We start from the raw sequence: 72,089 nt of genomic DNA, 5'->3' as shown, positions 1-72,089 counted from the left end.
GATATACAAGGCATGCCTAACACTGCAACAAGTGCCTGTCCAAAACTGTTGACGTTACTTTTCAGGTAGATAAAAGGAGTCCAGACAGCCAAAAATAGCTCAGTGTTGATTAGACAAACAGATGCCCCCAGACTCCACCACCGCCACAACATTGTATCTTGAATAGCATATAATCACTGTTTATTTTGATAATCAAGGTCTGCTCGTGGGTTTTGTTCTGCAGCACACAGACCTTTTTAAACCTACAGGGCTGGCTTGAGGTGCTTTGGGACCCTAAACAAGCTGTGATAACAAACACAGCAGCAATGACAATTCAGTCAGAGAAAAAAAAAAGACCTAGTGCAACTGACTCTGTTCTACAGCGTCATTGTAAAATGATTTTGTGCCTTGTTATTTTAGCACAAAATCCCCATATTTTGTAATAACACTGCCAACCAACCTTCCAGCCACTTCCTATGTAAATTTGTTTTCGTGAAATAATACCTCTGGATGCATTATACGCCTTGGGCTGGCTGTTGCAAACCTCTGTTTTCCATCCAAAGCTGCTTTTTCTTTCTTTTCCTTGAAATGCCTAGATGACACGTTTGTCTTATTGTGAAAAAAAAATGAGGCTGTTTCCTTCCCCTGCAGTCATGGAAGTAAACGGTAACATTAATCAAAGGAGTAATAGAAGGTTGAACCTGTGGACTGAGTGACCCAGCTCATTGGCTGCTATTTGTTGCGAGGACTGCCCTTTCCTGCACATCTGCGTGAGAACAGAGATCTCTGTACTGGATCTACTGGAACTAAATGTTTTCAGATCAAGATAATATTCCCCTATGCATTGCTGGCATGCTTTATACTCTCGCTGACTCTGGCAGACATCCAGCCGTGACAGCATTTCCTTTTTTCTCTCTTTGGTTTCAGCGTGTCTGAACTCTACCACAGGCAAATGCTTTCAAGTAGACACCTTGTGTATAGGTTATTTTAGTTCAACTTAAACTATTCGAAGCTTCAAGCTTGACTGCCCCTACTTTATACGTATGTTGTTTTTCTTTACTTTAACTTGTTTCCATGAATGGCCAGAATGGATTGCATGTAGAAAAACTCCAGGCCCGTCTGTGGAGTTCACTTAATTACACCACGATGAAAGGACGTCAAATCCTTTAAATGCTACCTCATTCCCTGAGTGACAGGGATGTTTGCCTGGAGTGAATCTTGCATTAAAGCATGCCCTGCATTTCACCAATCCTATAATGGCCTATTTTCTGAAACAGGAAGCTAAAGTTCAATGCTGAAAAGTGGCCTCTCTTGGTGTCAGATTACACATTGGCTTGAATAAGAGTTTGAAGGTATTGGAAGAAGCTTTTAGGGGCGGCTGGAAAATACTTGGCGAGTGTGTCTGTACTCTTGAATACGTTACATGGGATGTTTTTGCCAACATTAAAGGGCCATGAATTGTAAATTACCCAGTTGTACATTCTTTGTCTTTCTCTTTGTTTTGTAGTAATCAGATCCCCAAGCAAAACTTAGTGCTTCCAACTATTCATGGATGCTGCAGGATTAAATCCATGTTAACCACCACAGAGACCTGAGCTTTTATTTCTTGATAAAAGTACCTCTGGCTAAGTCATGCATTTAAAGAAACACAAGCAGAAAAGCAGCAGTGGTGACTCCTACTGGTTTGGTCAGGGAACCTTCAGTTCTACTTGGACGAAGAGTATGAATCTCATTTGCTTACTTACAGCCCATATGGTGGCAGATAAAAACAAGCAGACTAAAGGTTATCAATCCATGATCAAATTAATTATTAACACAGACTTTGCAAGGTAAACTAACTCTACTGAATCAGCGGTTTTGTCACTGAATGAATCAGTAACTTCTGGCAATGGTGCTCCTCTTACTGGTGACGGAGAACATTATTGTCATCTTATCTGTGAAACACTGTACACTACTTCCCAATGAAGAGCTTATTAAAACACCACTGATGCCAAAGAAACAATCCTGATGTTATTACTGTTGTTGTTTGTGCCTAACTGAAAAGGTTGAAATGCCAAGAAACAGAACATACTGTAGTACTGAAGGGAAGACAGTCTCACACAGCACAGGTGATGCATTCTTTTTCTGATCTACTTCCTGGAGTACAGTTGAATGTTAATACAGTTGCTCAGCTCAGAGAAAAAGTGAATGAGTGAATTCTACTGACCTAAATTGAGGGAAACAAGGGCAATGTCCACCTCTAGAGCAGGCAGATGCTTCTTTCTCAAGCTACCCACATGTGCTGTTCAGAGGTAATCATTTTTAAATGATAAATGATGTAAAATGATGAATGGATTTTTTAGAATTGTTGGCTTTATTTTCTTTTTCAGAAATCCTTTTTGATTTGTTTAGGAAGAGAGTTTAATCGGAACAGATTTGATAAAACGGAACTTTGCAACAACCTGAAATCTTATCTCTGTTTGTTCATTGTAAAATCCCCAAAGTTTATTTAAAGGTATTAAAGCCCAGACAATATATCGTTTGGTCAATACTATCAGCGGAAATCGTATCGGTTTTCAAGAACAGTACAGAAAACAATGCTTGGGGTGACTTGGGTGGTACATTTCCAGCAGAGGTTACGTATTACATTTTAGGCAATAAAGCTTATTGTAAAACTGCACGAAATGTGTGTATATCGGCTTATTTATCAATACGGAAAATGATCACTCCTTCATATCGGTACTAGCATGGGCCCAAAAAACTGCAAATCGATCAGGCTCTGTCCTGTTTATTATTTTCTTATTAAATCAGCTCAGTTAGGAGAACTTAAGATACTCGGTTACATTTGTGGCGTCAGTGTTTCTTTTCCCATGGGGCGCCATTTTAAAAAAAAAAAATGTAAAGATTTTTTTAGGCATAGATGCCTTTATTTAGACAGTGGATAGATATTTTTGAAAATGGGGGGGGGGGGGGTTGACATGCAGCAAAGATCCGCTGGTCGGGATTCAAACCAGGGTCCGCTGCGTATGTGGCATGCGCCCTAACCACTCGACTACCTGCGCGCCATGGGCCGCCATTTTTAAACACGGCTTTCTTGACTTAGCTTCCTTGGTCGGCCAACATTGTTTTATGCATATGAAGCTGAACAAAGCTAAGTTACGGACATGTGGTGCAGAGATGAAGACGCTTTTAAACCTGGCAGAGGGATGTATGTCAGTGGTTATGGGAGATAGTTTCCTCTGCAGGGTGAGGCAGTTGGAGATTCATGTCAGAGCAACAGAGGAAACAGCGGCGGCTACAGTGGTGGGCTAATACACAACTGCTGCCGTACGACAACACTGAGGGGACACGCTGCCTCAGGCACATGAAAAACATTGTCCATCACAGTGTTTTACTATAGACATCGTCATATGCCAATTCGGCAGGCAACGCCCAACCCTAAATTGCATAGCTGTCAGCTGTCAAAAAATTGTTTTAAATAGAGGCATGAAATGACAGTAAGAAAATAAATAATCAAAACAAATTGTGGATTTGCAGTGGCGTTACATCTCAGTTAATATAAAAAAATGTGTCGCGCTGTTGTTGTTTTGGTCACATGTGAGCACCCCTCTCCTACCCTCTATGTAAGTTTGATGTTGGTGGGAATCTGTGTTCTCCTTCCTTCACTGCCTCCCACACACTCACAGGAATGTCTTTCCAACCTCTGGTCAAGCTCTGGCCAAGTATCATCAAACATATTTCTCCACATTGACAACTGTAAGTGCACATGAACAACTCTTCTGCGGCGTAAGCTGTTACGCTGGAAGCAGCCGAGAAGGATGGGGAGGGAGAGCAAGATTCCACCACTGGGGAAGAGAGCTAGCATGAAAACAAACAGACGGCCACAAAGAGGCCCTGTTACTCACGCAAACACTGAAGAGAGAAAAACAATTCAACTTTAGGGATGTGGTGGATGATCCGGCTTTGGAATTGAAGCAGCATGGTCTTCGTTTAACTGTCTGTGTTTTGCTGGAGTAGTAAAAATTGATGGTGTGTGTGAATATATGCATTTATTGCTAATATGATTTTAATTTCCATCTGATGGTTTGTCTTTGATGACTGCTGCTGATTTATTTCCTGCACTGGCTGCATATGTAACTTGTGTTCAGGCTACCAGTGGCTCTTTGCATGGATTGCATTGTTTGTCAGGCCTGCAGCTTTGTGTGGTGTAGCCGTGCAGGTTTGAGAGTTTGTGTAAAAACTCAATTCTGGCTGAGGGGCGGGGAGATTCTATGTGTCTGGGTTTAAAGGGGGAGTGTTCAGGGGCCCCCTCCCTCCTTAAAGAAGTTGCGTGACAGGACTGGACGGACGGGTTGGGAGAGGCCATATCCTGGGATTTTCCTGTAGTGGCCTTCCAGATAAGGGAAGCGCTCTTGTCAGCTATTGCTTACAAAAAGCCCCCAGGGGCAGATGCACGAGGGCTGAGTGTGTTTCTGTGTGTTATTTCTGTGTGTGTGTTCTGTGTGTGCAGCTATGCAGGCTGCCAGATTCAGTTCTGCAGCAATGAGAAAACCTGTCTTCTGGCGAGGGACCAACAAATGAAGCTCGAGTCATGCCAAATAGCTAACTGTGCTTTTTTTCCCTGCACAACTCCATACAATCTCATTTGCAGGTTCTACCCCTTGTTTTTGACTGCCACCTTGCCCCCCAGAACAGAGTTACAAGGGGTATTGGTTGAAATATCTCTTCATGAAATGGAAGAGACCTTAAAAACCCTCATATGTCATCAGTAGTCGGTGATGGCGTTTATGTAAACAAACGTGACTAGACATTTCCAACATAGCACCTTCAGCTGTGGTGATTTCTCTTGTCTCACCATGGCAACCCTGCTATTATCACAGTGCCATTTGGAATTTTTCTGATGGAGATAAAAAAAAGTTAAGACCCTCACAATTCATTCACAACTTCTGCTTCAACAGTGCTTCATTACCTGGCCACTTGTGGTGCTTTATAGGCTAACATTACTACCCTGCCAGTCTGCACTGATATGAGGGGAGCAGTACCAACTGCTACATCTTCACTGGACTGGATTTAAGATACGTTTCAGGTGTCTTGTGTCTTCAAAGGAGGGGGGCAACATTGAAACTATGTATGCACAAATCAACAAGTACAATATAACATTGGCTGGCTGGCTGGCTGGCTAGCTTGTTAGCTACCCAGACATTAGCAACCTAGTAATGATTGTTTTTAGACGGCCATAATAGATTGATGAAAAACAGTCCTCATAACCCCTTTGGTTTGAGGTGTGCCTTAGAAAAACTTCCATACTTTGCTGTACCCCTGTATCCTGACAAGAATCAGATCACCCTACCTCGAGACGTAAATATGCAAAACGGGAATGCGTGGCTTAGTGGTAGGGGTAAAGGGGTGTTCATAAAATAGTCATGTCTTGTATACCAGTTTTATAATGGATCTATTAATGTGAACTTGAACCTTGTAATTATTGAATTGCTGCTACAGTGATGTACAAATGCTTTTTCCGGCTTGGTGTTTGTTTGCCACAGCTGACCTTCACTTTATTTGCAAACCATTGCATCATTTTCTGGCTTAAACCTTGCAGCACAAGCATGCTCATCATCAACATGCATGATTATTCCTATGTTAACACTCAATAGCAACTACCCTGAATTTGAGAAGCAGTCTGCACATGTCATGTTGTTCAGCGCAGAGAATGCTGATGAACAGTGAGCTGGACCTGAGTGACTAGTAGTGGGGTGTTTCATACAAAGCACTTGCATAAGATACAAAAGCTAAAGCCAAAGCAAACAGTGTAAGTGAATAGCTGAATGTGAGGTAGGCTGTTATTCAGTTGGGAAATGCCAGGCACTTGTGCAACTGTGATGCCAGCTGATGCAACTTCTACCTACACCGGCAGTTTAGTTGTCTGCTTGCTAGAAAGGACCTCACACATCTCCCTGATACAACAGAGTCGTTGCCAGGTTTTTTGAAATCCCTTACCTGAAAACGGTTGTCTTAACTGGTTGTGTCGTCTCAGCAGCCCCGATAAATGCTGGCAGTGTCCAATGGCTTGAGGTTCTTTAAGTCACAGGACCTTTTTAAATGGTACAGATGAAGCCCTCACTTGACAAGTCTGAGTACAGTCACACATGTGGTTGGTGGACATTAGTGGCCTAATCACATTAACAGAATCCACAGAGTTTATATCACCCGGACTTTGGAGAGTTATCTGTTGTGTTTATTTCAGTCTTCAACATGTCGAGGCATATGAGACAAGTCCTCAGCCATCAAATAGTTTTTACTGCGTAATGAATTATCCAACAAGCCACATACTGTATTGTACATCCTAGATGTGTGAAAGAGAGGCACGATGCAGCATTCGATGCTCCTGTCATGTGACAAGTAAACTATATAAAAGACCCATTATCTGTTACCCTCATGCTCTGTGTACATTTACACTTCTGAGCCCAGCGACCGCTCATTCGCTACAACCGACAACAGTACTTGTTTGATTTCTGATTTTGTGCCTGCTGATTAGAATGTTCAACACTTTGCTGCAGTAATTTGTGACTTAAATAATGCCATTACATGATTAATTTCAGTCTAATTGCAATACAGACACATTTCAGACATGGTTAAATAATTTCTGAGTGATTATTGCTCCCTACTTTGTTGTAGTGAGATGACAGTGAGAGGTCAACGATTAAACTAAGACTGACAGGTTATTGTAGCTGTGGCCATCATTCGTTCTGGTTGCGAGTGTATTTTCAGTAGTCCATAATACTTTCATATAAGTAGTCTAGCCTTAGTCTAGCAAGGTAAGAAGACAAACCCGTTTAGCTTTATTTTCTGAAAACAAGAAAATTCAAACCAAGTGAAAGGAAATCTTCATTGTTTAACCCAAACTGTCTCTGTCAAGTGACAAGTAGATTTTACTCATGCTAATGCATGGTACAACTTTGACTAAGTCTACTTATGACAGTGGATTGTGCATGCAGCCTTTTAGATAATGTGGATTTGTGTACAGTTGATCTCTAACACAAATTCCACTGATGATAGAGCATAGCCAGATCACAGCAATGACTGTATCTTGGTGAAACTGATACACAGAATAATCTCTGACACCTCCTCTGTTTTGTCCCCCTCTGTGCAGCTACCATGAAGACCAGTATTGGCAGTGGGTTGTTTCCCAGCGTGAAAGGGCACAACGGGAACAACATGGACATCGTGGGATTCTCTGAAGGGGACCTACTGCTCCAGGTATGAGTGCATCTATTCAGACACTTGTAAATGTACCTTAAAGGCTCATGATACAACTAACATTTGTGATACATTTATTATTTATTTGTATTATTTACATTTTTACAGCAAGCAGCAGAAACATTAATTAAAAAATGCAAATAAGATGGTTCCGAATAATAATGATAATGTAATATGTGAAACTGTAAAACCTGTGGGTAATCAGCAGCACAGCTGTCACAGTACTGATGCTTTTAGCTGTTTATGTGTCATTATTGAGGTCACCTGAGTACAACTTGAAAACTGTCCAGATTAATGAGACTACACCATGTTCAGTGTTCCACCCTTATAACAATATGCGAGTGCCAACAAAAACCACATAGTGCCAATCCCATGAGTCCAGCTGAACCTGCCTTTAGTCCTTTATATGACTGGTTGTTGTAGAAGCACATTTGATCTATTCACATAAGACAGCAGTCACATAAAGTCACCAATCAGAGAAACTCCTGCCCACAACTTTACTTCCACACTTTTCCAAACTTCAACATACCACACACATGCATTAGATGCAATTGTGCAAAATAAGGTTGAATAAGATGAAGTCCTAGGGAAGATTCTAATAAAATTAAGTTTCACTTTTGGTTTGTTTTTCTTTTATCTCTGAAATGTATTTTGGAAGTCATTTAGTGTAGTAGTTACTAGGGGTTAAAATGTGGATGTGTTCAGACAAAAATGTAGAAATGATGTTGGGGTATGGGTTGGTTTCAGTCATCAGTTGACACGTAGCTCTTAATTTCTTTTGTTGAAAATGTAATATAAAGATAAGCGGTAAGGCTATACTGTTTGTGTGCTATGTGTCCTGTAAAGCGATGGAGTTTATTATTTATTTGAAAAATCTGTGAATGCAGAGGCTTTTTGGTTGCCTACTTTCCTGGCGGCAAACAATCATTCAACTTATATTAGCTGAGTCGAGCTAATGTCTGCCCAGTTTGGCTCAGGCTCAGATTCAGTTGGGTTCAGACAGAAACATGCAGCATCAAACATTGCTATCCATGCTACTCAGCACCTAGTCGATTAAACTTATCATGATCATTTTATAATGTGCATATTTATGTTACATATTGATGTAATTTACACTAAAAATATCATGTCTTTCTAGTCAGATATAGCTTCATAACAATGTTAAAAAAAAAAAATTAAGATACAGATATAAAAGTATCTGTTACTAACGTTAGCTACATCAATTAACTGTTGCTTCTCATTTGTCATGCAGTGTAGCCACCTGCTACTTCCCATGTTGTCATCATTTTTGGTCAAATAATGTGCAAAGTTCATAATGCACACTGCAAAGTGCATTTTAAATAAGTTGTATAATATAATCAATAATTTTTAGACAATATCCGACCTTATAGATTAAATTGTGCTCAATTTTGAGTGTTGTCTAACTTTTAGACCATTAATTTGACATTTAAATGTCAGTAACATTTGAGGTTAAGTACATCCCTAGTAGTTACACAAACTAAATGTAATTTCAGTATAAATAGCCTTGAAGGAATCACTTATCCTTCAAGGCTAAGCAATGTCCGTCTGGATTTAAACTGTGGTCAGGAGCAGCGTCATAAGGCACATCACATAACATGCATTTATCCACTCAAATGGACTTCCAACACAGGACAAAGCTGTGTAACTATGTGACAAGCAGCTCACATAAACTTTGAAATAAGCAAAGAGCACAATCTCACAGCAGAAGCAGATAAACAGAGTACTAGTTCAAAGCCAGTAGTGTAAATACACCTTTTAATGGTGACAGCGAGAGTTACAATGAATACAAAGTCCCACAGCCTGATTGATAAGTGAACAGCCTGAGGCCAGCAGGTGCTATCAGACTTAGTGTATTTGTGTGCTAGGTGTGTTGTGTAGCTAATCCAGCTCTACACACTCAGGAGGAAGTTTTGACAGGTGAGGCTGCTTGTGTCGGCGCTTCTTGCCAAAGCTTGGCCACGCTTTGTTGTTTTTAACAAAACCTGTGCCTGTCAAATGTCCCACACTTTGTTTATTATACATGGGTACATTTCACACTTTGTTCTGCATTGTGATTACAACTAGCAGTGATTATGTAATACAAATGTAATACAAAGGGCCATTGAGAAGTAGCAGCTGTCAAAATTATTTTTGGATCATAAATAGATAGCAGGATTTACAATTCAGTGTTCTCTGCCAAGCATCATCAAGTAGCAATTTTAAGTTACAGCCCTTATAATTTTGCCAGATTCTGTTTAATTTGTTCTCTGGTGAAAGTTGAATCTCAACTTGACTGCCCTCTGGGTGCAGCAAATACTACAGCTTTTCAATACATGTTAAAATATACTGCAGAATATGTTGATGGAAATATTTGACCTCACACCCTTCCATGTGACTCTAGCAGCCTCACAACTGATCAAAAGTTGTGAATATGAACATTGTGCAACTTTCAACATCTTAATTATTGCGGTCCTTTTCAAAAAGTACAACCTGTTACACCAGTCTTTGTTCTAAAGAAGGCCATTTCAACCAAACATAAGTCAAAGCAAAAATGAGGTAATTCCTTATTAAATAATGATTTATTTCACACGTGTCTGCGCCCTGTAGCATGTGTATATTGTTGTGCCATTGTGTGATAGGGTCTTTTAGATATGTGCAAGCCTCCTCTGTCTGAATGTATCAGCAACATACCTGTCATGTGCACATACACTGTAAAGGTACACGAAGGAACCCTGTGTGAGTGCTGACTGACTCGTTGTTCCCTGTGCAGGCGCTGAACGGGTTTGTGATCGTGGTCACCTCAGAGGGATTGGTGTTTTATGTCTCTTCTACAATCAAGGACTACCTGGGCTTCCATCAGGTGAGATTCTGGCCTTCAGACCAAATTAAAGTTGTATTAGATACAATATGTATTTAGTGTCAACAACAAGTTCTTTGACCAATTGGTATTTTCCTCCTTTTACCGTCAACAGCATGTTGTTTATTGAAGATGCTAAGTTAGTTTGGAGAAAAGGCTGTTGTTTATGATTCAAACCTTTTTGATATTCATCAGATGATTCAGTGACCCCCTTGTGGCCACTTTAGAAGCATGTGCATATATATCAGAAGTATATATTTAAAACCTTGCTAGAATGTTGTTATACCAATCCTGCCATATAAAAGCACATGCAATATAAGTGGGTAGCACCATTAAATAAATAAAGTCTTATATCTGCCAATGCACCATCAGTGCCGAAATTCCATTGGCTGCCTTGCTTTTTTGGGGAAATGAAATAGTTTATCCGAGAAAAGGACAGAAAAAGGCAATATTCAAGTGTAATCTATGTATTTGAAAGCAGAGGGAACTTTCTACAGCAGGGGTGCTCAAACTGAAATTCAGTGGCTAGGCAACAGAGTAAGAGCAACCAACCTTTTAGACTGTAATGTTTTGTTAAGATGCAAAATGGTCCTTATATTCCACGTTCCCTCCAGTGTCACTGTGCTCAGATTTTTAAAATAAATCACTAACCAGGAATCCTACATATTTAAAGATCACTTATGCCTATGAGAAATAAAACAATATAAACATTATTAATTATTTATCTGTGAAAGACATCTAACAGGCTGTGGGTCCCACTTTGGCCAGCCTGTTCTATAGGGAGAAATGGCACAAGTTCTCAAGTATTCATCATTTATCAGACTTTTGATTTGTCTGCCTGTCCATCCCTGTGACCAGTTTTAGGTTTATTTGTTTCTTTGATAAGGTCAATGACCAGCACATCCAGAGAGGAGTCTTCGTTAGGTTAAACACTATTGCCCTCCACTGGATTTGTAATGAACTGCATTAAACATGAGCTTCTGTGCTTCCATTACCGGCTATGAAACAATCTCACCATCTTCTATGTAAATGTAAAAGTAGTGTAATCAGAAATGTTTTGCCATAATCGGACAGTAACATTGTACAGGTACTAATCACTTTCAAATGAAACTAAATATGTTAGTATGTAATACATTACATTTATGAAGTCACTTGGCCAAAACTGCTCTTGAGTTTTCATTTCATGTGGTAGTAAGTTCTCAATACACTTTGGTTGACCAAATAAATGTAATGCAAAGGATTAATAGCCCTGAGTTAGTCTTTCTAACTGACTTGACATTTGAAGTGTTGTCTTCTCTCTTCTGCCAACAGTCAGATGTGGTTCATCAGAGCGTGTTTGAGCTCATCCATACTGACGACAGGGCGTTTTTCAGACAGCAGCTTCACTTTGCTCTAAACCCACCAGCTGCTGGTGCAGGTGGAGATGGTAAGAACTGTGAATGAAAAATGCTTCTTTTTTCCTTTTAGTCAGTCTCATCATCTCTGTTTGAATAAGGTCAGTGGTTCATTGTCCAGTGAAATGGTTCTGATATGAAATATTGTATCTCTACCTGTGTTCTTAGTCCTGCAGGGTTGTGGTAGTACAGTAATGTACTCTCCTGAGCAGCTACCCCCAGAGAACTCCTCCTTTCTAGAGAGGAGTTTTGTGTGTCGCTTCCGCTGCCTCCTGGACAACTCCTCTGGCTTTCTGGTCGGTACAATGTTTTAAATGTTATTGTCATAAAATGGCTTACCTTCACTCGAATTGAAATGCTTATCTGATAAAGATCTTTTGAACTGTTTTGTGTCATTGAGCTGTTTCCATGCAAAGCCCTTAAAAATCCCCCCGGTTACTCATCTCATGTGTTTATACCAAACCAGGGTCTGAAGTTCCAGGGGAGACTGAAGTACGTCCATGGCCATAGGGTCAACGGGACCCGTAACGAACCTCAGCTGGCACTATTTTCCATTGCTATGCCTGTTCAGCCTCCAACCATTGTGGAGATCAGAGCAAAAATGCTCCTCTTTCAGAGCAAGCACAAGCTGGACTTCACTCCGATGGGCATCGATAGCAGGTGCTACAAATTCTTCAATGCTTTCTTTTTATGTATTCTTTTGGCAAGAGGATTTTTTAAAACAGGTGATCCAAAAATGACATTTTTGAAATGAACAGTGCAGCAGAAAATTCCAGATGCTCCCTCCCAGAGCACATCTTGCAATTCAAGGATCTTATCATGAAACACTTGCCTGTGACTCCTTTCTTTAACGTTTGCTGGCTGACTGAGGTTTGATTTTATTTCTTCTTTTTTTTTCTCTTTGCAGGGGAAAGGTTGTACTGGGCTATTCAGAGACTGAAATTTGTATGAAAGGCTCCGGGTACCAATTCATCCATGCAGCTGATATGATGTACTGTGCTGACAGCCACCTGCGCAGTATGTTGGCAATTTATTCACATTATTTGGTATTTGACAGAAATGCACATTGCTTATCCTGTCTAGAGTTATTTTCTCACTACAAAGGTAGTCCAATGAAAAATATTTGAAGCATTTTCACCTCATTTATGAGATGTTATTAAGCACTCGTTAGAAGGGCCACCACCTTAATTGATTAATTTATCAATCCTAAATTCAGTGAAGAAGCTGGTCTCACTTCTTCAGGATGAACAGTCCACCCTCAGACAACTGATTTCATTCTGGCATTTGCTTAGCTCTGAGTAAAAAAGTGAAAAACAGAAGCCTTCATGCCTATATCGCTTGTTTGGCGCATGGCCGAACAGAAGCACATCACCACAGAGAGCCTAAAAAGGGTGATGAGTAAAAGCCAAGAGTTAGGACAAGAGGATGAGACGAATAGAGACAGCGGCGCGGGAGAGAGAGCCAGGACGTATTTTATAGTTTTATTGTCTAGGGGCATTTTTTTTTTGAAGAGAGAGGATCCGTGGCCCACTTTTACTGATAACTCATTAATTCCTTTGTGTAGAAAAGGGAGTCATTTGATTTCTAAATAATATTTGAATTATACGCACTTGCAAAAATTGGAAAGTCGCTCGTTCTGTCATCATAATGTGCAATATGTGTATATATGTATATGTATATGTGTAAATATATGTATATATATATATATATATATATATATATATATATATATATATATATATATATATATATATATATATATATATATATATATATATATATATATATATATATATATATATATATATATAATGTGTGTGTATGTATGTGTATGTGTATATATGTACACACACACACACACACACACACAAATATTCCTGTGTTCAGTCCACTACATTTATTACCTCTGTTTTAAGAAATTATATTAACAATAATACATAGTAAAATTAGCTTGTAGTTCCATTTCAAGTTGTATATTAAACACAGATAATTAGTTAAAAAAGAAAAAAAGGTCTTAGGTTACATTTTTGTATTTGTTTGATTAAAACTGAGATCAAACTTTGGTCCGAAGAGAAATATCTCATCAACTACCGTCCAGGTCGATGGAATGTTATTGTGGTAATTGGTGGCTGTCCTCAGATTAATCCTTATATAGCTCAATGTTAATCTAAGGGCCCTGACACAACAAACCCTTATCAGAGCACTAGCAGTGACAAAAGCGAACGGCTTAGCTGAACAGCCAATCATTTAAATCGAGATTTCTCTCACTAAAGGCCTCCGATGCAGATTCAACATGCTCAGTTGGCCAAAAGCAGCAGACAAAGTCTGACTAGCACCAGTCATGTGGGACACACTGCAGCAACTAGGACCACACTTACTGTCGGCTGACACTGGCTGACTGCAGGCTAGATCTCCTTGTGCTTTTCAAATAGTGACATTTTTGCCTGCAGCTGTGAAACATCTGACAGGACAATTGTGAAGAAACTTGCTCTTTCACGTCAAGCAAGGGATGAACAAGTTTTATTTTAGTGACATTATGGTATTATAACGGTACTGTATCATATCAAGGTTACCTGTTGGAACAGTTCAAACAGATATTTGCTGCATGCCTCTACACTGATAACATCTTATTGTGTGTTGCTTTCTGTCACAGTGATCAAAACAGGAGAGACCGGTCTGATTGTGTTCAGGCTACTGAGTAAGTCAGGTGGCTGGGTGTGGGTGAAGTCCAATGCCAAGTTCATTTACAAAGGAGGACGACCTGAATTCATCATTGCATGTCAGAGAGCTCTGGCGTGAGTATTTGAATAATTTTAAATGTCGCTGTCAGACAAATTGTCAACTGGGTCACGACAAAACGATCTCTACTTGTTTATTAATAAGTTTAGTTCTACTCTGGTCTTGGTGTTAGTGATATAACGTATGCTGTTTGGCCTGTTTTAGCAACGCCGAGGGGGAGGAATATCTACGACAGAGGAGGCTGCAGCTTCCCTTCAGCTTCGCCACAGGAGAGGCCGTCCTCTACAACACCGGTCCCACCGTGGACATCACACAGTTTCAGTTCAATGATAAGTTCAGTTGCCATGAGGTGCCACAGGCTGAGTCACCAGGCTCTTTGCTGGACTGCTTCCTGAAACAGGATAAATCAGCCTACACCCAGACAGTGGACTCCCCCTCACCTATGGATCATGTGTTCATGGACAGTGAGGCTTTGGTCAGCATTGCCAGTGACGCATGGCAGGAAAACGGGCCCACAGCCTCAACAGGTAACCCTGTTGTAGTGAAGGAGGAGGCCAAACAGGCAGTGATGAATGTGATCGACAACCTGGAGACAATAGCTCAAAACGGTGACCTGTGCTCAGTGTTGGAGAACCTCGACATGGCTGATACAGAGCTGATGGAGTGGGAGAATGCCCTGAAGAGATTAAGTCAGGATGATGAACGGCAGAACGTCAGTTCTGAGCTGGACAGCATCGTCACCAATGACATATTTGACTATATTGACACTGTTTTGTTCAAGGAGAAGAGAGAAGACAGCAGCCCTCCCAGCTGCCTCACAGGAGTCCGCCTTAACCAGCAGGATCTGTTCACTCAGACTGCCCGGCTGTCAGACACTGGACTCTGTGAGCCACAGTTGTTTCCGACGCCGTGCTCTGATCATACATACTCTCCAACAAATGGTATCTACCCACTCCAGCAGAATACAATGAATGGAGCAGTGGTTACAGGGACAAGCTTAACAGAGTCTGCTCAGACATTGAGAAGCAATCAGAAACTCTCCCATCATGCTCCCCTGATTGCTCAGGTGGACAACAACCTGCCCCCTCATCTGCAGCTGCAGGACATTTTCAGTACGTCTATTGAGCTCCCTCAGCTCACTGTCCCCGATGCCTTTGCTCATGATGCCTCAGCCCTGTTTCAGTCCTGTGGGCAGGCACATGCGGGCTGCCCTCAGGGGACTTACAGACAGACACAGTCCAGCCAACTTCCACTGTGTCCTCAAAACAATTTGCAAGCTCCTGCAATGGCAGCCAACCGACAGCTGCTGCAGAGCTCTGTAAAACCACCAAACAGCGTAGTCCCTGGCGCAATGGACATTTTGCCACCCCTGATTCCTTGCAATGACTTTGATTCCTCCAGCACACCTAATGTTCCCATTTCCTTTGCCCCAGGATGTCTGCAAGGAAGCCCCCCTTTGGAAACACACAACCAGCAAGGTCAGCAGTGGCCGCAGAGCCAGCAGCACAAGCTGCCTCATGCTGGCATCATGCAAAATGGACATGAGCTGGTGCCAGCATGCCGCAGCCAAACTTCAGACAGCCAAACGTTCCCACATGCTGGCCATTGGCCAAGGACTGTCACTGGACTGAACCACACTCAGCAGGGAGGGCTGGCATGTGGCCAGGCAGTTAGTCTTAGCAGCTGCATGTTCGACCAGCACTTTTCTTCCAGTCCAGCAGGAGGGGACGTCCTGGCTCTCTCAGGGTCTTCAGGCCCGAGGGGGACCGACCCACCTCTGGATCAGAGTCCTTCTCAAGGTTCCTGCTACTTCCAGTGGAGCCACAGCGAGCCTTTGGTGGGCACATCAGCCATCAACCAGGAGAACGCAGACATCAGTCCACTGACTGTTCCACCTGGCATGTCCTCCTCAGAGCACACATTCAGCATGCAGCACTACCTGGAGAGCCTCAGACCAACACAAGGCAACATGTCCCACTGTGGGCTCAATAACTTCTCCCAACAGTTGAACTACAAGAGAACATAAAAAATTAGGTGGCAAATGAACGAGAGAGAATTATTTTCAGGCCATAAATAAATATATGATAATTTGGATATCTATACAATGTCAGCATACAGGAACAAATGCCAGTTTCCAGGAGGCCAAAGTCACACATTCAAATCCTTTATCAAACCCAAAGACAAACTGTATACTGTGATAGAAAACAAAGAAATGTGGCATTTAAGAAGCTTCCATCATCAGTGCTGTAATCCGTTAGTGACTAATATGTTTCAGTACTAATTGAATGTCACAAAGACAATAAAAATGAAAAACAAAAAAGAATTCAAAATGGAATTGTAAACAAGACATTTACGTCAATTATCAATATCAATATGCTTTTATCAATTGCATTTTCTTTATATTTTTATGATAGCTTCATGATTACTACTCGTCAACAACTTGCAATCTGCTTCATACTAACCATGTACGTCCATGTACATGTATCCCCTCTGCTCTGTGCAGCGTGATCAGAGTGTCTGAACACAACAGAGTGTTTGCCGTTCGTCCTTGTGATGTAGCGTAGAGCCAAGCCACGTTTTTATCTCTGTGGCAACAAATCCAGGAGGAGAGCAAAACACAGTATAGTTTGCCTGTATCAGTGCTTATCTTCAGAATATCATATGTTTTATATCGCTCTTTCAATACATGCTCTTTCCAGTCTGTGATGTTGATTGACAGTTTTGATAAAAGATACACTATCATGATAATAATGAAGTATAAAGCCACAGGTGAGTTTGCCAGGATGGGGCTTGAGCCAGCGAGGAGGATTGGTAAGGTAAATCCAAATAGCCAAATAAATATATTGTTGATGACGAAAAGCAGGCGTCGTCATGTCCTTGTTCGTCCAGCCAGGGACATTCATTCATTTCCCAAGTATGAATATGTAAAAAGAAAAAAGAATGAACAGGATGTGTGTAATCATTTTTAACGCTGATGCTGACAAAGTGTAGACTCTTTCGAAAAGAAACAGTGTCGAGAATCACTGAACAGCTGTACCTTCAATGTCATATCATTACTGGCAAAATAATCAGTATATTTTAAATGTAATCCGTAAATGTGGTCGACGTATGTGTTTGCTGTACTTGTACTATTCGTTTCACCAGCATATCAGCTTCGGCTCACCAATGTCTCATATGTACAGATTGCATCAGCAAAGCGACACGTGTTTGTGTGCAGTAGAAATGTGACTTCAAGGAGAACCACTTGCGGATGCAGAGGTGTCTCACATCTCATCCTGCAGTGGGGAATGCAATGTGTAGTCAAAGATGGACTCCTGCAAGCCTTTGAAATGGGTTATCCCTGTCAACCTGCATATTGTGTTGTTCTTGATATACAGACTTTAAAGGATGCAGTCCCTAAATCTGAACACAGCTGATGAATAAAAACAGCCTCAGTGCCTACAACTCTGCTGTAATACTGGCAGCACTTCAGTAATAAGTAACTCAAGTTAAGTTACCTATAAATGTACCATTAACAATGGTTATTAAGTGTTACAATTGTACACTTGCCGTCCATACATGTTCAATCACAGATGCAGGTTGACCAACAGCTTCCCTCACCCAATTCATTGCCTCATTTTCTCGCCTTCATGTTGACTAGGCAGCTGGAGAGTAACTTTTATCTAATTTTTATTTGTGCCTACCTATATAAGCGTATTTAACATAACTTTTTCTTCAGTAGCTACTGTTTTTCTAAGGCGATCGTTTAGAGCTGCACCGTCGTAAGGGAAGCCATGTTGTATCCTCGCTGTAAGGTTTGATCCTTTATTGCATTTCAAGGCTTTGTGGATATGTTTGGACTCAGACGTCCTGATAAATGGAAACGAGGGAAAACGCTCAAGTTGTGACCTACAGTGTGGACTCAGACCATTTGTAAGACTTCTATTGTGCATTTGTTTCAAATGTAATACCTTTGTTTCCCCATAACAAATCATCAGAGCAGGTTTAAAAGTAAAATCTTTGAAATATTTTGGAATCTTTCAGTATTTGGTTTCTCCCCCCTTATGCACCAATTACAGCATGGACTGGAGTTTGCATGGACTCAACAAGTTTGTGCAAAACCTGCTGACTCATATGATCGAGCATGATTTCAGTGTACCGAGGAGGTTTAACCCACATCTCAAAGCTTTGACACAACTGCTTGAAGACCAAAGAAAGACAAAGGAGTCCTGACACTCATGGGCTTTCCTCCACAGTCACCTGACCTCAGCTACACTGAACATGGATTGGGGCACTTGAAGACTGAGAAAGCCAACGATCTGTGACATCACAAGAGGCTTTGTGGAACACTGTCAAATCATGCTGTGATAACCCGAGTCAACATGTTTTGCACTAACTTGTGGAGTCCTTGCAGCTTGAGTGCAAAAAACTACATGAATATTTCTTCAGATGCCTTTACACTCCAACTTTACACATGTAAGTTGTTAACTGATGTTACCATCTATAATGGGAGAATAGTATTGCATTGGAAACAAGTGCAAAATAGAAGCATTTTGACTAGTGGCCTCAGACTTTTGGGCCCCACTGTGTGTCTAAAGAGATGGTGAGGTTGAGGTTTCTTTCACCTATGAACAGAATGAAAATGTAACCAAGCAGATTTACAATCAGCAATGTGCAGATTTTACCTGGTGTAACAATGCATTGTGATCCAACTGTATGATATCCACATTAAAAACACAACACAATTGGTTTTGATTAACACAAGCAAGAACAGCATTAACATGGCAGCTTTACCGTATTCCTGCTGCACTGTGGGAAATGCCTCAGTATTTAACCTCTCCGTAAGAATCAACTGTGCATGTTTTTGGAAATACCTTTTAGCAACATGCTTAAAAATGGAATATAGCCATCTTAAGTGATGAAAAAAAACAACCCTATAAGGCTTCAGGCACAGATGAATATGGCCTCCTTTCCTTTCTTGCTCATTGTTCTGTGGTGTAGAAGATCTCAGTGTGAAGCAGGCTGTGGAGGCTGAGGACAGCCTATTGACAGCCTGTGATCTTGGACTTTGATACAGACATATACTGACTGTAGTCACCACTAAAAAAAAAAAAAAAGAACCTGGAGCCAAACATTGTATTCACATTGATGTTTTGAACTTACATGTGCCTGAACAGTTGCCATATTCCTGTTTTTTGTAAAAAAAAAAAAAGAATAATGATAATAATAAAAAAAACTATTAAACTATGTTTAATGTTATCTACTTATATTTTACCAAGTAATTATCATATATATATCAGCCTATATGTTAAACAAATAACCAGCTTCTGTCGATCGTTTAATACTTTTTCATAAATACATGTGTGCAACAATTGAAACTGTGTGTTGCTGTTTTTTTTTTTTGAAAGTTGATCAGTGATCAAGGGTTTGTTTTTATTATTCCAAAAACTACCAGTGGAGACTCACGTCATCTGTCGCACCTATATCGTTGTGACTCTTGTATTCATTAAGAGTAAACATTAGATGACCTGTGAGTCATTAATAATTGTCAAAGCGGCTCATTGAGTGAGGATGTAAGTGTGATTCCTCCATTCAGACTACGATTAAAGTAAGCTGAGCAAATGTAAGGTTAGCTAAGCAGAAAGCTTAGCTAACCTTACATTTGTATGTAGGAAGAAGAAAGGTGGAGAGGGGGGAAACAACATTATCATGTGACAACATGGGAAAAATAAAAAGAATTCACGCTGGATTGAAAAAAAACGATGGTTTGCCCACCAGAGGGCTCACTGTCCCTGTCCTCAGCCTCCAGTGTCTCTTGTACACCTGGCACTGGGTCTGTGGTCACATATCATAAACACTGCAATACAATAAAATTCTATGAATGAATAAACAATACTATTATTGCTTCAAACATTCAGTTTAAAGGTTGAGTAAAGAATTCTGCAGACAGTTGATGGCTGAGTCTCTTTCCCCAGGTTGTAAAGTACTGACGCTCTGGTTTGTGGCTCGGTCAGAGCCAGCGACTGTACAGGAGCAAAACTATCTTTCATCAGAATGACGGGAGAATGATAGATAATTATGTGATGTGACTGTCATGTTATATCACTTCAGTTACAGTGCTTAAGGAATAGTTAAATTAAAAAAGAAAAAAATGGCATAATTTGGCTAAAATGGCCACAAAGATACAGATTATAACAGTAGAGTAAGATTAGCATTGAATAATAAGCGAAGCGATGGCTTGAAATTAATATACTTTAAAATGGTAACATGAAATAGTTAAGGAATAAAATAATTATAGTGAACACACAATATTCTGTATCTTTATAAATGTGCCTTAAAAAACGTGTTTTCTCCAGTTCTTTTTATAGACAAAAGTTGGTGGTCTTTTGGACGCGCTCCCATGTGTGATACACAGTTGAAAACGAGTTGCCAGGTCTATCCTGTAACCAGAAGTAATCACAAGAAAGGACATATTCTTCTCTCTTAATACAATAATACCACGTTACAGCATCTGAACTATAACTTCTCTGTTTTACCAAACCAAGAAGAGCTTAACTGCTTAATTAGCTCATTGCAAACACACACACTCACCTCTGGTTTGGTAGAACTAAATCCTCAGTTGACAGAATAGATGTGGAAATAGTCTCGCTCTACGCATCGTTTTTTCGCCTCCTGTTGCTGACCAACTGTCTGCTCCCTGCCACTTCACCTCCAATCTGGCCCCACCTGCCTTGTCATCTTGTCCCTGAAGTCGGTCCTGGTCACAGCGACTGTAAATCACCTCTGTCGGTCCAGGTCAAAGTCCAGGCAAATCAAGTCAGTTAACAGGGTGACTAGAGAAAAAGAGAACGCTCAGGAAAAAAACTGCCCTTCATCTGTTATCTGTATTCCCTTCATGTCTGTGACATATTCCACGCATACAGACAATAAAACTGGTGTGAAATGCCAGCATGAAGTCCACATGACTGTCTACAGGTCAGCCTGAGACTCCAAATGTTGTAATGAAACACCACACGTGTCTTCCACACGTCACCTTTCACTGCTGTATCTCTTTAATGTATTATTCTATTGTGACCAAATTTTGCACATTGGTACAGATGGGTGCAGCCAACCCACATGTAGGTGGTACTAAACAAATTGAACAGTTGTCAGCGGGTGGTCCTGATGTAATTGGTCTGTAATGGAGCTCCTTCACCTTCTGAACATTTTTTTGTCTCCAGCTTCTTTTTTCAACTTTTTGCACCAGGACAGAGTCTTTCACCGAAGCTGAAGAGTTGAATGGCTCACACCCACCTGTCAATATATACTACTAGAATGTAAAGCAGGTATTGTGCTTGCACCAGGTTTTAAATCCCTGTTGGATTTAATGTATAGTATGTTACACTGGAACAAAACATACTGAAGATAAAGCAGATAAGCAATCACACCGTTCACACCGTGACTTTAGGCTTCAATCATACTTGGAAAAAAAATACACAGTATGCCATTCTGAAAAAGAGAAAAGATCTGCTTAACAAGCAAAACAGCAAATATAGGGACCCGACTACAGTAGAACGTATCAGCATGTTGGCCTACTTTTCTCTCTACATGTACTGTGGGGGTCTTCGGTGCCCTAGGGTCTGATCGGGTCATGTGACTCAATGTATGCATTGCCTTTGCTGAATATCTAGACATCTGTCTTTGTCTGCTGTCAAAACACAATCTTGTCAAACCTCCCCAGCTCAACTCTGTTATCACCAGTCTGACAAGATACTGTTGATGATCGTCGTGCTGTCCAGATGTCAGCTGCAGCACTGTGGTCAGATTAGGAAGTCATGCATCCAGGTCACTCCAAAGCACCCAAGACTTTTTATATCCTTCTTTGCATGAACAATTTCTTGTTGATTTATTCTGTGAACCCTTAGGTTACATTTTCTGATCATATTATTTCCCAATATTTAGATGTGAATGCTGTTTCAGTTCATACTTAACCCTGAAAGGAATTGTCTTGAACTGAAAGTGTTGGCTACTGAACACTCAATGACAATACATTCAAGTACTGACTGAAATATGAAGTTCACTTATTCTTTATTTTTGTTTTTGAAAATAATGTCCTGGTTTGAATATGGAAACGTTTTTTATATTTTTAAAATATAATGCCAACATTTTGTATAGACGTGGCTGGCAGGCTGAGCCTCGGCAGGGGAATGAGTTACAAAGTGGACAAACTTGAACTGTAGCATACATGTAATGGTCAGACAGCTGTTAGTGGCACTGAAGAGTAAAGAGCACATGCCAGCATGTAGCTGGGCCCAAGTGACATCAGCAGGTAGGTTCACATGCTAAGCAGCTAATTAGATATCTAGCCTGCAAACTGACGTTAGCAGTGCTCTCTTTTTTTATCAGTGTGAATGCTGTTTACCTCACTGCTCTGGCTGTGTGTGAGTCGCCCCGCTCCGCCCTCAGTCAAACAGACACACGCACGTGCAGTTAAAAAAGAAAAAAAGGAAAAATGTAATCCTATATTGTATAATCTGCAACTAGATATTGGACACAAGCAGACCCCAGAGAGTTTGGATTGGCGATCACAATCTCTACATTAATGCACAACACTGGAGCTCCCCAGAGCTGTGTGCTCAGCCCCCTCCTGTTCACACTGTAACCATGACTGCACTCCCAGAGATCATACGTGGAGGAAATCAACAGTCTTGCAGAGCGGTGCACAGAGAACAATCTACTGCTCAACATCGTCAAAACCAAGGAGCTTATTGTTGAGTTTAGAAAGAAGGAGGCAAAGAGACACAGTGCTGTCTACATCGGTGGAGCTGAGGTGGAGCAGGTGAACAGTTAGAGGTTTTTGTTTTAGAAAACCTATCTTGGTCATCACACACATCATCACCAACCTGGTAAAATAACAAAACAGAAAAGGGCACTATTTCATAAGAAAACTAAAGATGGCTACATTTCAGAGCCAATAAGTGTCAACTTTTACAAGAGGAGCAATAGAAAGCATCCTGACTGGAAACATCACAAACTGACATGGTTCATCACAGCCCAGGGCAGGAAGGCTCTACAGCAGACCAGACCACCAGAACATCACTGGTACCATCTACAGAGCATCAGTGACATCAGTGAAGTGAGCCCAAAGATACTAAAAGACAACAACCACCCAGCCACAGACTACAGGCTGAGAGGCATGTATGTAGCTTGGGGAATTACAGATATTTAGTTAACAATCTTCTATCACATGAATATTAAGTAAATCTTGAATCTTGAAGTATTGTAAATCCTGCATCATTTACATCCATGTCCAATAACTCATAGTCTTCTGGCCAGCAGGGTTTGGAGCTTTTTCACTGGAAACTCCTGCCGGCTGCAGCTGAAAGCTCCGAGAGTGGCCCACTACAGTAACTGAGAGCTGGACAGCTGAACAATAAGCTGAAACTCACCATGCGCTGTGAAGCTGAGGGGAGCTGCACATTCATATTTGATAACTCTCTGATTCATCACCACGAGCGGCCCCTTTCACATCATCAAATCCAATCAATTTTATTTAGACAGTCCAAAATCACAATCACATTGCCTCGGTGGGCTTTGCAATCTGTGCAGTGAACAATTTCCTCTGTCAATTATAGTCCTTTGATTCAAGGGAGGAAAAACTAGCAATACCTATATATAAAAAATGGTTTTAACAGGAAAAAAAAGATGGAAAAACCCTCAGGAAGAGGAGGATCCCTGCAGGACGGACAGACAATCAGCTGATGCTGCGAGTACAGAACAGAACGACAGAAACACCGTTTACAGATTTCATTGACAAAAGTAAATTATACAAAATAATAAAATATACACATTTTACGTGAGGAGTGTGGATCGAGGAGGGCGACTGAGCAGGCCGAGGCGTCGCCCAGCGGTGCCAGAGCCACACCGCCTCCACTCCACCGTGGTGACCTGGAGGAGGACCGGCCACACGAGGCAAAACAAATATCAAAATGTATAAAGATTTACATTTTATTAAAGACAGCAATGATCCATGGGGGTGGGGTGGTCCAGATCCATCAATATGTAGAGGCAGTAATCATCACACTGTCATTATGATACACTGCTCTTACAGAAACATCACTTAGCCTTAAAAATGGCACTGTTAATAACCTCTGCTGCAGAGGGATTGTTTCCCTGTGCTGGCTGAGCAGGATACCTGTCTGCATGCCCTTCCTGTTTCCCACCACGTCACCACAGATAAACCCCCAGCTGGCCCGGCTCTGCAGGCACAGGCCCGCGCGGCTCCCCCTGAATGTGCAACTGAATTCAGTTACATTATTTAAAGTCTAACCCCTGACCCACATTCAGCAGGGCCACTGCAGGCTCAACGTAAACCTCCATCTTTCCTCTGAGCGCTGATTGGACGCCCGGGCCCGCACGGGAGCGCGCCGCCGGGGACGCGCTAGGCCTGTGTTTCCAGGAGACTCTCCGACGTGCCCGCGCCCCACCCCGCGCCCTGCGCAGCTATCCCGGGCGCGCGGCCGTTTAAAAAAAAAATAAAAATCTGTGTCAGGCGTGCCCGCCAGAGGAATGCGCGCGCCCGCTGCTCCCCCCTCCCCGCAGATCGTGTCCGGCACTAATTGGAGTGGAGCGCTGATGTAGATTATAAAATGTAAATAGCCTCCATGAAGCTTTTCCTGCGTTTATCTCAAGTTGTCCCGCTGCGTGAGTGCAGCGCGGCGGTGCTGAGGACCTGAGAGCGGCCCGCCTCTCTGCCACCGGCCACATCCTCCATCTCCTCCGTCAGGATGAAAACTCAACATCGTCTTTTCTTTTTTACTTGGAACAAGTTGATCTCTCCCCGAAGAGGCTGATGGGACAGCGACTGTGCGGGTTATTTTTTTTTTAAAAACAAACAAACAAACGCATTTCTCTTCCAGCGGGTCGGATTCTGCTGCGTCACTTGATTTAAAAAAACATTTTTTTTTTGCAGATTTTTGATTGGAAGTGTTCAGTGGAGCGGCCCAGGAAAAAAAGAAAGATTTTTAAAAAAGAAAGAAAACGAGGCGAAGACGACCTGCTCGACCAAACTTATTCCATTTTCGTGTCCGCCTGGTTTTTATTCGTTTTTTGTTGTTTGATTTTTTTTTTTTTTTATATATATTTATTTATTATTTTTTTTAAATCTAGAGATGTGTTCACGGTCCTGATCTGGAAGATTAGAGCAGAGTACCGTTGGTGGCTTACATGTAGCGGAGACAGGAGGCTGTGTGTGTCTGTGAGGGATCCATCAGAGGCTTATATAAGAGGAGCCGTCATGTATGCAGGACGCAAGAGGAGAAAACCAGTCCAGAGGGCGTAAGTTGATTTTTATTTATTTGTTTTTTTATTTTCACCATGTTATACACTTCCAGTGGGCTCATGTGACGGGTCAGATGGACTTGTGGAGCCGGTGTCAGCTCCTGAAGATTCGATTCAGAGAAGAAGAGGAAAAGAAAAGAAAAAAAAAAAAAAGACCCAGCTCTAAGATTTCGCTCGCGTCTTTACGCAAATGTATCTCCGTGCACCTGCGAGGTGTGTGAGGCCTGTGTGTCGGTGTGGCTGCGGGCTGGGAGCGCGTCAGCAGCAGCAGCGGTGTGGACGCGGCGCAGCGCGGCGCGGCGCGGCGCAGGGCTGGTTAATGCCTTCGGATTACTGCAGGCCTGCAGCCGCGGCCTCGCTCTAACCTTCAGCGCTCTCTTGATGTCCACTTGCAGAGCCGTGTTTGTCCACAAATGAAGGGGGGAAAAAAACCAATACAGTATTTTTTTTTTCCCTTTTCATTATTAAGTAAAAATGCTGACATAAAACCTCTGACTCGCCCTCGTGCACGGTGTTGCGCCATTTTCTGTCAAAACGCCCTTCAGAGGATCAGAGGCGGGCGTTTGTTTTCCTGTCAGGTCGTGTTGATTGCTTCAGGGTAGCTTTTTAGTGTTTATTATATTATCACTAAAATCGCACATTTTATTAGGCTTAAGACACGTTTCGAACACCGGCCCTGGCTCCCTGTTCGTCAGCCGCACACGTCTTGGGTTCACGTTCATGTTGCACGCCCAGTGATGCCGTGGTGAGATCATCCGAATTAAAGATGGAGAGGCTGTTATGAAGTCTGAGCAGGTACAGTGGCTGATCGCAGTCGGGCAGGCGGACGCCACCACCCTGCCAGAATTAGAAGAAACGAACAAAACATTGTCAGCCATGTTTTTTTTTTTTGTGTAATAAAGTGCAAACAGACAGTAAATCCAACCAGAGCTCACAACCTGTTCTCCACAAGCTGTGAAGACATCAGTGAGACGCAGCAGTGAGACATGAGGCCTGCTGCTGCCTGGTGAGAACAGTGTTGGCCTGTCAGTAAATCATGTTGCCGCTGCAGGTTTACGTTGAACACGATGGTTTTAATTTGAAGGCCCCAAATTGATCTGCGCTGCTCGATAACTCCTAAAAAAAAAAAAAGGGTGAATCAAGAAAAATCCCCATAATTCTTTGCTGTGCTGGGACAGATTGAGGAGAGAAAAGGACCGACTGCAGGTCTCTGACAGACGCTCCGATCTCATTTTTTGCTTGGATTTTCCTGCTTGCATTCTGCTTTTCATGTTCAAACACACACACACACACACAGATATGTTAATGACTTAATGTTTAGATAATGGATTTATTTCTGGTAAATGTTTTCACAGTTAGAAGGTCTACTGCTTTTCTGCGTTTCCTTTTTGTAATCAGTTGTATTTATCAATAAAACACGTCGGTAACAAAGATCACATCCAAGTCAACTAACATTGATCCACACTAGCAGCAAAAATGGTTAGAAAAAAATGATATATTTATATCTAAATCTATGTAATTATAGCTATACAATATGATATATTTATAATATATCTATATGTTCCACAATTAGTGGGAACGATCATTGTGTGTCATGATTTAAATTTTGACTGAAGAAACCATTAAAATCCTGACCAGATGATATTTGTTGTAACAGGCATGTTTCCTCACACTTGAAGTCACATTTTAACTTCCTCGATTCACGACAGCTTCAGTGATTTGGATGTTGCTCTTGACCATTCTGTGATTTCAGTACGATTTATATTAATTGTGCGGACAGCTAGCAGAAAAAATATATAAAACCAGTGGATTAATTATGTTTAAAAAACAATTGTTTATTACAGCAATATAGCAGCGCACATACACACACCATAATTTATGTAAAGTGTAAATCCGAGGAAAATCCTGTTTCCTCTGGAGGGCCAAAACTACCTTCTGTGTTGTTAAAATGCAAAATGGTTCAAAGATCCCGAGTCGCCATCCTCAGGCTGTGATTAAGTGACTGTGTACAAAGTGTTACCCATGCTGCCGTGCTCACATGGTGGAAAATATTAATTAGTGATTCACATATTTAAAGATAATTTTTACATCACAAATGATAAAACAGATTTATTTAAAAAAGTGTTTTTTTTGCTCGACACAACTGGTGAGAAGATCAAACCTTATGGTGGAGCCACTCTGGTACACACACACCTGCATCCAATGGCTGAGATCCAAAGATTATTAATGTTTTCCAATTCTGTTAAAGGTTTCTATGAAATGTTTGTAAAAAAAAAACAGAGAAATTAGCTTACTTTTATTAACATCTTTATATGATGATACATGTAACGTATATGTATTTGTTTCCTCATATGGTCAAATTGTAAAAAAAAACATTTTCTGTTTTTAAATCAAGCCGCCCACACGAGCGGAGTGTGTGGTCGCTCGAACCTCGATCACGTGACACTGTGTCTACTCCTGTGTGTTGCCATGAAACACACACTGTTGCGTAACACACTGTGTGAGTGTAGCCTGTACGGAGCGGCGGAGCCCGACCTTTTCCCTCACAGGTGACACAGTGTGTGAGTGTGTGTGTGAGTGTGTGAGCACTTCCACCAGAGGGATTTCTTTCACGCCCCGTCTTTATTTGAACACTTCTTGAAGGTAAAGCAGTTTAACAGAAAAAAGGTCAACCTGAGTTTGTGCTGCAGACCAACATGTGCTAATATTGAAGGACTATGAATGCGAATATGCAAATATAGAATAAAGTAAGAGCATTTTTTAAAACAGCGATGATGATGTTGATGATGATGATTTTATGAAGATATAAATGAAGCTAAATAAGAAATACGATGTCCCAAGCTCCACAGATATACATGTTCTTTTTAATTTTTATTTTCATTCACATTGAATGCATCGGCACTCCGGCAGTTATCGTCATATTAACTTGTGAGTATGTTTGGCTGTTCACATTTCTCTCCAGGGTTATTTAAATTGATGCTGAAATCAAGTTTGTGGTTCACTTTAGCTGAGAAACATTTTGTCTTAACACAAATATGTCTACTTTTATACTCAGATTATTTGTGTGTGTGGTATAAATGCAGTATGTCCTTATTGGTTAAAAGATGACCTTTTTCATTTTGAATAGCAGATCTTTCATCACCGCTCTGAACAGAGTAACGTCCAGGGCTTCACAACAGAGAGTCGTCCTCTCTGCACTGCTGCTGTGCCTTTAGTTTGGCCCTTTTGCATTTTGCAACAAATGAACCTGCTCACGGTGTGTGTGTGTGTGTGTGTGTGTGTGTGTGTGTGTGTAGCTTCAGAGGGTTAAAACCTACGTTTGGTGATTTTGGCACGACTGACAACATAAAGGCTGGAAGAAAATGTCCAAATATCAACAAGGCCACCGAGGCCCCTTCTGTACTCACTCATACCAGCCAGCTAAGCACACCTGATTGCTCATCAAGATAAAAAACAAAATAGTGAAAACAAATTTCCTGAATCCGTTCCTTTATCAGGATCCACAACGGAAGCTAATGGGGTCTATTCCGGGCAGAAACCCTTCCTCCATTCAAGTTTGTGGAAACCAGTGTTTGTGGTTTCTGTGTAATTCCTGTTGACAAACCAAAAAACATACAACAGAACATGGATGGAAACACATGACCTCCCTGGGAGAGGTAATGGAACCTGACTTCAGCATTGCTCTGGGAAGGAGATGAGATTTTTATCATTTGGAAATGATTTGGCATCTACAGGAAGATCATAGAAAATATAATGTTTCTCGGATTGATGTACAATATGTTTAATTAGACATATTTTAGATAACTATAACGCGACCAAAACTAACTTGTTTGTCCTTTTTAAACATGAGCAGGAAATCAGAGGTTGTCAGCAGGTAAAAGCAATGAAACACTAATCAGAGCCGAGTACAGGCCAATACAAGAGTAAAAGATGAACTTTGGGAAATATGTGGAAGCACCTGCGGGCCTCTAAAGGAGGCTCAGGAGAAAAATTCCCCTTTTCCACAAAGTTGGCAGTGTAGAATCGGATTATTCCGACACTTTGTTGGATCCTTATGATGTTTTTTTTTTCTGAATTACTTATCGAAATAAAATTGCCGTGCATTACTTTGACACTTTCCCTCAAATTTTAGTTCTGCACATTTGGTATCTGTGGAGATGCTGGGCCTTGGTACATAAATGTGCTGTAATAATGTCGTAACAGTGTCTTCCTTTCGTGAGGATGATGTCGGTCGGATAAGAATCACACACACACACACACACACAATAGGAAACTCTGTTAAATGGGTCAAAGAACAAAGTTTGGAGAATGCTTTTTTAATACTTTAAGACGCCCTTCCTAACGTTATACAGCGCTGAAATCCTCAGAAATGTCTGTAATATAATCCCAAAATGTAATTCTTTAATCCCAGATTTAGAATAATCACATCACATTCTTAGAATCTGATTCCCAAACCGTCCTTAGCTCAAAGATAAAAACTTTGTAAAGTGGTTTCGGGGTCCCCTGGTGGTTGAGGGGCCCCGTGGTGAGTGGGCTCTAAATGACGGCTGACGATTTAGTTGTGACCTCTCGCTTCGTTTGTGATCCTTCAGGGTGAAGCAGGCGCCGTCTGAAGGGGCCAAGTCCAACCCGTCCAAACGGCATCGAGACCGGCTGAACGGGGAGCTGGAGCGCCTGGCCAGCCTGCTGCCTTTCCCCGAGGAGGTCACCGCCACTCTGGACAAACTGTCCATCCTCCGCCTGAGTGTCAGCTACCTGAGAGCCAAGAACTTCTTCTCTGGTGAGTCCACCATCATCCACTGTCATTACTGCTTGGTACGACAGCAGCACTCTCTGGCTTGATGGTCCCATTTCCTGAAGTTTCGCCAACTTTCCGAGTTGTTAGTCCAGACTGACGGGGGCTTTCTCATGATTTTTCCAGATTATTCCACAGCCACCACAGGATTGCACTATAATATCATGCATATTGTATTCATTTGCTTGGTATTAGGTCGACTCTAGTGCATAACTACAGTTACATGGACACTTTGATCACGTCTGTCACATAAACTTGTTTACTGTCAGTGGGACGATCATGTGGTATCATCTTGTAAGCTATGAAACTCAATAGAGAATACCAATATCGAATGAATGAGCCACTGTATGTGTCCGGCTGCAGCAGTGCAGCGACTGCATGCAGCAGGACCGGAGCGTTTAAAAACCCGCTAGTGTCCGACCCGTGTCCCTTTGCTGCGTGCCATTCCCCCTCGCTCTCAACCAGGACTCCTGTCACCTCTCTTGTCCCGTCCTGTCAATAAAGCCACGAAAAAAGGCCATGAAACAAAACAGAAACATCACTATAAGTATTAGTATTAAGTAGTATTAGGCAGTTGGTTTGAATGCAGGTGAATTGGCGTGTACGTGTGAAGTCTTCAGCATGGATGCCGTGGACAAAAGAGAAAAAGTTACATATGTTGCATGAACTGAATCAGTGTGACGTCACGCTTACCGCAGCAGTCACTTCCAGGTGGACACCTGACAGCTGATTTGCATTGTGGGAAATATGTGAACTCAGCACATCAGTTTTTATCTGTTGTCCTTTTGAGTGTTTACTGAGACATTTAGCCTGAAGACAAAGCGAACAGTGTGGCCAGACCTATCTGATGTTTCTGCCGTGCTTATTTTATGGACTGTGTGGCAGATTTGAAAATTCTACCTAGTTTGTGTAAACTAAAGCTAAAATGTTTCTTTGGTCTGTGGCCTTACAGGTGATTGCATTGAGTCTTGGATAGATTAGAGGCCAGCTTACCTGAAAACATGTGAATACGGCTGATTTAAGTTGCTGCTTTTGTGCCGTGATCCAGTTAATCTAGCAGTGTTCCCTGCTTTCGGCCCTTAAAGCGACAATTTACCCCAAACTCAGAAATACGAATTCTTCCTCTTGCCTGTAGTGTCATTAATCCGCTTATTGTTTCTGTGTAATCGGCTGAGTTTTTGTAGATGCCGGCTGTAGAGATGAGAGGCTGATGAGACTAGACGGCATTAAGAAAAAAAAGAAAATCAATCTGATAAACAAAACAGTGACCTCTCTATCCAGAAATCATGATCCAGTTAGTCAAGATAATCCATAGAGCCCGCTGTGAGCAGTTTCAGCTAACGTCTTTATGCTGACCTACAGTCATCACTGCGCCCTCCTCTGCTCAGCTGTGACATCAGAGAGCTCACTACTTCACTCCGCGCGGTGATACGGAAAGAAAATAGTTCCGACACGAAACTTTTTGGAGATCAAATTGTGTTGCTGGGTTATAATTTGTGGATCAATTGCCGTTTTTTTTTTTTTTTTTTTTATTGATTTGTTCGACACCACAGCTGGTACCCCCAAAACTCTGCAACTCACGCTAAAACAATCCAGACTGATAAACAGCGCTGACATATAAGACGAAAAAATACGCCACTTTGCTTTTGGGGTGAACTATCCCTTTAAATTGGCCTCAGATTGGAACAGCCATTCAACTGAACACACAGGTTTGTAACCGACACCGATCGATCTCCACTGAGGTTAACGTCGCAAAGGAACATTTCCCCAAATCGGTCTTTTCAGCAATACTGATGCTGAAAGTCCGAGCGAAGGAGAAGCGAGGGATGAAATTAAACAGTTAAAAGTGGGCGGCTGCTTCTAAATGCCCTCGGTTTTTTTTTTTTTTTTGCTCCGGTCCCGTTATGATAGTGTCACAACAGTGGAGCCGCTCGCTCTGTGTTTGTGCTGGATGTGTTTCCCAACATCTCAAGGCTCATCTCATCAGCCGGAGACCGCCACACCGAGAGGAGAGCAACCAGCAACCAGCCACCAGCCACCGCCTTATTCAGATGATTTCATCCAAGGGAAAGGTCCTCAATATTTCATTGAGACCCATGTTATGTGTGTGTGTGTGTGAGAGAGAGAGAGAGAGAGAGAGAGACATCACTTATTCGAGGATCAGGAGATGGAGCTTTGCTTGGTGTCCATTAAAACTGTTACACCAGGGCGCCGGGCGGAGTGGCACGGCGATGGGTGGATGTGTGCGGCCGTCTCTACTATGCCGAGCGGACGCGTTGTTATTTTAGGCGCCGATCTTTCAAAGAGAATGCTGCAATGCGGCCGTCGGATGCTCTTGGAGCATGAATAATTGAGAGGAACCCTGGAGTTTAAAGAATTTATGAAATGGAGGCAGAGCAGTGTTTGTTTAAGGCAGCGGCTCTTTGCGATGGCTGTTTGGGCCGAGCCGGACGGGACGCAGCAGCGGCGGCACGACTGTTTTCGGGCGGATGTAGCAAATGCATTTCAGATTTCGTATGATGCGTGTGCGCTCTTGTGCGTGTCGCACGGCTGCTCGGTTCACGTGTTTGCTATAGGTGGAGGCTGTCGTGCCCTGCAGAAACAAAAGGAAGCTGATGTTTGTGCAGACAATCGTCTATTATGATCACTTCAGAGCCATCAATAGGAGTTGTGTCAATGTTCCCATTCACTGACATATGGAAGCATGCATCGGCTATTCAGCCTGTCACAGTGAATTATTGATATTGGATTTTAGTACCAATGGGTCAAAGTGTAGCCTATGGACAAACCCTCTTGTCTAACTGCATTAGCCTACTTCCTGGACAGTCTCTTAAGTAATTAACGAGCTCAGTGTTCTTACATTAGGGAGGCAGCTCCTCAGAGAGAAGCCCTGTGGACCCTGAGGACCCCTGAGGGCCCGCTGCTGCTGGCGGCCTCTGTGGTCAGCCACAAATTGTTGTTTGTAAACAGAACAAATCCTGCTTGTCGGCGTCATGTCAGGGGTGTGTGGTCAGACGAGTGACGACTCTCTGGGAGCTACACTCCGCTCTGATTGGATGTCACCTGCATGACATTTCAAATGTGTTCCAATTGCAGATTTCCTACCAGGATATGTTGTTTTATGCGCTCTGTTGTTTGACAAAATGCTGTACGCCAACTGAGTACCGGCTGAACGTGTCGTAGGAGCTGAACAAAGCCCGGCCAGAGGGAGGTTAATCTGCCTGACAGTATTATCCAGCCCAGCTGCCTTCTTTGTTATTGTCAGGAGGAGCTACAATGGGCTCGTCCCTATCGGCCAGTCTGAGGAGAGGGGCGGTCACTCTCCTAAAACCGATAACGCCGGGATCACCCCACCGTGGGTGCGAGGCAGCTCTCGGCCATAAGAGCCGTCTTCACAGCTGCCGTCTGCCTCTTGGATCATCACGCTCCATGTGTGACGACAGGACGGAGGCAGTTGATGAGTTAAATATGGAAAAGTCGGTGTCCCCGGAGGAGCTGTCGCGCCACAGTATACTTTAAGGCGACAAGACGTGGAACCAACGTGTTCTCAAAGATTCACACTGGTGGCTTTCTAACTTTTGTAAGAGTTGTTCAAGTGAGGGGACTCCTGCAGTGTGTCCAGCAGTGTTAGTCCTGTCACAGATAATCCAGTGCGGAGAATCAGTGATACGCTTATTAGTATTAGTCTGCTCTGTCCTCTTTATCCATGTGTCGGCTGAGGTTTTCCAGTTTGCGGAGTACATTCATCTAGGACCAGATCTTTAGACAAACTGAAGCCACGCGATACACCTCATATTTTAACAGCATGGAAAGAAATACTCAACGATCTTGAGGTGGTCACTTGTCCACTCATACCCTCGGAGTTTGACTGATCTCCTCCTTTTAGCTCACGAACTGACTGAGACTTTTTAATGGCGCAGATTTTTCAAAACTTGTGTGGAGATGTACGTCAGACGCTGATGTCATCACTAGACCCAAACTGATTTAGATTTTTAAAATGTGTTTCTCATAGGCACTGATCCAGAGTGAAAATCCGCAGAATGCAGTTTCTTGAATATTGAAGTGATAGACATCCATTTAAGATATCAATGATTGTTTTTTGAACCAAAATAAGCATAAGCCAACATTATACATGAAAACAAACAACTGAAATGTATACAAATGTAATACTTAGTTCCTCAGCAGTAAATCCAATTTCATTGTCACACTGCGCCACAAACTTTGACCCTAATGCTAACCGAAAAAGACACCCGACTGTCCCACACATGCACAACGGGGATGGGGATGTGTTACTGTTCCGCGTTTTACAGGCAGCAACTCGTTTAAGATAAGCGGAAAATCTGCTGAGTTGTCGGCTCGAAAGTGCGCGGCCGCAGATTCCATGCAGGCCTGGACATCACCTCGGCTCACACACGTCCCCATGTTCACACAGGAGCACTGAGTAAAAGTAGTCGTGTCAAAATATTATTTTTCGAAAAAGTAAAAGCTGCCCAATTGAATAGCACTTCAGTAAAAGCCGTGAAGTATCTGATATTAAATGTACTCAAGTATCAAAGTAAAATCTGAATCGATATATGCATTTTTTTTTAAATGTCTTACTTTAGCTCTGATGCAGCCTCCAAGTGGCAAAGTAACTAGTAAAAGAGTTACCATATAAATGCAGTGTAGTACAAAGTACAATATTTTCCTCCACAATGTGGTTCAACCACCTCAGAGTTGTTCTGCAGCACAGTACCTGAGTACACCTTCTCTCACTGTGAGAGCTGTGAGTGCTGGTTTGTTAACGTTTGGTTACAAGTTCACACAAACACAATGAAGCGGTTTTCTGCAGCTTTGGATGGTTTGAATTAAACACTCTGAACGTCCTTCTCCGGTGTTCGGCCTGTCATAGAGCTCAACAGTGAGGTTCCGGAAGTGAAAATGCCATTCATATTCTGCATATGGATTTTGATTATTGGCCATAATGTCGTAACCATCCAAAATAGACTCACCACGAGCTATCAGATTGTCAAACGATGATATATGATCCTGTAGAAGCCACAAGTCCGTATGATATCAATCTTGTTTTGAGAAAAACATGTTTTATTCGCGATGTCATGGAGAAGTACTACACTACCCACAATCCTATAGTACAACAGCGACGTCTTTGATTGGTGGAGCTCGCTGTTACCATGGAAATGTTTACCAAACCCGCGAATTTCATGTTAGCTAGTTACTGCTAACACTGAACTCTACGATCGTTTACCACAGAGCGACCATGATTTCACTTTCTGACCTACTGCGTTCATTTAGTGATGAGGAGAAGAGTTTATTAAGGGTTCACACGAACATGAAATTTGCGGGTTTGGTAAACATTTACATGGTAACAGCGAGCTCCACCAATCAGAGACGTCGCTGTTACATTCGCAATGGTTTATGGGATGAGTAGTTGCTTTACTCTTAAAACAATTATGTACACAGTCTTGTACCTTTGCTTTTTTCTCTGTTTTCCAACATTTTTTTGCACCAAATTAAATGTTTTGTGGTCACGATTCATCTGCTAGCTGATTGGCTTGGTTCCAGGCCTAAAACTCTTTATATAAGGATTTTATGAAACGTCAGTGGAGCAAATGAATGGCAAATTCACTTCCGGAACCGGAGCCGTTAAAAAAGTGGGCGGTCACTGTTGAGCTCTATAGATGTAGACCTTACTCCCGCCTCCTGGCCTAACATGCTCGTTTAAGTGAGATAACCGTGCGTAGACAAGGTGAAAGAGTTTGACCACAAATGTCTTCCTTCATGACTGCTTGAACGTAGCTGTTCCGTGCTGTCTGTCATGTTTGTTCGCTGTATAGATGTTTCCTCCTCTTCCTCTCCTGCTGAATGCTGCTCCCCCGTGACGACTTTCCTGTGAGATGTTCGGTCCACCCGCTGCGTGGCTACTCTCTTTTTAGGTTAAGAGGGAAAAAGTTGAAAGAAACTGAGCACGTATGGCGGCGTAGTGATTGTGTTTTCTTCCAGCTCTTAGCTCCACTTGATGAGCAGGGGTCATCCTCCATGGTGAGGATCAGACCTGCGGGGACATTTTTAACAGTGTTTACAGTGGAAAAAAAACCCTGACTAGATCCCGGATGACACAACTAAGCCAATAAGGGCTCTCCTGGGTTTCTTGGAACAGTCAGCATTTCCAAAAGCCAATTGGCTCGATCGCCCTTTTTCCTCTTCCTCTCCCCCCCTCGTTCACACCTGACCCCCCTCTGGTTCCTCTGTGTTTCTCTGGAATGGTTCCCTGAGCTCCGGTGGCGGGCTGCATGAACCAAAACCATCACGTGAGCACTGTTGCATAACCAGCACTCTCACAAATGCACGTCAGATGGTCACTACTGTGCTTCAGATAGCACCGCAGTCCACCGTTTAAACCTGTAGCGGACAGGATTTGCAATGATGATTAATCTTGTGATTTCATGGTACAGTAACAACAAGCCTGTTGTTAAAGTGAACCGCAGAAACACTCTATTGTAAATATAGATGGAGATTAGAGGACATAATCCCTGCGACTGCAGAGGGATTCACTTCCCCCGTGGTTCCGTGCTGGCTGAGCGTTGCTGGAGGTGACGCTCCCTCTCAAACATGTTCAGCATAATGCCGGAAAACTGTGTCAGGTTTTAATAAAACCTCGGAGAAAAACACCTGGAATAGTTTGGTGGGGTGAAATGTGGAACTTATTTCCACTGGTGTTCGATTTAGCACAGTTTAAATCAAAGCTGCACTGATCAATGCTTTCATGTGAACGGTGTGTAAACTAACTGTGTCCCTAGAGCCCACGGAAAGCTCCCCTGAGCTCTTTTACCATAACCATTACCGTAGCGACTGTTAGCATGTCAGCGCAGTTAGCCACGCAGCTACCTGTGCAGTGCTGGTGTTTGCTTTTGTTAGGCTTTGACATGACGTCAAAACTGCTGTTTCTGCACACTCTGCTGCTGACGGTGTTCTAAGCTACATCCCTCTGCAGTGCACTTTCAGATGTCGACCACTGAAATCAAAAGCAGGAATCCTCTCTCGTGTTTGTGTTTATCAGTTTGTTCCAAATTGATTTCTGGAATAGGTCACTTTGTATCTCTTCAAAGAAGAATATGAAAATGTAAATTGTCGGGCAGAAAAGCAGTGTTCTGTTAATCTGTGAATCTGGATGGTCTAACAATGGTAGAGCCATCAGTGCTGTGATTGTTTTTTTGTTTTTTTTTCATTGTATGGTGTTTTTAATGGAATATCGAATTGTGACATAAAATCAAATCATGGATCTGGAGAATGTTGACAGGTCAGTTATTGCATCTTTGAGCAAAAGGTTGTGATACTCCTCCTGTCACTCAACAAAGGAGTGTGTTGTTTGAACGTGGTTGAGGATTTAACTGCACAGAGCACCGGTACTGAGCATCTAAGCAGAAAGCTGTCAGTAATAGAGTATTATGATAGTAATATAGTCCAATGATTACATGAACTCCTGAATGTTTTTTGCCTGAAACCGTCTCTGTTGTGTCAGGTGGCCTCTCCACCTGCGCTAGGCTCCCTGAGCTTCACATCACAAGGAACCAAAGAACAACGTGGCAGCAGAGGAGAAATGAATCTTTCACAAGTTTCCATATGGCCGACCATTATATCTATTATAAAAAGCTCCGGCTTGAAATGTCTTCCATTAATAGAGACACAGCAAACACGGACCTGCACAGCACACACATTATGCAACCCTCACTGGATCAGGACATGGATATAGAAAATGAATTATGTAAAACGTTACTCTGACTGTAGTAGCATGTGGCTTTGTCACACCGATGCTGGACTAATGTAGTAGGAATGACTCTGGAGTGGGATCCTGCGTCTCGACTTCTCTTTCTGTTTCGTAAAAAAAAAAAAAACTCTGTCGTCAAACAATGCAGCTGTCGCATCAGTTCATTCAAATGATTTCGGTGCTGATGCGTCTGCAGAGCATGCTGCTACGCCTGAAAGAAAATAACGTCCATACGCGGCTGCCATGACACGGCACGCATACGGCTGGCACACAGCTGGACATATGTGTCAGAGCTGCAGGCTGCCGAGTAAAGTCTTGTGACATATCATGATAACCATAACGGGATAGCTCTGAACGAGGGGTGGGGGGGCCATGCGATGATTTGTTATTTGAAGTGCCGCTCTCCCCTCCCCCTCCTTCCTGTAGGTCATCTATCTGCAAACAAATGAGCGGCAGAGCAGAGCGGTGCGGGCTACACAATGAGCAGTGGGTCATCCCTTCATGACGACCCTGCCTCCCCTCCCTCTGCCCGTCCTTCCCCTGCAGGGCTTAACCCCATCCCCCCCCCCAGCCCCGCTGATCACGACACGGCACAGCCAGGAATGCAGGCCACCAAAGGCAGAACCTGGTAATCAGCGGTGACCCCTCCCCATCATACCCCGCCCAAATCCTATCACTCCTCACCTCCTCCTCCTCCTCCTCCACCTCCTCCCACCTCTGTGGATCGCCTCTCATAAGCAAATATGCGACCATGTGATCTCGAAAAAAAAAACCTCGGGAGACACGAAAGCAACACAGGGTGCGTGCTTTCCCCCTGCATTAGTGGCCGCGTGTTCATGTTCAGCCTCTATATGTGTGGCTATGTGTGTGTGTGTGTGTGTGTGTTGCGTGCATCCATGTGTATGTCAGTAGATGTGGGGGCGATATGTGTGCATCGCGTGTTGGTTTACCGCAGTGTTTGGGGGGCGGGTGGAGGGTGAAGGAGTTGAAACATTCTATATTTACTCGCTGCCATTCACACTCTGCTGGAATAATTAACACACAAACACATTCGCACACATACTTGCGCGCGTGCGCCGCGTGTGTGCGCAGCCGCGGATGTGCGCATGCGGACACACGCTCAGCGAAGAGAGGTAATCACTGCGGCGCACAAGTGAGTCGTAGCCTGTTAGAGTCGCGGGGCTGAGCGACGGGATGTTATTCTGTGTTTGTGGCGTCACGTGACGGCGTGTAGACCTCCTCCACTCATGTATTCAGGCATGCAGAAGTCTCAGTTAATATGATTAGATTTTACAATGGGAGCTACTGAATCATAGCATATTGACGTGACTGTAAAAAGCACTTGTAGAAAAAGCAAACATAGCTGCAGTAGGTCTTCTGCAGTGAGTCACAACATAGTTTAACCTAAAAACTAGTTGAACTCCGGCTGCACTGTGTTGGGGAAAAAAAAAGGGAAAAATAGAAAGAAAAGGGGTTGCACTTCTGTTTTTAGTGATTTACAAAAACAGAACGCACGCATCTACTGCATGTGAATTGTCACTACTGATCTGAATCCAGAGCGCCTTCTCCCCTGCTACAGTACCGAGAGCCTGAGCTGCACTTCCTGATTGGCTGCTAACATGTACGTGAACAGATTATCACCTGAGCTTTGCAGAGAGAAAGTTTTTTTTTAAAGAGCGCTGCAGTGACTTTAGACCTCCTGAGCACAGCGTGATGCTAAAAGAAGCTTATTCAAACACTGGTGCAGGTGACAGCGCCAGCTTTCTTTCCCCACTGTTTTTTTTTTTTTTAATATCACTTTTTATCGGTCAACCTTTTTCTCATTGCAAAAGGTAATGATGAAAGGCATTTTTTTTTTTTACTGACAAGACGAAGAAGACAGTGGTCTTTCTTGTTGTTTGTCGCCAACAAGTTCAATGTAGCCAGGCTTTCTCTGCGTCAGCTGGCTCAACAAATCCTACAAGCCCAGTGAGAGATCATGAGACCTCCATGGTGGTTTTGTGCATATGACTCCTGTTCCACGATATAACGGAGAACAATGACAAATATATATATTTATTACACGGCTCTTCTTAATGCTGCAGAATGCTCCATTGACTTGAATGGGCCTTCCCAACGTTCGGCGTTCAATTATTTTGGTATAATTGACCGCTGCTAAGCATATTTGACCGTCGTCAAGGAAAGCAGCCTGTTTGCCTCTGATTCACGTATTTCGTATCACTCTGCGCTCTAAAATCTTTACTCCGCAAGTAGTGCGGTCACTTATCACCCCAGCGTCTTCGGTCACTAAGCGACTTCAGCTGATCTGTAGTCTACTTCATGTTGGAAAAAACATACTCCCAGGCCACTAGTTTGGATGACTTTAACTTTAACATTTTTGGAAAATACGGTGATTTGGAGTCTTGGCAAAAGGCTGAGTTGTTGTCACCGGTCAAGAAAAGATAAAGAGAGGAAAGCAGCGAAGAGGGAGAAGCGAAATGGCGTCGGTTTGGCAAACTATATTTCTCTGCTGAAAAACACTATGAACAGCGACACTGTGTCAAGTTTTCTTTCCTGTTGGCAAGTAACTGTGTAATAAGAGGGATAATGTATAGAACGGCGGTCATTATCGGGTAAACGTATTTTCTCGATAAGGACCGCCGTTCTATACATTATCCCTTACAAAGCAAATTAGCTCGAAAACAATTATTATAATACAATATGAATATGAATATGATATGAAATAATATGTTAATTAAAACCTTTTAACCTGTACTTTACTTCCCACAATAACACAAACTTAAGTGTATTCAGAAACAGAGAGTTATGGAGACATTTCATGTTTTCATAAGCAAAGACTAACGACAGCCAAGCAAGTGGCCTTTTCATCCTGTCACTGGAGAATTTCTATTTGGACAGAATAGTGTGTGGCATTGGTCTATGCTACATATTTGTCCCTATAAACAAACTAATTTACTACTGTACAGCCTAATTGAAATAACTCATATGTCAAATCTGCATTATGCATGTTCAGAAAGTCAAATAATGAACCTTTCTCGGGAATGCAACCAGGAGACAGTGGCACAGCTGGTCCAGTTGTTCTCTCACTGTCAGTATTCTGAAGGTGCACTGTTGGCTCACCTCACATGGTGGTTGGGGATAACAACCAAACCTAGAGAAAAAGAAGTAGAATAAGAATGGGATCTGGATGACAAAGAGAACTGGACCCAGCAGAGAGTGTTTTGCGCGGACATTGCGCCATTTTCAGGCAACAAGGAACCAAAATGGCTTCATCCTGAGCTGTTTATGTTAAGGAAACCCATAGCAGACCTCAAAATGTTAGAATCATGCAAACGTGGATGACACCAGGATACAAGACTGCATGTAAGTACACCCTGCTGGAGAGGCGAGGTGTGATGTGTTCGGTGGGCGATGGCTGACGGCCCTCCCAGCCGTGAAAAGTAAAAGTAATTCTTTGTTTTGCTGTCGTCCTCACTGCCTGCGCTCTGAATCAGTCCTGGCGTGGATCCAAAATAAACTGCGCTGCCTCCTCCCTCCTCTGTGTGTCCAGTGCGGGCCATGTGTGTGAGGCGTGTCCTCTAATCGTCGGCATTAACACAGTGGCTGAGGATGTCCGACACCGCTGGGCTCTGAAGCGCCCCGCCCCCTCACCCCTGGTTTAATACGCTGGGTTAATGCTGTCCAAATATAGCACTGTTTCATGATGCAGACTTCTGCTTTTGTTATCCCACGTGACCCGAGCACAGACTCGTAATATGTTGTGTAAACAAGCAAGTTCATCCTGAGTGCTACTTCCCCTGCTCAGTCACTGACACTCCAATGCAAACAGTGGGTCGCTCTAAATGAATTTTTAGGAATTATTTTTTTTTAAGTTGATCGGTTGATTATATTCTAATATTATACCAACACTACTCTAGTCTGCACAACTCTATTCTTCTCAAATAACTGAGTCATGATCATCAGGACAGGGTGTTGGTTGTAACAGCAGCTCTTCCGTGTTAAGTAACATTTCATCCCAGATCTGTCCTGTGATTGGTCGCAAAAAAAAAACCCCAAGCCTCCCCTGGCAGCCTCTCGAGTGTGTAGTTTGGTTATCAAGGGAACACGGCGCCCTGCGGCAGCGCTCTGGAAACATGGGTCGGGGTTGGAAATATAATATAAGGCCTCAGCCTCCGGCGAATTAAAGCCCTCTGCGAGATAAACCCCAACTTACCCAGGCCAAGTCTTGCTCTCTGTGGAGCAGTGTCAGTAAGCTTTATGCTGAAGGCTCCATGATGAAGGCCGGGACCAGAGCCAAGATGGCCTCTGGGTCACAGTCCCAGGACTGAAGATCTGTCCTTTGAAAGTGTTGTGACAACTGCACTTAGTTAGTTAGTTAGTTTGGCTAGGCAGGTCTTTGTGTTGCTCAGACACTGTTTCCAGAAAACTACGTTCATACTCCAAGAGCAAACTAAATCGCTGCCTTTTTCTGGTTTCTGGTTCAGCAGCCCACTGATCTACACTGGAACACCTGGAACGCTGCTGGACGCTTTGTGGAGAGTTTAAAAACAAATGATCGAGAATTGATGCAGCAGAACCCAAGAGATCGCCCTTTTTTATTCCAGTACATTTTTCATCCTTTTTAAAATCTAGTGCCTGCATTACCCACAATGCAACCTTGCCAAGGAGTGAGAGGCAATTAATCAGATTACATGCAGCTTCCTCTGCAGCCACAAAAGACTTTAAACTATTTTTTTTTGTGGCGAACTGTGGTCTTGGTTAACTCGAGTGCTACTGCACACGAGTATTCAGTGAATGCCATATGACATGTGAAACTAGGTGCTCTCTAATTATGTATCACGTTACACCCTCTTGGTAATATCCTCATTTCTGTGCTGCCTACTTCTACAGAACTTTTGTTTTTTGACCACAAAAAGAGAAAACATAAACAAAGTACCAAAAAAAAACAGAACTGAGGAGGTCATGTGACTTCAAGCTGATTTCTTCAAAGTCAAAATTGTGTTACCTTGGCCTTGACTTGAGAAATGAAAGACTTGGCTGGATGATGCCGAGTGGAAATGACCATTACAATAAACTTCTTGGATTGAGCTGCATCACTACCTTCTAGAGAAAACACTGTGCAATAAGAAAATGCCTCCGAGGGCAGCTGAAGTATGACAAACAGTGTGATTTTCAGGGTCACTGCTCGTTTGTCGGGTTTGATCTATCACCTCCAGTGCTTGGTTGACTGATCATGCCCGTTAAGTCCTGCTTTCCATCGCCGAGCTGCAGCTCCGGATCATACAGCGTGATAAGAATGTGTGTGAGAGTTTGCAGAAATAGATTTAAGGCATGGCAACAATTCAAATTCCTGTTAGAAAAAAAGAGAGATTTAAGACAGCAGATTATTCTGATGCTTCCCTTTTGTCCATTGTTTCCTAGAATTGAAAGAAGACGTGTCTGTTGACATCTACAGTCCACTGTTGTCTTTCATTTCTGCAAACGTGCAAATCGCTTTTTTTCACACAATAACAAATGCAGACTTGATGGCTTTGACTTTGACTTGAGGAGTTCTGTTGGTTTCAGAACATTTCATTGCATTGCGTTGCCGTCAGAGCAAAACAGGTTATAACAACTTAAACTGCATTATTTATTTTGCAACATCCACATCATATTTGTTATGGATGTGTAGTGATGGGTTCAAACTTAAATGTTGCGTAAAGCTGAACATGCACTGTTGAAAAATTACTGTGAAATCCACAGTAATTGCATTGTGTCCGGCAGAAAGTGTGTTTTAGTGGTAAATAGAAGTTATTGTGCAGAATGAAGTTGATGAAAAATAAGGACGGTCTCATCTGGACCCGTCTCACATGAGGCCGACGGGTGTTGTGCTGTTTGTTGTCCAGTAGCTTCGGAGCTCCATTATGCAGAGATGCATGCATGGGAAAGTCAAGCTGTTCCATTCAGCTCACGGGAAATGCCTCTGGGTGGTTGCTGGAGCGCTATTATGCCACATACATACATGATGGCAGCGAGAATGTAAATTTTTCATTATGTACACTTGTGCCCACTGAAGCTTGATAACCAGATCTGCTCTTTGTCCTCCTCTGGCCATTCAAGAGGCTTCGTGTTGGCCCACTTTCTGCGGCTGGATTGTGCCCCTGACGCTGCTGCGTACCTGTGGTTTCTGAGGTGTAAACTAGCAAAGTGCAACAAACACAGCGCTGCCACAACACACACACACACAGATGGTGACAAAGGGTAGTGCTCATTTTTCAGGCTTAAATGATTTCACAGAATAAAAATCCAATAGAGAGAGAGCCCTGTGTTTTTCACCTTCCAACCATTGTGTCCTCATGATCAGTAAGTAATTATCACATGGATGTTAGATATAATCAACCTTTATTTTTTGGTGATCATTGGAAAAAAGTACGGATGCCTCTAGGGTGATTTATCATCTTAGACCAGCTGACATGACTGCAAAAGACAACACGATCACAGTAATGTACAGTGAAGTGACCAAACTAAGTAAAGGCACTGTAATAATACTGAGACTCATGATGTGTTAATCAACATGTTCGCACTCCCGGCTTCTTAAATACAGCAGTTTGATCAGTGGCCTTGAGCTTCAGACTATGATGCTCCATCTTCACTTCTATTGTCACTTTTGCACAAGAAGAGCTCCACAGTTGTGTGCAACATCTGGTTAGACTTTCAAAACAAATATTGCTGACACAAAATTGTAAATATTATGACTGATGACTTTTGGACTGTTATCTATGTTGTCAAACGGCCATGGTTCTGTTAGGCTCAGGCACCAGAACTACTTAGTTAAGTTAAGGAGAAGACCACCCCCTGACTGAGGCTCTGAGAGGGGCGCTGGACACTGGAGCTACATGCTTGTGGCCAGTCAAAAAATGATCTGACCAATCACAGCCTTTGATGCAGCTACGGCTGTGTTTTCCATGTGACAACAGTAAGAACAGACTGCTAGCTTGTAAACAGTTGGGTTAGCGTAGGTGTCGCCATAGCAGCAGTCTCATCAGAACTGGACAACACGTCCTCATTAAGAGAAGAGCAAAGAACGGCACTGATGGCTTGTCTTGGCGGAAAATATTTTTTTTTATCTCTTCTCATGACGGGTCTTTGTGAGAGTTTTGATTTAGCAGCTGGCGCAGCTGGTAGAGCTCTCCTACTGCTCTGATTGGTTGAAGTTAGCCTGTGATAGACGGTTACAGACAAAGGGTTCATCCAATCAACTTACAAGTCTATTCTGAAAGCGCCGGGCCTTTTCCAAACGCCTTCTATCGGCTCCTTCCCAGATGGATTGATGAAACAGACACATGTTTTGTGTGGGATCACAAGTGAGCAAAGCAAAGCAGTGAGAAAAATATATAAATGAAAAGTAAGTAAAAAAATTAAATACACTTTCGGCCAGTTGATAGTCAAAGAAAATGCGAATACTGCACAGTATTGTGCCAACATATGCATGCAGAGATATACATGAATTCAACAGCCGCAGTGGAAAAAACCCATTGGAAGAAAAATAACAAACTAAGCGTCTTTAAAATAATTTTCAGATCAGTTGTTACTGGTCAATAATTAATGTGTTATTGATTGTTTTTATTAAGATAGGTCTCTTACTGTTTGCATTCAGAGCTGTGAAGCAGTGAAAATGCCTGATGTTGCCCATGGATTACTCTGTATTCTTAGTATTCTGTATAAATGTGTAAAACTCTAAGATATTATATATTTATTACATACACAATACATACACAACATATAATTACACAGAGACCAACAAATCCTTATATTTAAGAGGCTAAAACCAGCTGATAACTGGTACTTTATTGCTTGATAAACGACTTAAATGATTTTTGCAGTGGGATCCGTTGACTTGAGTGTCAGCACTAGATCGCATTTGTGTATATGCGATGGCTGATCATGGAGACAGACCGCAAACAGAGACAGAGCAGAGGGGTGACAGCATCAGTATACAAGCTGTCCCGGAGCCACCGCACCACCAACTGTTTTTCTTTCAGCTGTGAGTCGCTCCTGCATTTCTTTACGGGACAGAAACGGCCGCTCTGCAGCATATCTAACACATGTGATGCATTGCCCACTCCATTGACTCACCAGTATGTTAGATTATGTCACACATTGTTCTCAGCAGCCCTCTTAAAGTTGATCCAAGATGTCTGTATGGGAATAAGGTCAGGGGTGTCCAACCAAAGCTGTGTCTCGTGTGAAGGTACGGGCCGCGTCAGGCTCCCTCTCACAAAGCCCGTATGCTTTCCAGTGTCTGCTCCGACACTCAGATGGACTCCTTGTTAACCCCGTTGGCAGACAACAAAAGATCTGACCCAGAACCCAGTCACCCAATCATGTCATACATCACCTTCAGGGCCAAAGGTCATCTCGGGTCACAGCGCGGTGCTCCCGCAGGGGTCAGAGATTAATGTGCTTGACCACTGCTCTCTTTCTCATGACATCACCTCAGCTCATCGTCTCACGTTATAGAAATAGCAAACGGTTAGGATGATATTAGCCGGGCGCTATGCGTTTATCTTGTTGTCATTCATCAGCTGATAATCTAATGTCAGCTGTCGGTGTTCTCAGACAGACAGTCAGCAATGTCTCAAAGTGATATCTGAGGTCATCAACTCAGAGAAAAGCGGTGTTGCACCACATATATTGGTCTATATAGATAGATTGATTTGATCTTGATATATCAGGCTATTTCTTTCTTTTTTTGCAACAATCAGACTCATTCAGATCACCGGCCATAAGGTTCAGTTTGACCTGCCAGGTGTTAGTCAAAAAGATATTAAACATTGATCTTTAAATAAAATGATCTTAATGTTTATGCTGTTTTACTATTTATTAGTAAAAAATATAATAATGTAATATACCTGATTACTAACCATTACCATTCATAATAATACATTACGATAGAATACGTGCGTGCTTTTGGCATGTGTTCCTCCATTCAAAGTGTTCGTTCAGGTCTTTTGATATGTGGTTGTATGAGCTATTTATCCCTAGTCAGTAGTTACCAGCATTAGATGACCGGCAGCTCATGTGCAGCATAATGGAACAGACAGGGAAGCAGAACACTTTGAAAAACATACATCACTTTTTTCTACATGAGCAGCGACCACTCCACTTATCCACACCACCAGCCTGCTAACCTCTCATACGCAGCAGAGCAGCAGAGCAGAGGGGAAGGAGAGAAAAAAAAAAAAAAAGTTGTGATGTCAGCTGGGAGAAGGGAGAGTCCCATTAGGATGAGAACAGCTGGGCCAACAGCCAATGAGGGACTGGGAGGGGAGGCAGAGGGGACTGGGGGAGGAGCTGGGGGAGTGGTGACACTGGCTGGCAGAGAGGAGGGGGGGCTGGGCTGGGCTGAGCGGGCAGGAAAGTGCAAACACGTAGTGACGCCTGAAGGAAGTGTCGCCTCATCTCACTCCAATGTGGCAAAAAGAAGAATCTCTGGAGAGATGGAGAGCTCTCCTCCATCATTGTGTTAATGCACGTGTGAAAGCTGAACACTCAAACACACTTGAATACATTTTTGCAACATATCTGTCTCTTCTACAGAGATCTTGAGTCTTAATTTGATTGGTTAACCTTTGTCTTGTGTTGAGTGCTGGTGGACAGCAGCCGTACTGCTGTCATTTTCATTAAATATAGTTTTTCTATTTTTATTCCCATCAGTAGAGAATTGTTTAAACAATAACTGTGGCTGCACATGCCACAAGCAGGCCTTGCACATTTGATGAATATGACAAGATACAGAAATAAGTATAAAGCGCTGTTGTAACACCATGAGAGGAAATATTGAATGTTTTACAGTCAACCATGCATGAAATCTCACATTTGTTTCTTAGTACTCAAAGAGCAATACCAGTGTGTAGAAAGAATTAAAGTAAAAATATAAAGGACCAAAAGTAAAAGTGGTTATTTTTACAAATATTTCAGAATATTGTATTATTGTATTAATGCATTACTGTGTTCATCCCTGTAATGTTGAAGGGAGTAGAGGTGGTTTTACTACATTTATCTGCTGGGCAGCTTGTGAATTTCAACAGAGTTTTATCTTAATCTAAATTTGTACATCGTAATTAATGTGTTGATTATAATGCGTATTATTAAACTGAATCTCAAAAGAAATGATTCATTTAAGTTATCAAATAAATGCATTGGAGTAAAAATGACAATAATCAACTCTGAAATTAGCTTTTTTTTAAAGTCGTAATTAAGCTTTATTTTTTCCGTTGTGGTCTCTATCACTGATGTGCTGATGTCATAGAAACGTGAAGTGCACATATTACACGGATGTAAAGGTCTGGACTGGGTTGAATTAGACTTTCAGATTGCATGTGATGAATGTTTAATGAGCTGGGAGCGGGCTGCATGCGGCGTCTTTAGCGTACTACACATAAGACAATCTGACAGTCACAGCAGTGCTTTGCAAACATTATCGCAGGACTAAAACTCTGTCTGCCTCTCTCCACCTCCACCCTCCCTCCCTCCATCCCTCTCTGTCTGTCCCTTTGTACAGTCACCCTGAACGGTCGGAACGGAGCGACTCCAGCCGGTACGAATGATGGCGACAGTAAAACAGCAGGATCGGTGGAGAGCAAGATTCCTGAAGGCGATCTTCTGCTGCAGGTAAGAATTCAAGCTGTATTTATTGTTATTTTAACTCAGACTGTCATATTCTTCAAGGAATGAACAGCTACACTGATTTTATGTGTCTGCTCCAGTGTTTTTTCTTCTTCCTGACCAGTGCCCAAAATCTATTTGGGCCAATGACAGAAGCTGAGATGCTCAGAGAAGCTTACCGCTCAATATGTCTGTCACAGTCTGCTGTGACCTCATCAAACATTAGTCTACTTTAAAGTCAAGCATGTCTACTGCTCAGCTGCTGGGTAGAGTCAGAGAGGTATTTGTGCTGGGGGAACATTTTAAAGAATTCTGCTGAAAATGGATTCTTTCGAATGGAAATGCGAGGTTTAAAGATTTGTGATTAAAAGAGCAAATTTCCACCCATTAGCCCAATCACATCTGGATATAATTGAATTATAATATTCTATTATTATTATTATATTTTAGACAATAGTGTGTGTCAAACGTTTGGTTAGGTTTAGGCACAGAAAGGTTAGGTGGGAGTGGAATTGTGTTTAGGCTTTAAATAGACTACATATAGTGGAGATTTGTTTTTTAATGGTGACAGTTTTAACCACTTGGATAAATGCAAAGTTCACCCGAAATCACATATACATTTTTCTTTTTAGTGCTCCTCCTCCATCTAGATGGTTTTGGAGCGAGTTGCAGAGTATTAGCCATGAGACATCAGCTGTACAGATGTCAGCCTTCTGTCCAGTATTATGGAGCTAGAGTTTTGAGCTAAAACTCAACAGCAATGGCTCTTTACAGAGATCAAGACCCACTTACTCAAGATCGACACAAAGAAGACCTTGTTGTTAGCCTCCTGTAGGAACTTGGATGAGAGTCCAGCTAACAAAGCTAGCTAATGTCACGGCTCAGACGTCAACACCTACTGTCAGTGTTGGACCCCACGCTCGTGGAGGTAATGTTCAGGTGTCTGCATACATCTGGTCATAGAGTTACAAGAAATAAAGCCAAAAGGAGTGAAAGACGAGGTTAGGTTTAAACGATGTAACCCTGAATACTGAGTCCGCTTTTCTGAACGTGTTTGTAAAGAGCTGCTCCAGAGGGCTGTTAGCTGTAGTGTGACAGGCAACATTTGGATCAAATGAAATCCAATTAATGGTCATGAATAAATCATCTCTCTGTAAAACGTGCGTCTGTTTGAATGTCTCGTACTCAACGGTTCAGCTTTTTAAGAAAAAAGGCAACCATCAGACCTGTTTTCCATTCCAGTGGAACCGGGGGGAAAGTCTCTCCTGGTTCACGGCGGTTCAGTGCCCCTCTGCGCTGTACGTGTGATTGAGTGGAGCGCGACCTCACTGGCTGCCAGATCTTTTTGGGTTCTGCTGGAGTCATTGATTTTCCAGTCCAGTTCCTCCCAATGTACATTACGCTGGCATTCCAGGAGAGGAGAGGAAACAGCCTGACCGCCATACACCGACCCTACCAGGGAGGTTTAATTATTATGATAAGCCTACATTTCCCCAGCTTGTTGGTAATGAGAAATGAAAGCTCATTTGGAGAAAAAAAGGGTGAGTGTTCCGGGGGGGGGGGGGGGAACTTCCTCCTCCTCCTAATCGTCGAGATGAGAGGGGAGACGGTCGGCGAGCAGTTCACAGGCGGAGGAATGTCAGGTTTATTTCTGAAGTCTGCGCTGGTTCCTTTGCTGTTCTTCACATCAGACGGTGGTGAATTATAGAGGAGCTGTGAGCCCATCAATTATTCACGCTCAGAAAAATGGAGGAATCATGGCAGAATGTCTTAATCGCGCTTCTGACATTCAGTCATTATTTTGGGAGTTAGCACAAGCTGAGCCGAGTCATTTTTGACAGTAACTGACAACACCCTGCTCTAACCATGTAGAATGACCTCTTCTTTAAAAAAAAATATCCTACTGTAGAGCGAAATTTGCGAGCCGCTGCTCTTCTTTTGCTCACACTCATGACTGAATCGAATCATTTGCAGCCGGGAGGTTAATGAGTACACATGAGCAGGCTATCTGGTATTAAAAGACATGGCCTCATTCTGACGGCTGCACAGGCCTTCACATCACATCGGGGTCCGGCAGCAACAGAGCGGCTCGCCATGCTTTCCGACTTTGAACAAACTTCGTGAGAAATGACATCAGATTTTATTGAAATTCGTTCACAGCGGGAGCGTCGAGAGTGACCCACTCGATGAAACCTTCATATCCTTAGACAGAATGTATTATCTGTGTGGTGGCTGTTGCTGTGGAGAGCTCAACCTTGACATTTGTGTGTTTGTGTTTACTCTGGATGAAGCGTGGCAGATGATTGTGGTGAATCACTGGTCCCCCCCCCCTGTGGGCTGATTTGGGAAAGAGATGACTGTGCTGCAGTGTGTGGCTGTGTGAGGACAGTTGTGTGTGTGTGTTGGTATATGTCTGTTTGTGTGTTTGTTTACGAAAACGTCTGCATGTGGGGGGAGGGGCGTGTGTGCGTTCAGTGAGGTGGAAATGTTGGACCAGCTGTTCCCCTTCATAGAGAAACAGTGATTGTGCTCCATTTCACTGAACAGGCTTCCTCGTTTTTCCCAAGGAAGGTTTCCTCCTTTCCTTTCCTTTCCTTTCCTTTCCTTTCTTTTCCTTTCTTTTCTTTTCCTTTCCTTTCCTTTCCGTCATTCATTCTGTTATTCAGCAGCACCACAAACCAAATCCTCCAAAATGATCATAAGATTTTATCAACAAGGGTTGATAAAATCAACAATTACATTTTCATGAGGGTAGAATTTAGAGTCTTTTTAGACTGCATTAGCATGAGCTAGGTGTATATGATGAACTGGAAACTGAGTGTATTTATATTAGTCATCATTGTTCTTCCATGTCTCTGTGCTGACAGCAGCTGGGGCCAGAGGCATCATGTTTTCAGACTTTTCATACATCCAACAGTCCCACTCTCATGAAGGTGATGTCTGAGGAACGCCTTGAGGGAATTTCTTCAGATCTGGACTTCATACTTGAGGATGAACTGATTTGGTCACTGTGATCTCAGAAAACATATTTTTGGCCTTAACTCATTAATTGATACATTAAAGGAGAACTTCGGCTGTTTTTAACTCATATTCCCCGTTGATCGAGGTTACCGAGTGCTGTCAGTAGCAAAATAACGTGATTTTTTGCACAATATCGACCAGATATCAGGACGGCAGCTAAAAGCAAACCTATGGGGGCAGACATCCTTAAGTTTCACTTTCAGTTATGTCTGCCCCCATAGGTTCGCTTTAGCTGCCGAACTCGCTAAAGATTGTGCCAAATGTTCTCGTTATTTTTCCTAATGACAGCACTCGGTAACCTCGATCAACAGGGATATGGGTTAAAAATGGCCGAAGTTCTCCTTTAATGATGACCAAATTTCACACAAATGTCTGATAGGATAAAATGATGAAGTGAAGACACTTTATATCCGAAGGTCAAAGGTCAACTTCACTGTGACCTCATAATGTTCTGCAAAAACACTTTTGTTGTAGCAGCCTGTTTATGCTGGAAATATGAGAGCACAGGTGGTACAAAATGTTACCTGCTGAGCGTGAGACTGTAGTAAGCTGATGTGTGTCCTGTTGCATCAGTGACACACATTATGTAGGAATCTGCAATACAAACATAGAGTCAACTTCACGTCAGAGCCTGAAATGTCTGGCATCAGGATCCCTCACAGACCCCCCTCTCATATCCAGGCAAATGTTGCCGACACCATCATAATGAAGACAACTTTTGACAATTACATTCTGGTTCTCCACTCTCTTATCTGAAAGCTCACACACAAAGAGAGATGATTGTGCTGAATCATTTGCAAGACACAATGTCTCTCTGCTAACTGTCTTCGTACTTGCTTTGTTTGACCCACAGGCTCTCAATGGTTTTGTCCTGGTCATCACTGCCGGTGGGATCATCTTCTACTCCTCACACACCATCCAGGACTACCTGGGCTTCCACCAGGTACTGTAGCACTGCCAGGCTTTGTATCAGCTCAGATCACTGTCTCATCACTGTCCTGTCCTCGACAGCGATAACACAATTTGAAATAGAAATGGGTACAACCTAAAGGTAAGGGGAACTTCTGTCATTCTTATTTTGTTTGAGAAAATGTGACAGAGAAATCCTCGCTGTGGTCTCTCCATAGCTCATACACCACCAACACCTGTGGCTGCACTTACAGTGTGTGTTCAGTAGTCCAGCCTCTAAGGAAAGGCTGAGGTGATGCTGACTTCAGAGGACTCCGGATGATGGATGACTAAGCAAACTGACAGACACAGCAAAAAAACAATTATGTACATTGAAACATGAAAATCTCAGTAACAGTGTCTTCTTTTTTTTGTAAGTTTACTGATGATTGATCATTTCTACATTCAGTAATGAGCTGAGCTGCAGACAAGCTGCCATGACAGGCTGGAATCACAGGGAGGGGTCCATCTCTGCTCGCTCTGCTTTCTTTGTTGGCCTCCAAAATATTGAAGCCACGGACTTGGGCTTAAGTTAAATTCTATATTGAAGGTACAGTAGGTGAAGCTGGAAAAAATATTTTGTGACACATTCGTCAGACGATTGGTTGTCCGTGTAAGATCTAAACACCAGCAACCAGTCACGAGAAAAACAACCCAAAGTGTCAGGGGGAATGAGAATGTATTTAATTTGTGGAGTCGTTATATTTAAAAGAGGCACAAATCTATAGAAACGTACATGTGATGACATTAAACATGCAGAGGCTCTGTTTTAGGAGCTGATGGATGGGTCTGGATGGACGGCTTGCGTGCAGCATCAGCTGGGAGCGGCTCAGGGGTCTTGTTTGATCCATCGGTCTCCTCCCTGCGTGGTGCAGAGTCAGGGGCTCGTACAACTGCAGGAACACCTGACCTATTTATAGCTTGGCCTTTTTACAAACCAGCAGGCACAGCGGTGGGCTGCAGTGTGCAGCACGTCCCTGCCTCACTGCTCCATTGAGCGGCACACACTGAGACTCTCTGAACAGATGAGTGCACCTGTGCTTTGACTTTTAGGAACGGCACAACAGTGAAATTTCGCTTCTGACCACAGTGTTTTCAAGAAGTACAGTCCACAGGGAGAGTGCTCTCGTACATACTGCTGGAGCCTACACACACCGATGTGACTGGAGCTGCTTAACTGAGACTACTGCTAACTACACTGAGGGGCTAGTCCCCACAAACCCCGCTGTGACTCTTAGCAACCATGCCAAGCAATACGTTAACATTAATGTGTAAACCCATCTAGTAAGGTGGCTGTTCAGACCTGGTATTATTACCTATCCTGAGTGATCCGATCACAACTGGACAGCTGCAGGTACAGGTGTGAACGCCCCCGAGATGAGCTGAGGGTGCATTTGAGATCATTTTTGCTGCGATGCTGTGAAGACAACCAGTTATAGAGACGTTTGACGCCAAACCTTAAAGTGAGTAAGTTATTCTGGATATGCTAGGAGCCTTTTTGTTGGTTATACTTGTAGAAAAACAATGCCTGTGGCTGTAATAAGCGCATGTATGCCCCTTAAGGAAAACATTGGAAAAGCTTCCTGTCCGTCTACCTACATACCTGCACACTTTACCGTGCACTTTTGCACTTTGCACTCATTGCATATGACCGGAGTCTCCCACAGGGCCAGGTGGATATATAACTGAAGCTATCATCGAGGTGGGGGCATACACCCCCCCAAGTCTCATGTTAGTATGAAGCACACAGCCCCTAACAACAGAGCTGCAGCAGTAGCAACAGCATCCCTCTGTGGCTAATGTGAACATAAAGCAGCACACATCTGGGGTAACTACAGCGCTCCGCAGCCCTCTCAGACTGAGGTGCGTTTGAGTCTGCTGTGTTTATATGATTGTGGCATTTGATAGAATTATTTGTTTACGTATCTGTTAGTCTGCAGAGCTTAGAGAGCATTTCAAGCATAGCGCGCTGGCCGCTAACGCGTCTCCCAGCTGGCGGGTGAGAGCTGAGGGACAGTCGGTGTAGTCAGGCGAGTGTGTTCATGTATTTTTGAAGAGTGGCTCTGGAGGGAGGGAGCGGGATGTTTTTTTGGTTTTGCTGGTTGTCTACATTCTCCAACCCACCCCAGCTTTAATTCAGAAATGTGAGCCTTTTTGTAGTTTATATTTGTTGCTCAGAGAAATAACTCACGCTCAAACCGTCCTACCTGCACGGACATCAGTGTGAGGCGTGCACACCGTGACGATAAACAGCACACAGACAAACTGCTTTAATCAGGGTTCGTACGGGTGCTTGAAATCCTTGAAAGTGCTTGAATTTCAATGTTGTGTTTCCAAGGTCTGAAAAGCGCTTGGATTTTAGTTTAAGTGCTTGAAAGTGCTTGACATTATAACTAATTGGGATCAGACTGGATAATTAATTTCTTTTTTGCTTTTATAACATATAAATGTAGATGTTTACAGCATAATACAATGTACATAATTGTGATAAAAAGTGAAGAAAAAAATCATAAGTATATATATTCCTTTAGATACGTATTTTACCCCAGCAATAAGGTGCTGGAAAATCTTAAAAATGACCCTTAAAAGTGCTTGAAAAGTGCTTGAATTTGACCTTGAAAGATGTGTACGAACCCTGTTTAATGAAGAAGTGTAGCAGTCACAAACTAAAGCCATTCAGGCACATTATGACTATTAGTTATATTATAACTGACTTCTGTGTATGATGATGAGTCTGTATAAACCCCCAAACTTTGTCAGGTTCGCCTACATCCTGTATGTCTCCACTTGCATGTCACTTTAAAAAAAAAAACGTTGTTGTTATTGTTGTTGTGTTTCCTCAGACGGATGTTATGCACCAGAGTGTGTATGAACTGGTCCATACGGAGGACCAGCAGGAGCTCAGGAGAAACTTGCACTGGGCTTTGAATCCTCCTCCCGCTGCTGCATCTGCCATCACACAGGACTCCCCCGAAGGTAATCACTCTCTCCTCCTGCACAGGTTTACTATCAGGACCACGGCGAGACTGAGAGATCATATCTGGACTGAACACAGGTTTATTAACTGAAACACTCTCTGAGAGGCAAACTGAAAAAAACACGAATAACATACGAGAGACAGGCATTTACAAGGAAGTTGTGTTTTTTAAGCTGAAGGGTCAGTTTTATGTGTCAGTTAGCTCCCAGCAGTGTTTTCAAAATGTGTTATTTTATGCCGAGTGTGCTGTGAAATCTGTAAATTTTGTAAAGATTTATTGATTTGCAGCAAGTTTCTCAAATATTTACAGGTTATGCAGGCAATGGTTGAATGCACCGACTCTCCTTTTTGCATTATCACAGGCTCCTACCGCACAAGTCATCTGACATTTCTGACCACTTAATTGCAAACTTTAGTGAAATCCGTCTCCGTGAACGTTTGCATTATGACCTGGACAAATACATCCCAGTAGTGGCCCTGAGTTAAACATTGCTGTGAACAGGTACAGCTCCATGTGCTGCCCCCCCGCAGTCTGTGTGAACACACATTTGGGCATCAATATCAGACGATTAAGTAGACACAATTAAGGCATTAAGCTTTAAGACCATCCCCGGGTCAGGTCACATGACCCCGTAATCTTCACTGTGGCTTATGAGGTGAAGTGGTCCCAGATCTGTATTTGGGTTTTAAGATGCTTATGTTTGTGTGCTTTGGTTCTGAGCAGTGTGTTTAGGGTAAGACCCCGCAGCCTGGACACAACTCACCCACTGCTGAACTGACGACTGTTGACAGTCTCCTAACATGCTGTCAGCTGGTGTGTTGAGGTACACTTAGCTCCAGGCCTCGTTACATAAAGTGCAATGTAATATGGAGGGCAGCTGGTGACGTGAAACAACGTCAAAGTACAGCTGAAGAATTAATACTTTTCACACCCTCTTTTTATAATTTTAGTCACTGCACAGCAGATTTTGCTGTACACTGATAATGAATGACAATAACGGAATGTTATCCTATTCTAATAGAGAGGATGGCAGGACGCTGGGCCATTGTTTACCCTCAAACTGTGCTCTTAATTTTAATGAAGACATTCCGACACCAGGAATCAAGAAACAAAGCTGAGAAACGTTCACTGTGGAGGTCTTTACTGCCAGAGCTGCAACCATTAGTCCATTAGTCAAAAGAAAATGAATAGATATAGATAATCGGTTATTGGTACAGTAATGTTCAGTTTTGAAAGTGACCATTTGCTTGTTCCGGCTTCTTAAATGTGAGGATTTCATTTTTTTCTTTGTCATTTATGATATTAAATGAAAAGCTGTTGGGTTTTGGACTGTCGGTTGGCCAATAGCTTGTGAAGTCTCTTATTCTAAGCACTTTTCACAACATTGAAAATGAACAAAACGATTAATCAATGAGTTGTGAAAAATAATCAGCGGATTAGCTGAGAATTAAAATCATTGTTAGTTGCAGAGCCATTCAGTACATGTACAAACAAAGACTTGAAGTTTCAGTGAAATGGCACTAAGACCATCTGTAGCTTTTGTAATGTGACATGTGCCACAAGGGATCGGATCAAATTCTTGAGTTCACAAGTGGACACAGTGTTGCAAACACGGAGAGACTGGAAGCTGTGGAGGATTGTGATTTCACTGGGCTTTTCACACAGAGCCCTCGGATTAAACCGACTTAACTTTACACTCACTACTCATAGTCATTGTCACTGACATCAGCTCCATATTTTTTGTAAATACAGAGATGGAACCAGACAGCAGCTCATCTCTGGTCAGCTACAACCCCGAGCAGCTTCCCCCAGAGAACTCATCCTTCCTGGAGAGGAGCTTTGTGTGTCGCTTTCGCTGCCTTCTGGACAACTCCTCTGGCTTTCTGGTAGGTTAAACACGTGAATGTACTCGTACGTACTACGAGTGTGGTTAAGGCGCGTCGACCAGCGAGGAAATGACTGTGGTTGTCCTCGGGAGGTTAGCTTCGCTGCTAAAGCGTCAGTGATATCAGGACGGGGGACATTTTTCATTAAAAGAAAAACCATCTGGTTCATCACTTTAAAGTCCGACCCCACATCTTATCCCACCTGAGATTTCCCCCTGCTTCTACAGATGTGCTTTCCCGCTCATGTCTGATAACTCTGTCCAACAACAATAACACGGCTCTGAGGAAATTCATCTTTACTTATGTACACAGTAAATAAGACACATGTGGTTCCTATAGATTATATTAGACTGTCATATTGAGGGTTGGAAAAGGTAAAAAAGTGAACAAATCAACAATTTGTTGAAAGTCTACACATGATACAAGTGTACAAGTGATAGAATTGGCGTGTAAAAATATCTACATACATTGCTGGCTGATTAATAATGATGCAGGTTAGCAACAGTGAGAAACAACATGTATACCTTTGCATCTTCACCCTGTGAGTCATTGGACACTCATGGTGTTCATTCCTTCTTTAGCAGGTTTTAGTGTAGCCTGCAGGAAAAACTGTCACGTCCTGTCAGTGGGGGTTCCTCTGGGCGGACCTGCGTCTCACAGGGTTCATAGAAGCATTTCCACGAGTGTGGGGGGAACATGCTCATTGCAGGTTGCAGGTGGTGCCCATGTCTCTGCACATAAAACTGTTGGAAGTGCCCACAGGATGGAAGGTGATTCAACATTTTGCCCTGCTGCTGTGGGATTATCACATTTTGATTCGCAGAGACAACAAAACAGCAGCAGTTCACATAAATTGCCAAGAGGAGTGAGCTGAGCTCAGCTTCTCTTTATAGCCCGACAGCTATTATTCTAACTCTCCGTCAGAGTGGTGTACACGCCTAGTAAATTGAACACAGCAGCCTCTCGGCTCATGGAGAGCTACTCTGTTTTGTGCTCTGCTCTATACGTGACTGTTACAGTGCGTTACCATTGTTTCTGCTTCTCTGTAGGCTTTATTTTTCCCCCTCTTCACCACTTAGCAATTAACAGGTTCTGTAGTGTTTCTGTGCCACGTGTCGGCAGTGATGGATTGTGATTGCTCTGTCACACAGCGACTGTGTTGTATGTGAAGTTGGTGTGTGTTTGTGCTTGTGAGTGCCAGACGGACCCTTTGGGTCAGGGACATCCTGCTTTGCCCCTATCCAACTAGACATAACCATGGAGGGCGAAGCCTTCAGTGATGTACCATAACTCCAAATTCTGAGATTATAATGATAAAAACAACATTCAGTTGATTTGTATAGCACTTATCAAAATCAGCGTGACAAAGTGCCTCACAATAAACACAAAGACCTAATAATAAAATAGTAATAAAAGAGAAATATAACTAATAACAATGGGTGCATTAAAATAGAGCAAGAATACAGTACAGTGTAACTGAAAAGAAAAAAGAACCCTAAAATATTAAACACCTTTATACAGGAAGGCCTTTCAATAAAAATGAGTATTTAAAAGAAGACACTGATGTAGCCGGCTGTAGTTCTTCAGGCATGTTGTTCCTCACCTGAGGAGCCCGAACAGCAAGCGCTCGGTCCCCTCACTCAGTATTTCACAGACTTGTGCGAATAAAGGGCTCCCTGCTTTGCTTAGCCCTTAAAGATAGTTTACAGTATGTCCGACTAATGCCTTGACACGAAAACTGCCAATATCGGATTGTGATGTAAAAGTAAATGAAGCTACTGTGTGGCTGAGTGAGGTCCTGTCAGATACTCACACGTTTAACAGACTTTATCTGAAAGACAGCTCTTTCAAGCTTCATTTTTTGAATCTTTTCTTCACAGGCTTTGAACATCCAGGGCCGACTGAAGTTCCTGCATGGACAGAGCCAGCGTCAAGAAAACGGAGGAAAGGTCCTGTCACAGCTCGCACTTTTTGCCATCGCGACTCCTCTGCAGCCGCCGTCCATCCTGGAGATCAGGACCAAGAACATGATCTTCAGAACCAAACACAAGCTGGACTTCACGCCTCTGGCCTGTGACGCAAAGTAATCATGCACATACACACTCCATCTCCTCATTCTCACTCCTTCGTATCCTCGCTTGCATTAGTGATTTTTGTGAAGATAGGGCAATAGCACCAGGACTTAAATGTTACATTCACGTGGTAGGAGCTTCATACTTGATTGAATTAGCGTGTGATCACTTGAAGATCATTCAACTAGATATGGATGTAAGCTGTGGCGTGTACCGTGAACAATGTTTTGGTCTTCATGTGCAGGGGGAAGATCGTGCTGGGGTACACGGAGGCTGAACTGCGGGTACGAGGATCTGGTTATCAGTTCATCCACGCAGCCGACATGTTGTACTGCGCAGAGAACCATGTCAGAAGTAAGTTGTATTGATGCAACCCGCTCTCCCTTCTCTCCTGTCATCACTCCACTGGCTCTAACTAATAAAGGTCTGATAGAATGTCGAAGGGAAAAAAAAGCAGACGCTGGTCGTTCAGTGTGAAGCTGTTTTGCCATGAATGTTATGAACTCATCCATCTTTGGTGTTTATCTGACCGACACATTTCAGATTTAGTCCTGTCATAAAAGTTGAGGAGGCCCGGGCCAACCTGGTCAGAGAGTTCAGACAGCTTTTGCAAGTAATCCTGCTGGATTACGAAGCAGATTGAGCAAAGCTGTAGAGCTGCCAGAGGAGAGGATAGGGCCCACAAATCCACCGCATGAGCAAAGCATCAGAGATGATCCATACAGCAGCAACAAACACACAAGCTCTTCCGAGGTCAGATATCTAACTGGCCGCTCTCCGCAAGAGACAGTGGAGTTAAATCAAGATGTCGAAGCAAGGAAAGAGGCGACTGATCTGCTGCGTTGAACCTCACATCGTATTACGCTGAAGGAAATCTTTTGTGGCTTATTCAATTTACTTTTTCATGCTCCTCAAGAGGAAGAGGGAGCGCCAGATTTATGAGCTCTGACATATTCCTAAAAGGGATTTGAGGCACTTTTCTTCAAGATCAGGAGCATTGCTGTTGATCCGAGGAGAACTCCACTTTTTCACCCTCAGTGATTTGTCATACAAAGGAGTGTAAGCACTGACCTGAATATATGTAATAACATTATCGTAGAGGATGTCAGCTGGTCGGGCCACCAATCAAAGACATTGGGCCACTGTCATTTCTCAGCATCTACTGGCCAGATTTCATGAAGGTTTCTGTTGATTTCCCTGCAAAGAATGATTGGTTTCGTGGTACTATAATCATAATAAGTGATGCCGTTTGAAGCCACCAATGTTTGTATGATTGCTTTCAGTATGTTTATATAAATGTATACAGTTCACTTTTAAAACTGTGTTTGTATACCATATTTGCAGTGATGAAGACTGGAGAGAGCGGTCTGACAGTGTTCAGGCTCCTGACGAAGGAGAATCGCTGGAAATGGGTCCAGGCCAATGCCAGGCTGGTGTACAAGAACGGCAAACCAGACTACATCATCGCCACCCAGAGGCCTCTTTTGTATGTTTTTATCTGTTTCTGTTGTGTTTAAATCAACAAAATGTAACAGTGGGGCAAAATGCTAAATTATATGGGGAATTGTGATAATTTCCAGTGTGTTTTAGGCCGAATTCCAAAACTCTAAACACTTTGCATGACCAGTACTAGGTGGAGGGGGTCACAATTCTTGTTGGAATAATGTAGGTGAACTGTGAGGGCTACATTGCCCCCCACTGAGGTTTTTCGGAGGCACACTTTACCTGAGGGTTATGAGAACCCTCACTAGCTACACTGTTATTGCTGATTTGTGTATGACAGTCTCACAGTTTGACATATCTCGATGTTGCATTCCCCCTCTTCGATGGCACAAGACGACCGAAATTCCACTAAAGTCCAGAGGTGAAGCTGCTGCACTCGGTACCGCTCCTCTATTAGTAGTGCAGGCTTGCAGGGTAGGAGCACAGGTTGCTAATGTTAGACTATAAAGCACTGCTAGCTGCCAGGTAATGAAGCAGTGTTGTCTTTATTTGATGATTGGATTAATGAGTTGTGAATGAATCTCCATCAGATAAGTGGCACTGTGATAATAGCAGTGGATCACCACAGTAACAGAGAAAGGAGTCACTTTAGCTGAAGACGCCATGTTGGAAACGACTGTTTATGATGAGGGTATGAGGGTCCTGTATGGTTGTCCCAGGGGAGCATTTCAACCACTACCCCTGGTAACTCTGTTCTGAGGGGCAAGGGGGCAGTCAAAGCAGCCAAAACTGGAAATAGGATGGAGCCTTAGACAGATTTATTTAAAATCAGCCATAATATGATGTGATGACAGGAAACAATTTGCTATGTAAAGATTTACAGTAGCGGAGTAACGACATCCTGGGCTAAAGTGACGTGACACTCCTCTGTAAGTTGTTATGAAATGCAACCACTAGTTGGCATCTGGGACCTTTAAGAGTTTATCCAAGGAGAGGAGTATGTGCAGGTCTCAGTTATGATGTGACTCACTTAAATCATGTAAAAGTGAACAAGAACAAAACCAGCAACCAAGCAGCAAACTTTGATCCTTTGCACATGAATTGCCATGGTGATGTCTCCAGACATTAATCATGTTTTCTGTCTTCATAGGGATGAGGAGGGAGGAGAACACTTGCGTAAGCGCTCTATGCATCTACCCTTTACCTATGCTACAGGAGAGGCCCTGCTCTACCAGTCCAACCATCCCATAGCAGGCTTTAGAGAAGGAGGCAATGAGAAAAACGGCAGTAAGTCAAAGAAGAGCCGGACTGAAAGGCTGCTGAGGGATGGTGTGGACCCAGGTTCTCTTCTCGGGGCTCTCATGAGTCAGGATGAGTCGGTGTATGTCTGCCAGCCCGCCATGGAGCCCAAGATGTCCTTCCACAGCAGCTTCTTTGGAGACGTAATGGGCTTCTCTGATTCTGAATCCTCCAGCTTGCACAGGAGCTGGGACGAGCCGAGCAATGGTGTGCTGGGCCCGGGTATCACACAGGCAGGACCCAGCTTTGACCCGCTGCTGGCTACTCTAGACTCCCTCTCCCTGGATGGCCAAGGGGTTGTGGATTCAGAAGAGGTGGGTTGTTCTAACGGCGAGCTGTTTGGGGCTCTGGAAGGGCTGGGGCTGAGTGCTGAGGACCTAGAGCTCCTGCTGCTGGATGAGCGGATGATTAGAGTCGAGATGGACCCCGAGCGAGTGCCCACCTTGGATGACCTGCTCACAAATGAGGAGATCCTTTCTTATATCTACGACTCCTTAGAGGGAAAGATGAATTCCTCAGAGCGCGGAGGACAGGTGCCTCCCAGTACTTCCTCAGCGACAGCCACAACAGTGTCAATACCTGAAAGTAATCCCACCTCTGACAATAATGTGCAAATGCAGTTTCCTCACAATAAGCCTCCCCTGGCGGAGCAGGCTCCCATTGTCCAGCTGTCCCAGCAGATGCAACAGCACCTCAACATGCGACCTGATAAAGTGGCGCATGACTGGGGCCAGCAGAGTAACCATTTGCCGAAAACAACGGTTAACGGAGACCTGCAAAATCAATCTATCCCCAACGGACAATGGACCCCCCAAGGCGTTCTAGCCAGTGCAGGGATACAACTGGACCACTTCAACACACAACAGACTATTTTCAATGGCAAGGCCTCGGAGCTGGATGGAAAGCTTCATGAGCAGCAAACGCATCAACGGTACCTCCAGCAGCAGATGCAACCCAGGATGCAGAGCCAGCGCCCACAGCAGTGCCATGCCAAACAGAAGGCAGAACACCTCAACGGACTGTGCGGTATCTCCAGCACAGAGCATTCAGCAGGGAAATCCCAGTGGCAGGCCTTTGGATTCAGTGAAAATCTGGGCAGCAACGCCTGCCTTGATAACAGCCAAAAACCTCTGACAAACACCTCGCTAGATTCTTGCATGGATTACAGCATGCCTGATATTGACAATGTGGATTACACTATTAGTGAAAGTATGTTTGGAAGGAGTGGACAACAGCACGGGGCCGAGTCCACAGTTTCATCATTCCCAGGGATGAACCACAATCAGCAGCAGGAGCAGATCCCAGTTCCTTTGGCCCAGGTCATCTCCAGCCTTTCGCAGTGCCCTCCCCCCAACACCACCCTGGAGCAGATCTTAGGAGTGGGCAAGCCCTGCCGGCAGTTGGACCATTACGGCATGGTGACCTCTGAGATCCCTCATGATCCCAGTCCCAAGGTGAGATTGCTGGAACAGGATGCTGCTGTGATGCGAGCAGAAACTGCGAAAACAGTTTGATCTGGGAAATAAATTAGTGGGGACAATGTGTGTACGATCGTAATGTAAGGTTTACTTCCTAGCTTATTAAGGCCTTGGACTGCATCTCAAAATGTTTTTTATAGTATCAGACGGAAAAATCTTTCAACATTAAACATTATTACCAGCATCCATTTGGAGGGACCCTAACTGACACAGAACTGATCTTGAACATTTTGTTAGATCCTTCTGTCTGTGGACAGATTTTTCACTGAGTGATCGAAATGAAGGCTGGGTTTGACGATGGGTGTTGTTCAACCCATGAGCACTGACAGCTAATGTAATAATGTAGTAGTGACTACTGAGTAGTTGTGGGTCAGAACATGAATATGTTGATGGTTCTCATTGGTGGCTTTTAATGATCTTACATTGAGGACTGATGGTCAGAGAAATCAGACATGTAATCCAAGAATATCTTGCGATGGGATCACACCAGCCGTGATGCTGATCAACATGTTCACGCTCCCACCATGAGTACTCAGTGGTCATTACTACATCACATGAGTGCTCAGTACTCATGGGTTGTACCACACTCAAGTTCTAACTCGGTCTTTATTTGATCCCAACACACCTGCAAAGTTTCGTGTTTGCATCTTGCACGGCTGTGATGCTATCACGCTGACAAAATCTGTCCACATTAGACAAAGAAACGCCTTGCAAAATACTCAAAACCACTACAGTGCACATTTTTGCCATGATGACTCACACAAACACCCACACACAAACACCCACACATACACACACACACACACACACACACACACACACACACACACTGACTCATGAATACCAGCAACAATGCCATTCATGACACACAGAGGATGACTGTCGATGAGTTTGTTCACATTGTGTTTTTCCTTTCAGTCTAAGACTTGCAACTGTGCCTCCTAGAGGGTAATCCGACTACTATTTATATATTTAATATAGGATACCTCACGTTCTAATAGGCAGACAGACGTGAGGTTTCAGTGTTCCCCTCTGCAATACTCTTTGTAATGCATTACCAATCCACTCATACCAACATTATGAGACTTAATTAATTAGACATGAGGGGGAGTTGAATACTTGATGTACCTGGTATTGTGCTTGTCAAATGACAGTATACAATATGTACAATATATTGTATGTTTGTGCATCTCTACACCTATAATTTAGAATTTGTGAAACATAGACTAAAGTACTTGAACTGAATAGAAGTTTGACAAATTCCTAAAAATACTAAATGTGGACACACAGATTTGTAGATGTATGCTTACTTTGTCTAAGAAAGTACTGCATACCACATTGTATTACATCAACTAAATGGATCAAAATTGCATCAGGTCTAATTTGACCACTCTCCCAGAATATCAGAACAGCTGACGATCTGAGGCAGAAACCTAAGAAGAGGCTCAGAGCTGTCTTTTCTCCACATCTGTGCCTTGTCTGTTTTGTTCTTTCAGTGTGTCAGTGCTCGAAGATGTGAAGACTGAAGGACGTGATGTGCTGATGCAATTTGTTTTCCCTCTCTCTCTCTGTCGCTCTCTCTCTGGCTCAGATGTGACCCTCCAAAAAAAAGAAAAGACTGCAGTGTTTGTCTTTTGTATTATTTGCTGCAGGGGCTCAAAGTGTTTGCACAACTTGAGAAGAAACATTTAAGGTTCAGCATTTTCAGCCTGGGGGTCAGAACTCCTTGAAATGTAGAAAATGGTGAGAGAGATGTCCCCTAGTATTTCAGACTGCCGAAAAATGTATCAAACAAAAAACAGTTTGTCATAGAGAAACTATGAAATGGAGTTGTATATCTATGTGTTCCTCGGTTAGAGAATACAACGTAGCATTCTCAAATGTAGTGCTGAATCACTGGTGGTTTGAATATATGTGTTAATGGTAAGAAAACAATGACTGAATGAGACTGAATTGGTGATTTCTCAAACTAATCCAGTAAAAAGTACAAAGTATTTGTTGTTGAATATGATTCAGATTAGTTTTTTCCAATAAACATCATTTAAACGCAGTTCAGTCAGACACCTCTTGTTTGAATTGTTGATTGCAGCAGCATAACATGGTTAGGATTTGGAGTCCAGGCTCCGACCTCACCACTCCCCGCTGATACGTTTACATAGAGATATCAGGGAGTGATGAGCGAAACATCCTGAACCCCCTAGTCGGAGCCTACAGGTGGATGCTGGGGCTCAAAGATCATGCAGCAATACTGACGCAGGGCAGTGGTGGCATAGACCGGTAGAGGGGGAGATGGGAGATTATTGCAGTTTAAAAAAACCTCCGAATTTACAGGTTGCACTCGGTGGATGAGTGTGGAAGTAGCTCGCAGACATCGCTCTATTTTTGTAGTTTTTATTGGTAAGACTAGAATAATCTCAACTGCTCCTTGATTGTTAAGATAGCTCAAAGGCCTAGAATTATTTAATAATAAAGTTTCTCATAACACCTAAAGATATCACCAGCAGTTTTGAGGGGGAGGTGGGGAGGCAAAATGAGAAAAAAAACAAAACAGGAACAATTCCCTCATTCTTACAGTTTTCATTCTTCAAACACAAAACATTTCAATATAAATGTTGAACAACTTCAATCCCACTGTCTGAAGGAATTCTCACTTTGCAGCCAAACGAACATTTTTAAAATCCACCTTACATCATTTTCAGTCCTAGTAGCTTTAGCAGAGTTTTCAATGAAGCCAATTCTGGGGAAATACAATGTGTGAAAAGTGATGCACATTGGAAGAGCCCAAAAAAAATTTAGTTTTTTTGTTTAAATGTCATTTATCTAGCTTTAATGAACAGCTGCAAACTATGAAACTTCATGCTGAATGATTACATTTTACACAACACATAACATATTTCTGTGTTTTTAATATTTCTCCCACATGTCATTGTATCCTCTTGTCATGTGCAGATGGAGAATGGCTGCATCCTGAACAGTACTTACCCAGGAGGCTGTGCCCTGCCCAACAGGAATGGGGCAGCGCCCCCTGCTGTCCAGATGCCCGGCCCTGAGACTTTGTCCAGCCTCCCCGACCCACCAGCCACCGGCTTCTACCTCTGACCAGCTGACCAGACACAGTCATGCAGCAGGACACTGTTAATGGCCAGAAACACATTGACTGGACCAGCCTTATACATCTAGATACACAACAAACAAAGCTGAATAATGTAGGCCTATATGTTTTTCTTTCGTTCATTTTGAATTCATAAGATTTCTTTTTTTTTGTGGGGGGGGGGGGGGGGGGGGCGGGGGATCAATGTGTTGTATTCCAAGTCATATTATCATACGAGTCCTTTGTTTACAATAATGCAGTGAAGAGTGCTCAGTTGAGTTTATTTTAAGTAATGAAGAGAGGTAAATATGAGTTTTTAAGGATGAGTTCTACAAATCTGCGTTCAGATACAATACGACACACTATGTAGAGAAACAGGAAACAGAAGTTATGGCAAGTTCTGTGTATTTTGGGGGTCAGTCCCAATTATTCAGTACTGATGTTAAAAAAAACACAATTCAGCTGTAAGTTCATTTGTGATTTAATGATGTGCCCAGTGAAAGGGCAACATTACACAAGGAGGAGATCTCTCAAAGATGTTGTATTTACTGAGTTAATATTTGGTGTTATTGGTAGATGAATGATAAATACGTACGTCCCCAGTGGAGGCTATCGCTTGTATTGGATTAAAGGAACAGTTCACCCAAAAATGATACAGCAGTCATTTTCTCCTCAATCTTCATGCTGATGGAAATTCAGGTGAAGTTTCATAGTCCACAAAACATTTCTGGAGCTTCACAGCAAAACAGCGCTGCAGCAATCTCCTAAGCAACTGAAGTAGCCGGAGACTTGTTTTAAAATGTAGAATAACAGTCAGGCTAACACATGCAAGACATACCGAGGTGAAAAGAGGTCGTGGTATGTCTCCACTTTGTGAATGTACAGAAACGGGAGCAGAAATCAGGAGGACAGGACTTTAAGTGTCCGATCAAGCATCAGATGCAGTTTGTTGTTGTTATTTTGTTAAATATCAGATTTGGTTTGTAGGTGATTTGTTTCGCTTTGTATCTGAACGCACCATAAAACACACGCTCCGTGACGAGATGACAGTTTTTTTTGTCACTGGCAGCCGACAGGACTTCAGCGTCGCTCAGAGTTTTTTCATCATGCTACAAGAATGTAATCTTTTCAGTGTTCAGTGATTTCTTTGTTGAACGGTTTCACTTGTCAACAATGAGATTAATCCATATACGTTTGAAAAAAAGTATAGAATTTATGGTTAGATATATACTGCACTTTATTTCAAGCACCCAATTAATGCAGATCTGTAGTCGGGGATACTGGAGTTAGAAAACCAACAGACCCTGTTTTGTTTCTTTGTCCATGTTTGAAGCTTCTGATGAACTAGGTTGCATTTTCTTCTTACTTTGAGGTACATTTCAGGTGATGGGTTAATGTCCTCACGAGCACAAAACACTTCTGTACAACTGTTACTGACAGCATTTTTTTTGTCTTTCTCCACTTGAATTATTATTTTGTCGTTGTTCTTTTTTTTTATTTTGGACATTGTTAAAAAGTTTTAACTGACTTGATTAGAAGAATTTTTAATTTCCTGTATTTATTCATGTCCTACAGCAAGCATCAAGCATTCTTGATTGTTTTGAAGTTGATGTGTGAGACATTCTTCTAATGGTTTGTCATCCTCTTGCAAAGCAGTGGTTGCACCCAGACACAACTCCATCGCAGTGCAATGAAAAGTGTGGTTTTAAAGGAACTGTCTGACATCTTGGGAAATCCCTTTGTTTGCGGTGTTGAAAGACACCACAAACAAAGAGCTGAAAGAGGGAAGGTCGATACGAAAACATGCTGGACACGCAGAAATGATTATATTGATCTTCTCCCCTGATTTGCATCTTGAGTTTGAAAAGGAAACGTACAGTAGTGTCAAAATAGCTGATTTCTTCGATGTAATGCCAGTATTTCATCACACATGATAACATCAGCCTAACAATATGAGTCAAAGGTTTCATCTTTGAAAAATGTACATGAATTTGGAAATAGCTCAGTTTTTGGTTTGTCCCCATATTACTTAAGTGACAGCGTGCACTGGAGCTGCATGGACTCCAAAAGTTTGTGCACAACCTGCTGACTCATGTTATCCCAGCATGATTGTGTTAAAAAAAAACAAACACATGACAGTCAGGACACCTTTGTCTTCTTTCGATTTCTTACAGTTCGTGCAAAAGCTTTGAGGTGTCCTTTCCTCTCCTGCGATTAGCCCCACTGAACATATACTGGGGCACGACACAGCATTCTGTGACATCACAAGAGGCTTTGTGGAACGCCCAAATCAGGGTGGGAAAGCATGAGTCAGCAGCAGTATGAAAACTTGTGGAGTCCATGTCAGCTCGGGTGCATGTTGTCATAAAGCAAAAGGGAACTCAACTCAAGACTCAACTTGTTACTCAAATTGTTAAGCTGATTTTATAATTTGTGAGAAAAAAAAACAGTATTACCTTCAACACAAATGCAAAGAAGTATTTTGACTGGTGGACTTTTTGACCCTACTCTACCGTACGTCCCCAAAATGTGAGACCTTTCCTTCTACATGGTGAAAATAATGGTTATATATCAGGTGAGTAGTTTCAGGTCTTCACAGCATCTTGGAGCAGTTACAGAATGGCAAACAGTGAAAAACCAAATGTGAGTATTAAAAAGAGATCTCTACTGGAAGGATACAGTTCTGAATGTTTCTTGTACATAGTTAATGACTGGAACACGATGCAGAGTAGAATTATTTCATCATGAAGAGACGCTGAAAAGAGATTTCCATTTATTGTTCAAATAATGTCATAACTATTGGTATTAATATTATTGTTAAATGTTTTATGTTGAAATGTGAGACACATGTGGTTACATGTCATTCAAATTGATTTCCCTTTTTCTTTTTACTGCAGCAGACATATTTGCTATATTTAATATGATCGATGTGACTTATTAACAATGTGAAAAACCATATGTATATAAAGGCAAACAAATACAGGTATGTACATAGTTTTACGTCGAGTCACTCGTTTCAAGCACTATTTTTAAGACACACGCTTATCAAACTTCTTTTGTTGATTTTTTTTTTTTTTTTTTTTCTCTGTTTCGTTTTATAAATTGTAAATAGTACTCTCATCACAGAACACTGGACTCTATGACAGCCTGGAAATGGTGCCATACTACTGAGACTTGTTTAATAGGCTCTAATGTTGGAGAGTTTAATTTTGTTTTCTGTTTAGCCACGGTAACTTTTAACATGCTAACAGGACAAGGTGTAGATGTCGCAGATTTGACCCGTGTCCTTTGACTGCTTGTTTCAATTGTTTGATTTTTCGTCCTTTGATAAATAAAGGATTTCTTCAATCACAGAAAAAAAAAAAAAGAACACAAACTTCTTGCAAAGCATATAACTCTGACCACTCATACGGTACGTCTCTCTCTCTCTCTGAGCCCTCCAGTTTTGTATTCACTTGGACAGCAGACAGCAGGAGTGTCCAACCTTTGTCAGTGACTCCTTACCTTGGACCCCTGACGTGTAAAGGTGCTATGTGTAGCATTTTAACGTCAATAAATCATTACCACATTGACTCTGTTTGCACACCGCTTTGCTTGCTGTCAACAAAACCACTTAAGTATTAGTAGAGCAGTGGTTCCCAGCCTTTTTTTCCTTAAAGTAGAAATATACGGCTTTTAACCAACGTTTCGCCTCTTAGCATTTCCCTGGGGTATTAGTGTTGGCGCCGCTGTTGTAAAGACAGTGTTAGCACCATGGCCACTGCTAGCAGCCTGGTTACTGTCCAAAACGAATCCAAAAGAATCCCACACTCTTAGACCGGATATATTGAATATACTTAAAAAATGTTGGAAACTGGTTGCCTTAAAGGACCTTTTTGTAAAAAAAACTTTTTTAGTCTCACTCCAACTTGTTAATAATGACCCTGTTGGTTTCCAAACTCATCAAAAACTGATGGTTTTACGATGACAGCCGACCCATCCTACCACACTTAAGTGTCATTATTTTGACGAGTCAGGAATGAGACTCAGAAATAAACTTTTCTTACAAATAGGACCTTTAAAAAAACTGAAGTAATTTGTTAAGAAAACTTCAGTGAATTTAACTTCAATGCTTGATGGGGCTGAAACTCCTGTTCTAAGTACAACACACTAAATGCCAGGTTGATCTTTTGCAATATCAATTCCTTTTCTTATTATTCAACTTAATATCATAAGTTCATTGCACTAAGTTCCAAGTTGATTTTTTTCAAAATCATTTTTATTCTTAAACAGAGGTAACCAACCCTTCTCTGTATGAGATCTAGCAGCATTTTGCTGTGTAGAGAATGAATGCCCAGTCCTACTCAAAAACAATTACAGCGCTACTGATAGCTCATTATTAACTGCTTGCTTTAACAGATCCAACTGCCTTGAATCATCAGCCCCTGAGACCATATTTCACAGAAAACATGAACAAGTCTTGCACCGTACTTGTCTCAGCTGTTCAACGACAGCACTTCTGATGCTTAAACAAGTGAACTACAGTAACATCACAAAAAAATCACATCAAAAACATATGGGTAAATGCAATACATTTACATATTAATATATACCTCAGCAAGTAAAAAAGTTTGAAACCATCGGCATCAAACTGAAGTAGAACAATTCTTAACAACCATATCCTGAGATCATAGCACTGACAGGAAGAGGTTTGCTTTTCTTAATGCCAGGGCTGGGTAAATAAAAAATCTTCTTCTTAATCCAGATGTTTACGTGAACAGTCACAGATATTTGCGTACAATTCCAAGAATAAGCTACCTATCAAGAGTTTTGCTATAATATTACTCTTTGCACCTGCTGATCCATCTTTCGAACAAATGAAAGAACAGTAGCTGGAGCTCCCCCTCTGATGCTACCACCAGCTAGAGGTGTGAATCTTCATTAGCCTCATGATTCGATCTGATTATTATTCAGCTGGCAACGATTCCAATGCAAAACAATTCTGGGTGCATCTCAGCGTATGGCATCCTCAGTGATCCATATTACTGCACATGGCTACTTTTTCATCATTTAAATTCTCCTTTTATTCAGAAAGTCCTCCCAATAATCAGACAGAATACATAAACAGCAGAAAAACAAATATTGATCCATCTGCAGTGCCTTACAGGCTTGTTGTAATCTACA

At 42.5% G+C, this 72,089-nt stretch overlaps 2 protein-coding genes across 3 annotated transcripts in view; both read left to right on the top strand.

Moving 5' to 3' along the window:
* The window catches only part of LOC115588201 (aryl hydrocarbon receptor), a 33,696-nt gene extending 14,134 nt beyond the window's left edge, over nt 1-19,562 (top strand). Inside the window, exons 3-10 of the mRNA XM_030428610.1 lie at nt 7,109-7,215; nt 9,986-10,075; nt 11,384-11,498; nt 11,635-11,762; nt 11,933-12,126; nt 12,374-12,483; nt 14,120-14,261; nt 14,410-19,562. Coding sequence (XP_030284470.1) covers nt 7,109-7,215; nt 9,986-10,075; nt 11,384-11,498; nt 11,635-11,762; nt 11,933-12,126; nt 12,374-12,483; nt 14,120-14,261; nt 14,410-16,231 — 2,708 coding nt within the window. The 3' untranslated portion in view covers nt 16,232-19,562. The remainder of the gene's footprint in view (nt 1-7,108; nt 7,216-9,985; nt 10,076-11,383; nt 11,499-11,634; nt 11,763-11,932; nt 12,127-12,373; nt 12,484-14,119; nt 14,262-14,409) is intronic.
* A 5,560-nt stretch (nt 19,563-25,122) lies between these two features.
* On the top strand, nt 25,123-67,103 carry LOC115588769 (aryl hydrocarbon receptor-like). Of its 2 annotated transcripts, XM_030429539.1 has the most exons (11): nt 25,123-25,500; nt 30,096-30,283; nt 48,607-48,716; nt 52,585-52,674; nt 55,523-55,655; nt 57,410-57,543; nt 59,424-59,626; nt 59,860-59,969; nt 60,960-61,101; nt 62,209-63,811; nt 66,785-67,103. In XM_030429539.1, exons 1-11 carry the CDS (start codon nt 25,460-25,462, stop codon nt 66,932-66,934), a joined length of 2,904 nt encoding a protein of 967 aa, XP_030285399.1. In that variant the 5' UTR covers nt 25,123-25,459; the 3' UTR covers nt 66,935-67,103. The 2 variants fall into 2 exon arrangements, with proteins under 2 accessions (XP_030285399.1, XP_030285398.1); XM_030429538.1 differs by lacking the exons at nt 25,123-25,500; nt 30,096-30,283 and adding an exon at nt 32,221-32,370.
* The last annotated feature ends 4,986 nt before the right edge of the window (nt 67,104-72,089 follow it).

The sequence above is a fragment of the Sparus aurata genome, chromosome 9, assembly GCF_900880675.1.
Source record: "Sparus aurata chromosome 9, fSpaAur1.1, whole genome shotgun sequence".
Lineage (NCBI taxonomy): Eukaryota > Metazoa > Chordata > Actinopteri > Spariformes > Sparidae > Sparus > Sparus aurata.
Note: the sequence above shows the minus strand (reverse complement) of the source record. Positions and strands in the feature narration are given on the sequence as shown.

Excerpts from the sequence above, each read along its gene's own strand:
- LOC115588769 (XM_030429539.1), top strand. The coding sequence starts at position 25,460 with ATGTATGCAGGACGCAAGAGGAGAAAACCAGTCCAGAGGGC. Across the intron at positions 25,501-30,095 it reads AGAAAACCAGTCCAGAGGGC|GGTGAAGCAGGCGCCGTCTG; the intron begins GTAAGTTGATTT and ends GTGATCCTTCAG. Across the intron at positions 59,970-60,959 it reads CGCAGAGAACCATGTCAGAA|TGATGAAGACTGGAGAGAGC; the intron begins GTAAGTTGTATT and ends CCATATTTGCAG.